Genomic DNA, 63978 nt, shown 5'->3' with positions numbered 1-63978 from the left:
AAAAAAAAAGAAGAAGAAGGAAATACAGCAATAAGTGAGTTGTAGAATCTAGGTGGTAAGTGTATGAGCTGTACAATCTGTCAACTTTTCTACATTTTTTAGAATTTTCATACAGTATCAAGAAAAAGGAGCTCATCATCTCTACCCTCCAACTGTTCGTCCCCTGGTGGGTCCCATCTCAATAAATAGAACCACTGTCTACTCAGTTGTTTAGGCAGGAGACCTGAGAATATCATTCTTTAATTAATTCCTCTTTCTTTCCCTCCTATTCCAATCACCCACCAAACCTCCTAAATACCTCAAATCCATCAGCAATGGGGTTGCTCCTTACACTAAAGCTAGGTTCTAAAGTTAGTGTGTAAGGCAAAAGTTACCCACGCAACATAACTTTGGAAATCCCTTAAATCACTCATAAAACACAGTAGGCCTGATTTTGTGTGTATAACTCTGTACACAAAATGTATGTGCAAGTGGGTAGGTTATAAGCACGTACTGTATATAGCAAGGTACAGTATATAATAGGGTACGCAATAGAACATTACAGTATTTTTAACTACATACCAAAGAAACAGTGTCGTATAGAGTTGAACAGAATTGTTAAGCACATCCACGGCACAGGACGCTGCATTCCTCTCCACTGTCTCCACCCTGGTCCAAGCTCCCACCAACCTTCAGAATTATTAAAACGGCTTCTTCACTGGTTTCCTGGCTTCTATTCCTGACCGTGTTCAATGTATTCCCATGTTCCAGGCAGAATGAGCTAACTGAATTCATCAGGTCACTTCCCTGCTTTAAAACCACTCATGATGTCACACTGTTCCCTTAGGACAAAGTCTAGAACACCCCATATAGCTCCCTGTCTGTCCACCATCTGGCCGCTGCCCAGCCTCCCGGACTTGGTCACACACACCTCTTCCCACCTGTTCTCTAAGCCCTGGCAGAACGGGGCTGGTCACCTTTCAATCCGCAGGTGCTGGGAAGCATGAGCCTTGGTTGGAAAGTTTGTAAGGAGGACGTTCTGAGGAAGGGGAGTGCGTGGAAGGTCCGCCTGCCCTGTTTATTGGAATTCTGACTTAGGGGAGACTTAGGGGAGTGTCCAAGACAGCACCCCCTAATTATCCCTTGACCTTTCCAAACAAGTCTGTGCAGGTGCAGACCCCGGAATCCTTATGCCTAATCTTTGGGTGCCTTTGCTTAAAAGACACTACAAACACGTGTGTCCTCCCAGGATTACTGACCTTACTGATTGTATCTAAAAGATAAACTTTATCTCAAACTGCTGTTACAATAAAAGGCCTACGAGGCTGCTTGGTCCCTTGAGCCAGGCCACCCCTTAGCCCTCTCTTTCACAGTGAAACTGTGTCGGAGTAATCTGTTCAGCCGTCGGGCACTCAGACTCACCACATTCTTTGTACATCTGCAGCTGTGACACGCTGCTGTCTGCGAGTAGAATTCTCTTCCCCCTCTGCTCAAATGGGTAAGCTCTGTTCCCTTGTAGTGGACACTTCTTGTCTACTCAACAAGCCATCCTCCTTCAACTCCCCAATACTTTGTTCTTGCTCAATTTTAAATTAAAAATAAAGCATTGTGCACCCTAGCCTGTTTGGCTCAGTGGATAGACCGCAGGCCTGCAGACTGAAGGGTCCCAGGTTGGATTCCTGTCAAGGGCACATGCCCGGGTTGCAGGCTCCCCAGTAGGGGGTGTGCAGAAGGCAGCCGATCAGTGATTCTCTCGCATCATTGATGTTTCTATCCCTCTCTCCCTCTCCCTTCCTCTCTGAAATCAATAAAAATATATTTAAATAATAAAAAAGCATTGTGAAAAATAATACACATGTTAAAAGTGTGCTAAACGTGGCCAGGCTGGTGTGGCTTGGTTGGAGTGTCGACACTGTGCACGGAGGGGTAGGGGTAAATTCCATTCTGGTCAAGGCCTGTGCCTGGGCTGCGGGTTTGATCCCTGGTCGGGGCACATGGGGGAGGCAGCGGAAGGATGTTTCTCTCTCACGTGGATGTTTCTTTCCCCCTCTCCTTTCTCTCTCTCTCTCTCTAAATCAATTTTTTAAAAAAATTGTGCTAAACACGAATAAATAGTTCAATGGATTATTATAAAAAGAAACTCCCAAGTGCCCGCGGCGTCCCGGGTCTGTCTCTTGCTTCAACAGTGTTTGGACGGAACAGACACAAAGACACCCCTTCTTCCAACCTCCAACCACCGTCTTTTCCAGTCACCACCTTTGGCATCAGCCAGCACACCTTCACGCCTACCGCCGAACAACACACCTTCACTCCTATTGCCGAACAACACACCTTCACTCCTACTGCCAAACAACACACCTTCACACCTACCACCCAACAACACACCTTCACGCCTACCGCCGACAACACACCTTCACTCCTACCGCTGACAACACACCTGTTGTTGCTCCTATTGCTGAACAACACACCTTAAGCCAGCGGTTCTCAACCTGTGGGTCGCGACCCCTTTGGCGGCCAAACGACCCTTTCACAGGGGTCGCCTAAGACCATCCTGCATATCAGATATTTACATGACGATTCATCACAGTAGCAACATTACAGTCATGAAGTAGCAATGAAAATAATTTTATGGTTGGGTCACAACATGAGGAACTGTATTTAAAGGGCCAGAAGGTTGAGAACCACTGCCTTAACCCCTCATCACCGAACAACACACCTTCACTCCTGTTGCCGAACAGCCACGAGCTCCCAAATTCGTGGGAATTACTCCACCGGCTGGAGGCTGCCGTGGACGCCCGGCCAGCCCGCACCTGCGCCCGCACCTACCTCTCCGGACGAGGTGGCTCCGGAGGGCGGGGGCCGCCTTTTCCTCGAGTTGGTGGAGAAGCACGAGGGCGCCCAGCGCCTTGAAGCTGTGAAACCAGCGCGGTGGCGCCTTCTCTTCCAGGACGAGCTGCCGCCGCCCCGAGAGGAGCGGGCACGACTCAGGGCCCTGCGAGCCGCCCGGCCTCGGAGAGGAGCCTGAGCCCGGCCCTTCTGGGCCTGCGGGCCCCGCGTGCTCCCCGCAGACCCTCCGCTCTGACTCCTGCAGAACCGCTTCCGGGGAGGAGGCGAAGCTCATCAAGAAGACGGGCCCCACCTGCCTCCCCTCCGCCACCTGCGCCCCGGGCTGGGCCGGGCCAGTGTCTCTGCCCAAGGCTCCCCTCCAGCTCCACCGGGAGCCTCTGGGGCCCGGAGGCCGGCGAGGGGCCCTCTGCCTCCCCTGGGGCCTGGCTTTCCCTGCGCCTCTCCCCGGAGCCCCGGCCATTCCTTTAACCACCTGGAGCCCTCTCCCATGCACTGGACCAAATGAAACAATAAAGCTTTTTGCAGCAAATAAATAAATAAATAAATAAATACAATGAAACTCCCTGCAACCACCCAGGTGAAGAAAGGGAAATTGTTAGCACCCCGAAATGCTGGGTTCTGGTCGCAGACTCCTCCCACCCTGTAAAGTAACCAGGATCCTGGTCTCCTGATGTTTATAGTGATTACTTACTTGCTTTTTCTTTACAGTTTGACCTCCTAAAAATGAATCCTAAAAACAACATTTAGGTTTTTTCCAGAAAAAGCTTTATTGAGATTTAATTCACATAGTCATACCGTTCACCAATTTAAAGTACAATTCATTGGTTTTTTGGTATATTACATTATTGATTTTTTTAAAAATATATTTTATTGATTTTTTACAGAAAGGAAGGGAGAGAGATAGAGAGTTAGAAACATCGATGAGAGAGAAACGTCGATCAGCTGCCTCCTGCACACCCCCCACTGGGGATGTGCCCACAACCCAAGTACATGCCCTTGACCGGAATCGAACCTGGGACCTTTCAGTCTGCAGGCCGACGCTCTATCCACTGAGCCAAACCGGTTTCGGCACATTATTGATTTTTTAAGATTGTAGTAAAACATATAACAAAATTTGCCATGTCAACCATTTTTTCTTTTCTTATTTTAATTTTTAAAAATTTGATTTTAGAGAGAGAGAAAAACAGAACCATTGACAAGGGGGATCAAACTTGTAACCCAGGATGTGCCCTGACTGGGAACCAACACTCCACCTGTTGGTGTACAGGACGATGCTCCAACCAGCTGAGCCGCACCAGCAGGTCATAAGTATCTGGCTTTTAAAGTATGTATTTCTGTTATTCTGTATACCTGTAGTTCATTCACTTTTATATAGAATTCCATTTCAGAAATATACCACAATTTATCCATTCTGCTGTTTATGGATACTGTTTTTTTCCAGTGTTCAGCTGTTTCAATATGATAATATAAAAAATGGCACATGTTGCATGCCTTTCTGTTGGGTATACAGCTAGGAAATGATCGCTGGTCATAGAATCTCTTCAACCTGATAATGCCAAGGTGGTTGTATTGCTTTTTACTCCCACCAGCAGGGTCTGAGTTCCCTTGTTCCACATCCTCACCAACTCTCATTATCTATCTATTTAGCCACTCTGGTGAATTTGTGTTGATACCTCAGTGTGGGTTAAATATGCATTTCCAATGACTATAAATGAGGGTGAGCACCTTTTTATATGTTCATTGACTATTTTTTAAATATTTTTAGTGATTTCAGAGAGGAAGGGAGAGATAGAAACATCAATGATGAGAGAGAATCATTGATTGGCTGCCTCCTGCACACCCCCTCCTGGGGATCGAGCTTGCAACCCAGGTATATGCCCTTGACCGGAATCAAACCCACAACCCTTTAGTCCACAAGCCTACGCTCTATCCACTGAACCAAGCTGGTTAGGGCTCATTGACTATTTAGACATCCTCTGTGAGATGCCTACTCAATTGCATATTTTTATATTAGACTTTTCCTTATTGACTTGTAGTTCATTTACTCTGGATATGAACTCGTTAGCACATAATATATGGGAATTACCTTACCCTCTCTATTGCTTGCCTGTTCATTCTCTTGTGTCTTTGATGAAAAGATGTTCTTAAATTTAATGTAGTTGTTATTATGTTTAGTGCTTTTTCTGTTTAAAAAAAGTCTCCTATACCAGGTCTCAAAGATCTCCTATATATTTTATCTTCTGAAAGTGTTATTGTTTTGCCTATCTCACTAAGGTTAGTATCCACCTGGAGTTGATTTTTATTGATACTGGGAGGTAGGGGGTCATGATTCATATTTTATTCCATTTGGAGATTATTATGCCAAATATAGTAATAAAAAGGACCGTCATTTCTCCACTGCTCTGCAGAGGTACATTTAGCATAAATCAAGTATCTATATTTGCATGGGTTTATTTCTGGCTCCTCTGTTCTATTATCTGTTCATCCCTGCACAATACTACACCGTCTGTAGCTTTATAACAAGGTTTGACATTATAGGGCAAGTCCTCACACTTTATTCTTTTTCGGGAGTGTCTTTGATATTGTTTGATGATCAGACAAAAACGTTGGGAACAGTTTGTACAAATCTTTTACGTAGGAATTAAAAATAGAAAAGCCATTGTTGTCGTCATGCTTTTCTGAATAATTGTCCCAGTGACTTCCCAGTTTAGTAGCTGGCCTTGTTGTCGCCAGTCACATGTGAATATCTAGCTCTTGACAAGTGACTGTTCTGAATTGCAGTGCGCTTTACATGTAAAAAAAATAACAGATTTTGAAAACTTAGCATTGAACAAAAGCAAGAGAGATCATTAATAATTTTGTGTTGATTATATGTTGATGTCATATTTTGTGTATATTGAGTTAAATGTAATATATGATTAAAATTAATTTTGCCTTTCTCACTTTACTGTTTTAAAAATGTAGCTACTAAAAAAATTTTAAATTACATACGTGGCTTGTGTTTGTGGCTTACGTTATGTTACATTTATATAGGGCAGTGTGGTGGGCTGAACAAAGCCTCCAAAGATACATGGGTCCTAATATCTGGAACCTATGAATGTTACCTTTCATGGCAATAGGGGTTTTGCAGGTGTGACTAAGGTTATGGCCCTTCAGATGGGCAGTTATCCTGGGTTACCTGGGCAGATCCTAAATGCAATCACAAAGATCTGATTAGAAGAAGGCAGTGAGCCCTAGCCGGTTTGCTCAGTGGTTACAGCGTCGGCCTGCGGACCAAAGGGTCCTGGGGTTTGATACCGCTCAAGGGCATGTGCCTTGATTGCAGGCTCCTCCCCACCCGGGCCCTGGTCGGGGCTCATGCAAGAGGCAACCAGTCGATGTGTTTCTCTCACATCGATGTTTCTCTCTGACTTTCCCTCTTTTCCACTCTCCCTAAAAATCAATGGAAAAATATCCTCTGGCAAGGATTAACAAAATAAATAAATAAATAAGAAGTCAGTGAGAGATGACAACAAAAGAGGAGAAGGAATGTGACTGTGGAAGCAGATATTGGCGTGATTGGTGTGGGTGACGACCAGGAGCTGGAAAAAACAAGCAGGATTTTTCTCAAGAGCCACCAGCAGGAACTAGCCCTGCTGACATCTTAATTTTAGTCCTGTAAGACTCTGGGCTCAGATTTCTGGAATTCTAAGCATCGACCCATGAACCAGGATGTCACGGTTCCATTCCCAGTCAGGGCACATTCCGGGGTTGTGGGCTTGATCTTCAGTGGGGGGCATGCAGGAGGCAGCCAATCAATAATTCTCTCTCATGATGGATGTTTCTATCTCCCTCCCTCTCTGAAATCAATAAAAATATATTTAAATATATATTTAATAAAAACATGGGTATAGAAAGTAAACCATTTAAAATGTGTAAGACATTTTAATGCATGACTATGGTTCTAAATTGCCTCTGGTTTATGCTTTGTATTTCCCCAAGATTTGTTTATCTGTTATAAAAGCTACCCCCCAGCCCAGCTGGTATAGTGGTTGAGTGTGGACTTATGAACCTGGGGATCACGGTTCAATTCCCTGTCAGGGCACATGCCCGAGTTGCAGGTCCAATCCCCAGTGTAGGGCGTGCAGGAGGCAATCAATGATCCTCTCTCATCCTTGATCTTTCTCACTCTCTCCCTCCCTCTCTGAAATCAATAAAAAAATATATTTTTAAAAAACACAAAAACTACCCCCTTCCCTGCCTATGGAATGTTCAGTTTACAGTCTAGAGAACTCTAGACAATAAAGTCTTCCTTAATTCAACATGCCACTGATTTGTGGTTGTTCAGAAATATCAGCAGCCTCATAAAATTTACATTTATTTAAAGTTGTAAAAAATAATGAGGTGGGGTGGAATTTTCTCCTCCTTGAAAATTTGTTTTTAGGTTTTTAGCTACTGAAAAACCTAAAATTTGTTTCTAGGGCTACTAAAAACACACATTTACAAAATAGTTTATAGACTATTTTGAAGAGAGGTACAAGGAGCATCGATAGTCCTGGCGTAAAACAGGCTCCCCAGCTCCTGAGCACCCACGGCTGGCCCCTCGCGGTTGCCAATATCGTTGCAGTAGTCATTCATCTCCCCCCAACTCTCGCCCCCGCTCCTCCTCCTCCTCCTCCTTTCTTTTCTTCAAGATAATTTTTCACATACCAGTCTCTGTTTTTTAATTTAATTCTCTTTTGCTTCCTTTTTACATTGTTTAGACTGTTTTTGTAATCTGAAGATTTATATCCTGTCTTTTTTTTTTCACTTTGCTTCAACTTTTGTATTTTGTTTTTGTTGTTGCTAATCCTCACCCAAGGATATTTTTCCATTGGTTTTAAGAGAGAGTGGAAGGGAGAAGATGGAGAGAAAGAAACATCGATGTGAGAGAGACACATCGATTGGTTGCCTCCTGCATGCTCCCCGACCAGGGCCAGGGCTCGAACCTGCAACCCAGGTACTGCCCTTGACCTCCTCGGTCCGCAAGCTGACGCTCTATCTACTGAGCCAAACCGGCTGGAGCTCGTTGCAACTTTTTCAGGACAACCTTGCCCATCGCCTAGGACCTTTCACTTCCTTTCAGTGGAATTGGTTTTTGAAAAACTGCAATATGAGGGGTTAGGCTCAGGCATCCGGGGGGTGGCTTACAAGGAAAGATGCCTCTTAGCTGTGGAATCAGATGTTATATGCACACAATCACATCCACTGTGAATATCAGTAAGTTTGTTTCTGCATTCTAATCCTTTTGCCTTTTCTTCCTTTTTCTTTTTTACTTCCCTGGGTAACCTCCAAGTCATGTTGCTGAGAAGTAGAGACAGAGGGCATCCTGACCTTGTCTTGTTCCTGGTTGTGATAATCAGCCTCCAGCATGGCCGCCCCCACCCTGATTCTTGCCTCCTGGCGTTCACAGCCTTGTACAGCCCCCCCTCATATTGTTTATGTGACCAGTGGAGCAGGGCAGGAAGTGATGTATGTCACTTCTGAGGCTAACGCATAAAAGACATAGTAGCATCTGCCTCTCTCACTTGGAAACTAGTTGTAGGGAAGCCAGCTGCCACCTCGTGAGCAGAGGTCCGTGTGGTTAGAAACGGAGGACTCCAGCCAGTAACAAGCGAAGAACGGGGCCTCCTGCTGAGCCTGGGAGTGACTCTGAAGGAGCCTCTAGCCCCGGTCAAGGGGCCCTAGCCTTCAGAGGACAGCAACCTCATGAGACCCTGAGCCAGAGCCATTCAGTGAAGCCGCTTCCAAATTCCTAATGCACAGCATCTGTGAGATGCTAGCGCCTGTTTTAATCCACTACAGTGTTGAGATAGTTTGCTACACGCAGTAAGTCACTTCACTAACCTCAAAGGAAAAGCTTTCAACATTTCACCTCTAATACGGTGTTTGGTGGCGGTGCTCTGTAGGTGTCCTTCATAGATTAAGAAAGGCCTCTTTTACTCCTCGTTTGCTGAGACTTTATACCATAAATGTTGAATTTTATTAAATATTTTTCCTGCAGCTATTGAGATGATTTATGATTTTTTTTCTTATGTGGTTTGTTAAAGTAGTAAATTCATTAATTAATTTTTTTGGAAAGTTAAGCTTTGCTTGCATTACTAAAATAATAATAAACACAAATTGGACACGATGTAGCATTCTTTTTTTTATATATTGCTGGATTCAACTTCCTAATATTTCTTTAGGATTTTTTGTGTCACTGTTTGTGAGTGAGACTTACCTGTAATTTTTCTTCCTCATACTTGGTTTTGTGGTTTTGATGAGATGCTCAGTTAGATGAGATCACAAGAGGAAAGGCTCGGGGGGAAAAAGTTTATAATGCACTCATAGGTCTTAAAGGCAGGAGGCATGACAAGTCGACACAGGGCCAAATCTGAGAGACTCCAGGGTAGTCAAGAGGCAGAAAACAATGGGGTGGGGTGAGGTTAGGCCACCGCCTTTATTGAGGTTCCTGTGGGAAAGGCCGGGCAGGGCAGGGTGAATGGTTTAGGGCTGGATAGTCTGAAGAAGCTTGGCTAACTTTGGGCCCTAGGAGCGGTCCCTAGTTGCCTGACCCCTGGCCCTGGGATGCTTAAGGCAGAGCAGTATTTCCTTTTGGGATGCAAAGACCAGAGAGAGGAGTAAGGCTCTGGATCAGGCTCCAGGCCGGATCCTTTGCTATCTCTAAGAATGCTTCTCCCCAAGCAGAAAGGTGATTTTTAGGATGTCAAAACAGCATAATACATAGAAAAAATGTTTAATGTTCACAGAATAAACATATTATATGAACATGCAGCTGAGGCCAAAATGATTTGGAAAATGTTTGGAAAACTATTTCTATTCTCTAAAAGTTTGTATAAAATTGACCTCATTGCCGAAACCGGTTTGGCTCAGTGGATAGAGCGTCGGCCTGCGGACTGAAGGGTCCCAGGTTCGATTCCGGTCAAGGGCATGTACCTGGGTTGCGGGCACATCCCCGGTGGGAGATGTGCAGGAGGCAGCTGGTCGATGTTTCTCTCTCATCGATGTTTCTGACTCTCTATCTCTCTCCCTTCCTCTCTGTAAAAAATCAATAAAATACATTTAAAAAAAAATTGACCTAATTTCTTCTGTTTGATAGAAGTTGCTATGGCCCTAGCTGGCTTGGCTCAGTGGATAGAGTGTTGGCCTTCGGACTGAAGGGTCCCAGGGTAGGTCCAGGGCACATGCCTGGGTTGCAGGCATGACCCCCAGTAGGGGGCATGCAGGAGGCAGCCAATCAATGATTCTCTCTTATCATTGAAGTTTCTATCTCTCCCTCTCCCTTCCTCTCTGAAATCAATAAAAAAATACATTTTTTTAAAAAGTTGCTGATGAAGCTTTGTGGGCCTGGAACATGCATTGTGGGGAAATGTTTAACTATTATTTCAATTCTATTAAGTTATTGGCATATTCAGAACTTCTATTTCTTCTTTGGTAAAATTTCATAAACTGTCTTTTTTCCCCTTGGGAACGTATCCCATTTCATAAAACCTTTTAAATGCTTTAGCACAAAGTTCCTAACATCCTTCTGGTTTCTTTTCAAGTTCTCCAGGGACTATGGTAATGCCCTGGTTTCCATTCCTGATCGGGTTTATTTGTGTCTTTCTCTTTTTTTCTTTTTATCATCTCATCAAAGATTTATTAGGTTTCATTAGTCTTTTTAAAATACCAACTTCTGGTTTTTTTATTCTATTGTGTGTGTGTTTTCAATTAGATTTATTTTCTCCTTTCTAATTCCATCAAGTTTAATTTGCAATACTTTTTCTACTTTTTGGTGCATATTTCGTTTATTAATTTTCAGCTTTCCTTTCCTAATGTAACTATGTAAGGCCATAAATTTTCCTCAAAAGAATGGCTTGTATCCCATAACTTTTAATATGTAGTATTTTAAAATTTTATTAGAATTTCTTCTTTGATCCATGTATTATTTAGAAGTATATTGTTTTATTTCCAAACATATGAGGTTTTCTGACTATCCTTTTGGGTGTTTTATTTATTTTTAAAAAATTTAATTACAATTTACATTCAATATTATTTTATATTAGTTTCAGGTGTGCCGCATAGTGGTTAGACAATCACATACTTTACAAAGTGTTCCCTCTAATAGATCCCAGTGTCCAACTGGCATAATACATAGTTATTACAATATTATTGACTATATTTCCTATGGAGTACTCCTTTTGTTTTTATTTCTAGCATAATTGTATTGTGGCTAAGGAATGAACTCTGAATAATTTCCATCCTTTGGATTTGTTAAAACTAGTTCTATGGTTTAGAATATGGTCCATTTTGGTAAATACTGTATGTGTGTTTGAGACAAATGTGTATTTTGCAGCTTTGCAGGTATAATGTTTTATATATTTATTTGGTAAAGTCAGTGAATAGTATTATGCAAATTTCCTATATCTTTACTTTTTTTTTTTTTGTCTACTGAGAGAGTATATGAAAATCTCTATGATCAGATATTTGCTTATTTAAATTTTTTATTTAAATGCATTGAGGTCATGTTACTAGGCACAACATATTTAGAATTGTTATATCTTCCTAGTGACTTGAACCCTTTATAATTATGAAGTATCTCTCTTCATTTCTAGTAAAGAGAAGGCAGTAGGATTTAAAATAGTTGGATTTTAAATTGGGTGGTGAGCCCTGCCAGCATGGCTCAGGGGTTGAGTGTGGACCTATGAACCAGGACTTCACGGTTTGATTCCCAGTCAGGTCTCATGCCTGGGTTGCAGGCTTGATCCCTAGTGTGGGGTGTGCAGGAGGCAGCCGATCAATGATTCTCTCTCATTAATATTTCTATATCTCTCTCCTTCTCCTTCTCTCTCTCTGAAATCAATAAAAATATATTTCAATTGGGTGGTGAGTACACAATACAATATACAGATGTTGTATTATAGAACCTGAATTCTATTCCAATGACCTATATGGCTACATGTGTGCTCATGCCACACTGTCTTGGTTAGCGTAGCTTTGTAGTAAGCTTTGAAACCAGGAAGTGAGACCTCTAAATAGTGTGGCCTTTGAAGGTAATTTTTCAATTTTATTCTGACTGCTTTGACTAAGTTTTCTTTGTCTTTGGTTTTCTGCAGTTTCGGTATAATGTGTAAGGCCATGGTGTTTGTTGTTGTTTTAATCCTGCTTAGGATTTGTTGGATTCTTAAATGTATGATTTCGTGTGTTTCATCAATTCTGGAAAAATTGGAGCCATTTTTCTTCAACTATTGCCTATGCTCATTCGTTCCTCTCCTTATAGGACTCTATGTAGGCCTTTTCGTTGTGACATCCATGTCTCTTACCCATTTCTCTACATTTTCTATCTTTTTACTCTATTATGCATCATTCTGGGTATTTCCTTCTGACCTATATTCCAGTCCATTAATTTTTCCTTCTGCTATTTCTAATCTGCTGCTAAACTGTTTCTTAATTTTGATTATTTTATTTTAAATTCCAGAGTTTACATTTTTAACCTGTTAAATTTGTTGTATCTTTTTTTTAAATTTCCAGTTCCCAGCCAAATTTTCTACTCTTGGCTTTTATTTCTTGAATATAACAAACATAATTGTTTTGTAATCTATGCTGATAATTTCATATCTGGAGACCCTATGAGTCTATTTCTACTATCTATTGTACCTACTGTTCTTATTCATGCTGTCTTATATCCTTGGGTTATCTTTGTGTGCTAGACATTTTTAAAAAATTATTTATAGAAGTGCCTTGGAGCTCAAGATAATATTATCTTCCTCTAAAGAGAACTTATTTTTTTTTTTTTTTTTGCTGACTCTTGAGGGCACTAGCAATTGGGAACCACCTTAAAGCAAGTTCAGGGCTTGAGGTTTCCTGGGTCACTCTTACGCCTGGCGTACACCCCTTTAGCATCACACCCAAAAGTGAGACACGTTCACTGTGGTCCTCATTCTTGGCAGGACTCTAACTCGGACATTTCCACCCCAGCCCCCTGAGGCTGCCAGAATTGCAGCCCATACTTTTCCAGAACAAAATTCCCAAGGTATAAGCAGCCTTCAAGGAAGGCTTCACATCTCCACTTTCCCATCCTCTGCAGCATCTCAGCGATTCCTCAAATCTTGTTACTTCTCTGATGTCTTAAAGATGATTTTTTAGTTTTTTTTAAAAGTTTTTATTGGCCGAAACCAGTTTGGCTCAGTGGATAGAGCGTCGGCCTGCGGACTGAAGGGTCCCAGGTTCGATTCCGGTCAAGGGCATGTACCTGGGTTGCGGGCACATCCCCAGTGGGAGATGTGCAGGAGGCGGCTGATCGATGTTTCTCTCTCATCGATGTTTCTAGCTCTCTATCTCTCTCCCTTCCTCTCTGTAAAAAATAAAAAAAAAAAAAAAAAAGTTTTTATTGGTATGAATATTTGTTTGAATTATCTAGGCTTCCATATCCAGAATTCATGGGCCCTCATACCCTCAATGGAGGGGTCCAATAGGTAGCATTATCTTCGGAGACAGTAGGGTCCTCGCTGTGCTATGGAATAAATCATGGCTGGTTTATGTCAATCATAGTAAACCCTTCCTCTTTGCTCATCTGAGGTGGGCATATGACTTCCTTTTCAGCAAAAGGCACAAGAAAAACACTCCTGGGAACTTGCCAATGAATGTTGGTGTCCTTGTTGAAAGAGTTGTTTGGGAACCTGAGCCCCTTCTCTTCTCTTTGTTTCGGGATGATGTTATGTAAGGAACCCTGCCTGAGGTTGAAAAATGACTGAGGGAAAAGAAAATCGCAGAGATGTCAACTCGTGGCTCTTGATGTTGTTGAGCCACTTAAAAACCCGGGGCCCTTTGCTTTCAGGCTTCTTAAGGAAACAATCAACATCCGCGTGGTTTCACTGTTTGATTTTCCGTGTGTGCAGCCCAAAGCGTTCCTGACTGACATGTCATCCTTCAAGACTCGGCTTTAAACCTTCCTTCCTCAGGGAGGTCTTCCTGAAACCCCCAGGTCAACACAGTTGACAATACTCTACTGTCCCTTTAGTAGCCCTCATCACATGTGTCATTATTTGTGGAATGATAGTCTTTCTCCCTGGGCGGTGAGCCAGAGCTGGGTATCCCAGAACCCAGCCTCTAAATAAATACCCAAATAAACAAATACAGAAAAGAGTCAAGAAAACACAAGTGGAAGGAGAAACTGGATTAAAGAATTAGAGGATGTGAGTTAAAATATGTGCAGTTGTGCTTTTTCTAACACATGAAAACTTTCAAGGCTCAAATAATCATCAACGAAGGGCTGAATGGCCATTCAGAGAATGGGTGTGCATTTATGTAACCTCGTAGAAACTTCATTTCTCTCATATGACCTTTTCTCCTTTCTGTCCTTTTGATTCAAATTGGCTTCAACAGCACCCTGACTCACTCACCTGCCTCCTTCTCCGTTGCACGTTAACTCCCTTAAGCATTAAGCCCTCAGGACAACGAGGTTCTGATGAGCATCAGATAATCTTAGGAACAAAGCCTCGGGCCCATGGACCCAGAGACAGAGCTTCAATCAAACCAGAGATAACAGCTAGGCCTCCAGGACCAGCGGCATGGAATAATGACCCCCCTGGTGCCGGCCAATCAATGCGTGGGGACCACAGCCCTGAATGAACGCCCCTGGAAAACTGCTAACACCTGTATTCTATTGAGATCTTCCCCTAGGCCAGTGATGGCGAACCTATGAGACGCGTGCGAACTCATTTTTTTGGTTGATTTTTCTTTGTTAAATGGCATTTAAATATATAAAATAAATATCAAAAATATAAATCTCTGTTTTACTATGGTTGCAAAGATCAAAAAATTTCTGTGACACGGCACCAGAGTTAAGTTAGGGTTTTTCAAAATGCTGACACGCTGAGCTCAAAAGGGTCACCATCGCTGCCCTAGGCCTAGGACGTCCCCTAAAATCTCCACCCTTAAAACCTTAGGACTGCCCGGCCGGTGTGGCTCAGTGGATTGAACATCATCCCATGAACCAAGAGGGCCCCGGTTTGGTTCCAGGTCAGGGCACTTGCCCGGGTTGCCGGCTTGATCCCCACTAAGGGGCATGCAAAAGGCAGCCCATCGATGTTTCTCTCCTCCCTTCCTCTCTATCTAAAAATCAATCAAAAACATATTTTAAAAACTGCCCTAACCGATTTGGCTCAGTGGATAGAGCCTGCGGACTGAAGGGTCCCGGGTTCGATTCCGGTCAAGGGCACATGCCTGGGTTGTGGGCTCGATCCCCAATAGGGGGCATGCAGAAGGCAACTGATCAACGATTCTCTGTCATCATTGATGTTTCTATCTCTCTCTCTCCCTTCCTCTCTGAGATCAATTAAAAAAAAAACCCCAAACACCTTAGGATGAGGACCCAGCATGCTCTCCCTCCTGGGAGCACGACCCGTGCATTTCTCCCCGCCCCCCTCCAGGCTCCTTACCATTAGCCTCCTCACTCCCAAGCTCCAAGGGCCCTTCCTTTACCTCCATAACTTGTTTCCTAAGCCCATTTCTTCTAGGAATTACTTCTACCTCTGTAATTTACCAAAAAAAATGTTCTCTTACAAAAAAACAAACATAAAAAAAAAGAACCAGCCCTAGCTGGTTTGGCTCAGTGGATAGAGCATCGGCCTGAGTACTGAAGGGTCCCAGGTTTGATTCCAGTCAAGGGCACATGCCCTGGTTGCGGGCTTGATCCCTAATAGGGGGCGTGCAGGAGGCAACCGATCAATGACTCTCATTATTGATGTTTCTATCTCTCTCTCCCTCTCCTTCCTCTCTGAAATCAATAAAAATATAAAAATAAATTAATTTTTAAAAAAGAACCAATAAATGTATATACAGTGGGGCCTTGACTTACGAGTGTCCCGACTAACGAGTTTTTTGAGATACCAGCTGTCTCTCTGCCAATTTTTTTGCATTGAGTCGACAGAGTAATTCGAGTTAACGAGCTCCTTAACGAGCTCGGTCTCGGAACGAATTAAACTCGTAAGTCAAGGCCCCACTGTATATAAGGTGTCCCAAAAAATGTATACAGACACTTTGAATAATTATAAAGGCAGTATTTATTAAAATACATTTCATTTTCAAAATTGAGCTGTCAGCTGTTAAAGTGTGTATACATTTTGGGGGGACACCCTGTATGTAGAATAACAAATTGATGTTTCTCTCTCTCTCCCTTCCTCTCTCTCTCTCTCAAATCAATAAGGAAAAATTTTAAGAAATAGTAACTATCGCATAGGATTGTTGTAGGGGTCCCATGCAGACTCAGAGCAGTGAGTCCAACTCCGTAAATGCGGGTGCCTAGGGAATAATCATAATCACCTAGGGCCCCTCCTTTTGATGACAGAGGCCCTTTCCAGCTGGTTCCCACGGCCGTCCCTCGCAATGAAACCTTCACAACCCACAATCACCTTCACACACAGTGTCTGCCTCACAGCGGCTCTAGGGGGTGAAGAACTGAAACCCCAGGAGAGTAAGTATCTAACCCTTAGGCCCCTCCACCCGCACCCTCCCTCACAATATCCCCTTCCAAGAGTCCCCCCTTCCTCTCCTCTTTCCTACTCATGAAACTCCACACTGACCATACAGCCTTCCTAATTGCCATAGTCGGCATTCCCTGTTCTGTCCCAATCGTAGGACGCCACGTGCACAGCCCTGCAGTCACGGCAGCCTCGCCTCTCTCATAGACCTCCAGGCACAGGGCCTGCCCAGTCCTCGTCCTTCTACTGTACTTCTCACCGTTCTCTGCACAGAGGATCCTTCTCTAGAGAACTGCTGAATGAGGAAATTAAACACTGGGTGATCCCACTATTCCAGGCAGGAGTATGACTAAGGGGAGGAAGGGAGAGTCACCCAAAAGGCTGATCTGCACTGTAGACTAAGGGACTGAACACACAGTCTGAACACACAAGGCCGTATAGAAAACTAGAACTCCGATCCACAACCTGCAGAACCCTGCCCAGGAAAGCAGCTCGGGAAGTCAGACTATCTCTAGTAACAATCCAGGAAGCTACACAATAACTCCTGGAACAATTGGCTCAGCGTGGCCAGGACTTGATTAATAACTGAATGTTTCCCTAATTTTTGTCCCCATTTCAACTTAGGACCAACCAGGGAAAGCCAAATATGCATCCCCAGCCAGCCCGACAGGATGCCAGGCTGCTGGTCAGCCTGCCCACGGCCTCCCCGTGCCAACAGCCTCCGCCGAGGGGAGGGCGCACCTGGGGCCTCCCTTTTCCCCTGTCGTTTCCCACTCCGACCGCTTCTCAGCCTCTGTCAACGCGCGGGTGACCATGGTGACTCCCTCACAGAGCAGGTTCCGAACAATAGCCTTTGCTTTTCTCCTGTGGTTGATCTTTATTTCCCAAGACCCAGGAACGAAAGGGCAGGGAGCAAAGGCCCAGACATCCCTCCACCAGTTCCCTGGTTCCCCCTGGGGTGGAGCTCTGAGCCCTCAGACAACATGGTTGCTGGCTGCTCCACTGGAAACGCTGATCAGACCTTTGGACTGGGCTGAGCGTGTGCGGGAGAAGCCAACTTGACTCAGATGAAATCCCCCAGGCACACAAGCATAGAAACGTTTTTGTTAAATGCTGATTGGGAGGGAGGGGCTCCGGAGATCTGGGAGAAGGATGGGACAGCTGGGCCTAGAGAACAGAGGGGAAGGCAGGAACTCTGCCCAGAGCAGCAGCCAGAGATTGCCTGGAGCTGCCTTGGTGGGATGGAGAATGAGTCAAGATTCTTGTCTAAGCCCCACCAAGATTCTTCACTCAATCCAAGGGTATCTGTTGAGTGCATTTATTCAATCCACAGCTACTTATTGAATGCACTGACTCAGTCCCCAGATATCTGCTGATGCATTTGCTTAATCCAAAGACTTGCGAACCCATGGTGTGTGGCAAGCACTGTGCTAGGTGCTGGAGATGTGGAGGGCAAGGCCATGACTCTGTGGAACTCATATTCTAGTGGGGGAAGGCAGACAGTACATGACTAAACCCATAAAATAACTTCAGGAGTGGTTAAGTACCCCGAGGAAAATAAAATAAATGAAGAGACAGAAAGAAGGGTGCTGAGGAGGGAGAGGGAGGGGAGAAGCATGAGGACATTGGAGCTGACACCTGAAGGAAATAGCAATGCAACTCTCAGGGGACCCAGTATCCCAGGCAGAGGGAACAGCTTATGCAAAGGCTCTGAGGTGGGACCAGGTCTGACATGTTCAATAAGGAACAGAAAGGCAGTGTGCTCAGAGGGCGATGGTGGTGGCATGGGGCCAGGAGGGAAGCTCAGGCCAGACCCCTCTCGAGGGGCCTTCCGGGCCATGTTTAGCGGTTAGGTTTTATTTTACGCTTAAATATAATAGGAAGTTATGGAAACAAGGCCCCGAAGGTCTGGCTGCCTCTGCACTTTTGTCAAGGCCTTAGGGCAGTGATGGCGAACCTATGACACGTGTGTCAGAGGTGACACACGAACTCATTTTTTTGGTTGATTTTTCTTTGTTAAATGGCATTTAAATATATAAAATAAATATCAAAAATATAAGTCTTTGTTTTACTATGATTGCAAATATCAAAAAATTTCTATATGTGACAAGGCACCTGTTAGGGTTTTTCAAAATGCTGACACGCCGAGCTCAAAAGGTTCGCCATCATTGCTCTAGGAGATCTTGGGAAGACCCCAGAAGTTGGTGATGTGTGTACAGGGGACAGTGTTAAGGAGATAGAATGTGGTCAGACCCAGTTGCTATAAGCCAACTGGGATCCCTTGTTGAACAGGACAAAACGGGCCCCAGGTGTGTGAAACCCCCTGAAATTGTACTGTGTGTGTGTGTGTGTGTGTGATATTTTAGGGAAGAACTCAGAGCTGTTTTAGACTCAGAGGAGTTTCTGTGACCAAAAGAAGATAGGGAGGGGAATACTGACCGTCTGCATGTGTGGGTGCCAAGTGAGGACACACAGATGTTGCCTGGGAGGAGGGGGAGCCGGTGGGAGAGGGAGACTTCTCCCTGCTAGCCACATACTTCACCTATTTTTAAAATCCCACTTCAGTGTAAAGGACTGAAGCTGGAGAAGAATGATGGGTGGGAGGAAGGTGCCAATGTCGTGGTGTGGCCGGGGCAGAGCAGTGACGAACCCACAGGTCCTAGCCTGACCCACCCACCCCTGACCTGTGCTCACAAGCCTCTCTCTAGGGCTTGTCCCGGAGGGGAGGGGGGAGGCAGGGGGGCCCACAGATGGCTGCCCGGCCAGCGCCAGGCGCTCTGCTCTGGGAGAGCGGCTGGAACAGAGCCCTGGAGACGCCCTTCGCTCAGGTCACCGATGCCGCTGTCCTCTGCCCACGCCCCAGTCTCCTCCGAGCCCTCACATTCCTGGAGAGAAGCCCAGGCCTCCTCAGCACAGTATCCTGCCAACCCCCCCAGCAGCTCTGGGCTCAGATGTGAGCGCATCTCTCAGCTGCTCTCATAGGGTCCACCCCAAAGTCTTGGTTAGTCATTTGCTTTGAGTGAAAGTCCCCCTCTCTCTTCCTGGTCTCTGTGCCCAGTCCTAGCCGGGCAGATGGAGGCTGAGATGGGCATGTTGGCTCTAATCCTCTCCAGAATCTTGGCTTGGGTTTGCTCTGCTTTCCCACAAATAGGTCTGGACCGGCCTTCAGCACCCACCTGTCCTCAGCAATCAGCCAGCGGCTGGGACCCACCTCCCTGGGGTGTTCAGAGCCCCGGTAATCCAGGGCCACGCGGCCGGGAGTAGAGTCAGCTGCCGATGACAGGTCCCTGGCAGGGCGCAGGCCAGGCCAGGCCTTGTGGCCCGTACTCACGCGGGGAGGGTACCAGGGGGGTGGCTCTCCTGCCGTGGAGCCGTTGGAACCTTTCAAAGTTTCCTCCCGGGGCCCCCTTTGAGGGTGTCAGCTTTTAGTGCCAGTCTTCAAACTGTCAATTAAGTAACAATACCCGCCAATATCGGGGGGCACTGTTCCGTTAAAACTGTCTCCATCTCATTTATTTATTTTTTAATATATTTTATTGATTTTTTACAGAGAGGAAGGATGAGGGATAGAGAGTTAAAAACATCGATGAGAGAGAAACATCGATCAGCTGCCTCCTGCACACCCCCTACTGGGGATGTGCTGGAAACCAAGGTACATGCCCTTGACCGGAATCGAACCCGGGACCTTTCAGTCCCCAGGCCGATGCTCTAACCACTGAACCAAACTGGTTAAGGCTGTCTCCATCTCATTTAAACCCCACAGGACCCCTGAGGTGGTGGCCTGGTGACATGCCCCCTTCACAGAGCCCGTCGGCTAGGGAACTGCAGTGGGACCCAGGCATTCTGGGAACCGAGCTCATCGATAAACACAAAGTGATTCGCAGGAAGGCCCCGCAGCCTTGCCACATGGATGCCACATGGATCCCACCTGGGCCAGCAACAGAGAACAAAAGCACAGTTCCTGCCTGGGGCTCACGCGGTGGGAAACCAGCACAATGGGGGGCACCTGTGGCCTGGAGTTGGGACGTGGGCTCCCGGCTCCGCACCCCCCACCACGTGGCTCCAGCAGCTCACGACCTCCTGGGGTGGGGTTGGGGGAGGTGAGGGGCCCTGCTCCTCTGCAAAATGAGGGGGTGGCCTGCACCTCTCCCGCCCTCCCAGCTCCAAAAGGTGTGAACTCCTCCCGCTGGGATGCGGGCACCAGAAACCTTGCTGAGCCGCCAGCCCTTCTCCTGGCCCCACTGCCCCGGAAGGCGCCGGAAAGGGGCCGGGAAAGGGGCCGGGGGACCTGAGCTCTGGCTCCAGAGCTGCTTCCAAAGCCACACGCTTGGCTCCCATCTGGTCCATGAGAGCAGCGCCCACCAGCCCACCCCCACTTTATGGGGCTGAAGAGGCGAATCGGAACCGCCCTGGGAGCCCGGGGCTCTGCACACGGAGGATTCAGGGCTGTGCTGGCCTCTTACCCTCTACCTGCTGCTGTTTCCCAGTCGCTGAGATGAGGACAGGACCCGATGTGAGCGAACCACAGGCAGGACTGGGCATCACTGCCGGCCTCAGGCTCACAAAGCCACCACCGCCGGGTCCAGGCCACCCGACCAGCAGCAGCCCCGCCCGCAGCCCGCCGGTGCGGGAGGAAGGCCGGCGAGCAGCCTGGGAGTGAATTGCCTTCAGGTGGCCCGGTGAGGCCCCGTGAGGCCTGGTGAGGCCCGGTGAGGCCGGGGGTGTGTGTGGGGGGGGCAGCGAGAGGGGTTTTCCTTCTGACACTGGCCCTGTGTGGACTCAGGGGGGCTCAAAGGTGAAGCCTCAGGGAGCTGACCCCAAAATGACAATCATCCGTTAGACATTGTAGCTGAGCCCCCACCATGTACCAGACACTGGGAAACAGCTGCAAAATGCCCGAGGTGGGGGCCCCCCCGCTGTTGAGTTTCTGTGCACCCCCTGCCCTTCCCGAGCCCGCAGCGTCTGGGCCTGCCCGGGCCTCTCTGGGGAGAGCACAGGAAGGGAAGCAAGTGGGAGTGGCAGCCAGAGCCAGACTAAGGAAGCTGGGGAGCCGAGCCCCGGCTGGCACGGGAGGCTCTGAGCAGGGACCGGCCCCAGGAAGAGCCGTGGTCACATTCGAGCCCAGCAACCCCACTGGGCCGGCGGCGACAGCCAGAGCCAGGCGCGTTTTGCATGTGTGGGCCATGACCCCGGGCCCGTGATCACCTCCTGCCTCCGCCTGCGCCGCCTCCACCCGCCTCGCCCTCCTCGGCCTGACTTCAGTCCTTGGTATGCACAGTCTCTGCCCGGTCCCCAACAAGGTGCCTGCTGGGCTGGTGCAGGCCGTTCCCACTCCACGACCTGGCTCACTCTACACATCTAACATTGCCTCTCAGTTTGTGTCCCCAGTTCACTAGGGCCAACGGCTCAGTGACCATGTGCTTCTAAACCAGTTGCTCGTTTCCCCTCATGGTATATACACCACGTAACCAGCGACTGATATGTTACATCCCCAATGCCAGGTCCTGCGGGGAAACCCAGAGTGCAAGGCGAGGCCCTGCTCCTAGGAGTGTGTAATCGAGTTACTGAAACTTAATGATCGCGTGAGGGTGCCGCCTGCCCACAATCCTGCCATGCCACTGGGTGGTGGATTGCTAGTATGTGCTGAATGCCGCTGCAGGGGGAGAGGTCATGACCAGCCAGCTGAGGTTCTCGCAAGAGGCGGCATTGAGCCGACCTGGAAGGATGAGCAGGATGTGAGGGAAGAGGGAGGAAGGCGTTTTGTGGAGGGCAGCCCTAGCTGTTTTGGCTCAGTGGATAGAGCGTCAGCCTGCACATGCCCGGTTGTGGGCTCAATCCCCATTAGGGGGTGTGCAGGAGGCAGCCGATCAATGATTCTCTTTCATCATTGATGTTTCTATCTCTCTCCCTCTCCTTTCCTCTCTGAAATCAATTGAGAGAGAGAGAGAGAAAGAGCAGAAGGCATTCCATGGCATCCATGGCCAAAGTGTCATGCATTTTGTATTGATCACTGTCACTGTGATCCAAGTAGGAGGTGATAGCCTAGTCAGGTGGTGGCCACAGAATGGATGAGGACACATTACTTTGGCTGCTCCTTCCTCGGGGAATAAATGCCTTCAGCATCACCTACACAATCTAAGTGTGAAGTGCCATCAGCTCCCACAGGTGAGGTAGGAATCCCCTGAACTGATAAAGGTCCATTGCCCCAGGGGAAGGGACTCTTGAAACACAAGTCAGGCTTTTATTGGGAAATAATTTTAAGTGTGCTTCCTGCATGTTTGTGATCACTCAGACTGGTGACCAGGCACCTCTACTTTTATGATCCCCGCGGGCAACTGTCAGGCACACCTAAGTGAGAGACTCCCTGGCCAGAAGAGAGAGCTATTGTGGGGGGTGGAATGTAGGGGAGTAGGGGGGTCAGGGGGACCCGGGGGAGAGATGGAGGTGGCCCTGGCAGGTGAGGGGCTCACTCAGAGAGAAAAAGAGCTGGGGCTGGGGGGCTGGATGTTCCAAGTTCAGAAGATGGAGAGGGAGGCGTTGCAGGCAAGAAGGCCCGGGCTGTGGGGTTCAGTCTGTTCTGGGTGAGGGAGGCAGGCTGCGACCACAGGGCCAGGCTCTGAACTCCAGGCTGAGCCAGGACCAGATCCTGAAGCTTCCAAAAGCAGGGAAGCCCTAGCTGGTTTGGCTCATGGATAGAGCATTGGCCTGCGGACTAAAGGGTCCCGGGTTCAATTCCAGTCAAGGGCACATGCCCGGGTTGTGGGCTCGATCCCCAACAGGGGGCATGAAGGAGGTAGCTGATCAATGATTCTCTCTCATTATTGATGTTTCTATCTCTCCCTCACCCTTCCTCCCTGAAAAAAAAAAAAAAGATTAAGAAAACAAACAAACAAACAAACAAAAGCAGGGAAGACTGTGAGCAGAAAAGGAAGCCCCTTTCCAGCACCAGGAGCAACCGTAGCTGCTTCTTCATCCACTCAGGGCCCTTGAGGTCTCTGGTGAGCTGTGGTCAGAGGGGCAGCCCACGCCACCTTCTGCCTCAGCTCATATCGCCTTCACAGCATGCCCTGACTTCCATTTCTGACTTCAAGTCCTTGGTATGTACAAAATTCTTACTTCTCCTCTGGCTGCCCTGCCCGCCTCTCTGGCCACAGTTTTGAGTTCTGTACCCTGATTCCTGCCCTTTTATGTTTGCTTTTCTTAGGCCTTCAGCACAATCCGTCAAGATTAATTAGACACCAAACTGGCTCTCTCTAGAACATGCCTAGAAACCGGCTTCCTCTAGGCACAAGAGCAAGACTCACACAGGGAGAATGGCCCTTCCTAGGGCAGTCCTGGGGGTAGAGTCCTCTGTCTCCAGGGACAACTCACTGGAGAAAGAAGCAATTTCTTTTATTTTTAAAAAATATATTTTTAGCCGAAACCGGTTTGGCTCGGTGGATAGAGCGTCGGCCTGCGGACTGAGGGGTCCCAGGTTCGATTCCGGTCAAGGGCATGTACCTGGGTTGCGGGCATATCCCCAGTGGGAGATGTGCGGGAGGCAGCTGATCGATGTTTCTCTCTCATCGATGTTTCTAACTATCTCTCTCCCTTCCTCTCTGTAAAAGATCAATAGAATATATTTAAATATATATATATATATATATATATATATTTTTTTTTTTTTTTACTGATTTCAGAGAGAAGATGGGAGAGGGAGAGCTAGGAACATCAATGATGAGAGCATATCATTGATTGGCTGCCTCCTGCACGCCCCCTAGTGGGATCGAGCCCACAACCAGGGTATGTGCCCTGACTGAGAATTGAACCTTGACCTCCTGGTTCATAGGTCAACACTCAACCACTGCGCCACACCATCCAGGCAAAGAAGCCATTTCTTGAAGCTCAGCTGGTAGAAGTAACTTGCTATGATCCTGGCCCATGGAATCCAGCCCTCACGTGATCTTGCCTGCTCTGCTCTGAAAGGGATACCTTTCAACCAGGACAGGGCCCCCCCCCGCCCCCCCCAAGCCTGCCACTCCGTATCCTCTGCCTTACTCAGAAAAATAGTCTTCATTTACTTCCGGGATTAGGTGAGAGGGGGAAATTGGGCCCAGTTATCACATGGGCTTTTATTCTCTTGTAGGAACTCTCTGGGGAGGGAAGATGAGTTTCTGACACCTTCCTTCCCTGGGACAGAATGCACTATTTCCTGCTCTTCACTTACATCTGCAGTTGATCTTGGAATTGGTCACAGTACTTTGTGTGGCCAGTACATTGAGTGCAATTTCGGACTCAAGAATGAAACAATAGGTTGCTCTGTTTTCTCAAAGTTCTTGGAGTCCTCAAGCCTCGTCCCTACCACATCTTCCCTGAGAATCTTTGTCCTCAGCAGTGGCTAAACCTGTGCCAGCCCACAGCACCTCACATTGTTGGGTTTGTTTTTTTTATTGATTTTATTCTTCTATGTTTTTACTGATTTTTTAGAGAGAGAGGATGGAAGAGGGATAAAGAGAGAGAAACTTCCCTCAGTCTCATGGGCTGCCTCCTACACGCCCCCTACTGGGGATCTGCAACCCGAGCACGTGTCCTGACCTGAAATCGAACCAGTGACCTCTTGGTTCATGGGTCAACGCTCAACCACTGAGCCATGCCGGCTGGGCTATTTATTGATTTCAGAGAGAAAGAGAGGCTTGTTGTCTCACGTATTTATGCATTCATTGGTTGATTCTTGTATGTTCCCCGACCAGTGATCGAACCCAAAACCTTGGCATAGCTGGAGGATGCTCCAACTAACTGAGCTACCCTGCCAGGGCCAGCACCTCACATTCTCGTCCAGGAACCCCAAGGCACAAGGAGCCTGCCAAGCTGGGACGACATCACAGAACTTGGTCCTGGTGGCGTATCTGCTGCCAGATTTCTTAGTCAGAAAGACAGGTTCTGCCCAAATAGCAACATCACTTTTTTCCCCAACCCCTGGCACAGATGCCAGGCCGGCTGTGAGAACACATTGACCTACTCTGTCACTGGCGCCTCCCTGCTGAGACTTGCTGGCCTCTGAGAGAGCATCTGAGAAGGCAAAGAACTCTGGGCAACATGACGGGCGGCTTTAAGTCTTCACACAACGCTGAGTCTTGATTTATGTGGCATATGAACTAAAAATACATTTGAGCAGCATTGGTGATCATAACTCTGGCTTATTTTTCTATATGACTCTACGTTTTTCACACACATGCTATCATTTTTATTTTATTTTATTTTATTTTATAAAATAGCCTATGAAGTAGATAAGCTGGGTATGGCTGTCACTTTCTAAGATCCTAAGGATGGGGCTGAGTGGAGGCTTGTGTAGGGGGGACGAGTCCTGGCTGGTTGCTCCTCATTCCCAGTGATGGGAACCATTTTATTAAATCTGTTCTATCAGCTATGTCAAGACTATCACAGGAAAAATATCATTGGAGGAATCTTCCCGATTTAGCAGACACTGAATATCCGCAAACATTCTGGATGCCTACCCCAGAAGCTCTTGTTCATGGCCATGTTTTCCAAACCCATATGTCAGAGGCTGTTTACCTGGGTTCAAACCACTTAACATAGTTGTCAACCTGCTGGTGATTTTGCAAACTTAATGGCTGCCAAGGTTCTGTCCAATCAGTTCATTCAATTCCATGAACATTTACCGAGCACTTCCTGTTTTCAGAATGCCAATGGACAGACACACGGCTCAGGGCAGTCCCCAGGCAAAGTCTGTTCCCAAGGACGCCAGGACCTGCTGAGAGGCCCTGGTAGATTGAAATTTGGATTCAAATCAAGAAGAATTCTGGCTTTGGGAGTTTCTGACCAAATTAGGAGACCGGAACATCCATCCGCGTCTTGGTCCTCATCTTACCAGACGGGTCACATCCTGTTTTTTCATCGTTTCATCAGCCTAGAGCCAGCTCAGCCATGATGGGGCGAAACCACCACCAGAAAGTCCTGGGACGTGGCCCACGCTGAGGCAGTGCTCACCATTTCTCACTCACGGGCTAATCCCCCAAGCATTTATTAAACGCCTACTATGTGCAAGGTGAGGTGATGAACAGAAAGGTAAGCATGGCCAGGGGGTCCCCACCCGAGGTTCCTGGTAGAAAACAGGTCACAACAGGCTGCCCTCGTAACTGCTGTAGGGTGAGCTAAAGGAGCCAAGGCAAAGCCAAACGGCCAGGAGAATGGCCTCCGTGAAAGAACGGTGTGAAATAATGTGACAGGACGCTGGAATCAATGGCTGGACACCAGCCTGGTGTGTAGCAATTGGGAACCGGGTGGCTCTTCTGGAACAAAGGAGTTGAGTAAACGGTGATTCCAAACACCAGGCTTTCTGAAAATGGTTGCCATGACCACAGACCAAAAACAGACAGTCCTACATCAGTTTCTGGCCCCACCTGTACCCACTGGTATTAGCATCAGTATTCTCTTGGAGTAGGAACAATGTCTGACAGGAAACATTAGTTTACAATGTGATTTAATTCAACACAAATACAACTTCCTTAGCTGTCACTGGCCAACTAGCAGGAAAAAAAAAAAAAATTAAAGGAGCCCTAGCCAGCTTGGCTCAGTGGATAGAGCGTCAGCCTGCGGACTGAAGGGTCCCAGGTTCGATTCCGGCCAAGGGCACATGCCTGGTTTACGGGCTCGATCCCCAATAGGGGGTGTGCAGGAGGCAGCCAATCAATGATTCTCACTCATCATTGGTGTTTCTATCTCTCTCGCCCTCTCCCTTCGTCTCTGAAATCAATAAAGAAATATATTAAAAAAAATATTAAAGGAACTCAACTAAATTTCTCAAAAATTTCACTTGCATACAACCTATACAGATAGTAGCTTCTAATTGTGAGATTTGGGGCAAATTACTGAATTTCTCTTTGTGTCTTTGATTCCAAATCTGTTATGATGAGGACTGTACACAGAGTAAGTGCTATAAATATGTTAGCTATACATCATCATCATCATTATTATTATTATTATTAAATCACTATGCTAAGCTCGAGGTCAGACAAATGCTCAGCCTTTCCCGCTCTTTATCCTTAATCTGTCCTATCCCTAGAGATGCTTTTGGGTGAACATCTACTTACTACAGAATCTTTTAAGAAGCGTCTTTTTTAATCTTTGAGACAGTGTCCACAAACTTTCCTGGTACTTCACAAGTTGCTGAGGCATCGGAAATTCTCTTCTTTATCCCATATTTTCAGACCATCAAGTCAGGAGCGGTGACAGCTGGATAAGCCTCATGAGTTCTTTGGTCTGCAGCCACTACCTAATGGAAAGGGCTATTTCTGCCCCTCGGTGCAGGGCAGTTACAAATGTCAAAGGCAGACCTTTCCCATCCTCCCCGGCTCCCTTCCCACTCTGCTGTCTTCAGCCCCACCTTCCTGTCCCGTCCCTGGCCTCCTTGTGGATGAGTGAGTGCTGATGGGGTGGGACTGGGGCGCACTGACCTAAAATACCTTCCTGGGCCCTTGGGCTGGGCGTTTCATCATCTGCTTTGAACTCTGAGGGCTGAGCAAAGGGGCTTCCTGCTCCAAGTCCATGACTATAAATATGCCTCTTGGTTAAGACTGTCCCCAACAGTCCCTAGATAAACCACCTTCCTGGGAGGGGAACATTAACCTGTTATCTTCCCAGGCTCTTTAGGACACAGGACCAAAACATCATCATTGATGTTTCTATCTCTCTCTCCCTATCCCTTCCTCTCTGAAATCAATAAAAATATGTTTTAAAAAATTTTAATCAACCAATGAAAGCATAGATAGTGGAATAACAAATCTCTCTCAAATTAATTAAAAAGAAAACACTTTTTTAGTAAACCCAAAATACACAATGGCTCATGAGTAAATGGTAAATAAACATGTTTAAGTAATAGTGACCACACTTACCCAGCAGGGGAGATATATTGATCACAAAAGTGGTTTTCCCAGAGTGAGGCTTGTCCACTGCACTCCGCACGTGCTGGCCCCTGCAATTTCCCCAAATGTGGGAAACTCGACAGCATAATTTGTGGTAGAGGGGGTCTGCGTTCATTCTCTCCCCTAAAAATAGATAGATAGATAGATAGATAGCAGTGACCATTTATCACCTATTCTATATCAGCCATTATATATATATATATTATTTATGTTTAAATAATAATTTAAAATAAAATATTAAACAAATATTTTATATTATTTATTTTTAAACATAACACAGGTAACACTTGTGTTTAAAAATTCAAAAACATAACGTTTTAAAAGGGAAAACCTGTTTTTTTTCCTCCCCAACCCTGCACCCCATCATCTCATGTGTCGCTGCATATTCTGACTTCGGGGTACATCGTTCCGAATACGAATGGATACAGACACGTTTCCAAGTCCATCATATACATCAGATCGGCCCCACCTCACAGAGGCGGGAACTGCAGCGCAGAGTGAAGTGCTCATCCGAGACCACAGGCTCAGGAGCGGGATTCAAACCCAGACCTGCCTCCCGCCGCGCGTTCCCCCCGCCGCGTCCCCGCGGAGCCGTCGGAGGACCGGGTCCTGCCGTCCCAAGTCGCAGGGCCCCGGGGGCAGTGCCAGGGGCGACGGCTGCCTCCCACCGGCGGGGACCGCCCGCGTTTCGACCCCTGGAGGCGGCGGCGGCTGCCCGGAGTGGGTGGCCTGGGCGACCGGGGGGGGGGTGGGCCGCCCCACGCGGGGCCGCCGAGGGGCGCGGGCGGGCGCGTGGCGGGCGGGGCGGGGGCGTGGCGCGGGGCGGAGCCGCGGCCGGAGGCGGCAGAGCCCGGAGCGGGGCTCAGGGGCCGCCGTGGCCGCCGCGGAGCCGGGCTGCCTCCAGGGAGCGCCCGGGCGCAGAGGGGTTAACGCGCCGCCGGGGCCGCGCAGAGCAGGTACTGACCTTCCCCGGGATCCCCGGCCCCGGCGCCCTCCGTCCCGGTCCCGTTAGGCCGCCCGCCCCGCGCGCCCGCGCCGCCCCCGCTCCCTGCGCCCCGCGGGTGCGTCCTCACCGCGACCCTGACCCCAGCGCTCAGAGCCGCGCCGGACCCTCCAGTCCCGGAGGTCGAATTCCTGGGGAGGGGGCTCTGACCCCGGGACTCTGCCGGGTCGCCCTGGAGAAGAACCGGCCAGGATTCCTGCTAAGTCACATAGTCAAACTGGAAAACATGCTAGGACGTCCTGCACGCGCCAGCGGCTCCCGCCCTCCCCTGGAGGATGGTGTGCGCCCCCCCCCCACCCCCCGCCCCCGTCCCTCCTAGAGTTGGGGGACAGGGGCGCTGGGAGGGATGCAGGTGGGTGCCCGAGATCCAGCACAGCCTGATGACTGGAAGGAAGACACCTGTTGGGCCGGTCCTCCAGGACCCAGGAATGGAGGGCGCCCTGAGGACCCAGGAGTTCTACCCAGGGTAGGGGCTCCCTGCCAGCCTGAACATGCTGCCCAGCCCTTCCCAGAGGTGGGTGCCTCTGGAGGTAAAAGGCTCAGTTCGCCCTGCCCAGGTCTCTCTCCTCTTTGATCTTCACTGGCCAGTGTGGAGGTGTGGCCAGGAGGAGCCCAGGTTTATCCAGACCGATGCCCAGCCTGGCACCGGAGCACCACTTCTGACCTCTCCTTCCCTCACCCTGGGCAGTGAGGGACCCACCAGATGCGGGACGTGGAAGGGGTAACAAGCACATGTGTGTCCTGTTTCTGCAGCGGAGGGGCCGTCGGCCCCCTGCCCAGCTGTGCAGGGGGGCTGGGGTGGGACTTTTCCAGAGAGGGAGCCAGGCCTGGCGAGGGCCCCAGGAGCTCACGTCACCCCCACCCTCCACCCCTCACTTCTCCAGGGAACTGCCAAAGCCAAACCCAGCTCAGGACAGGATTATGTGTGCTGGGTAGATCCACGGGAGAGACGACAAGACACAGAGCTGGGGGAGCAGAGGGAAGCAGAGTCAGAGAGGAGAGGAAAGGGGACCCCGAAGCAGAGAAGGGACGGGCGGTGACCGTCACCCTCAGCTCTCCTTCCTTCAGCCTCAAGTCACTGCGTCAGGCAGAGGGGAAGGTTTGGGTGGAACTTTGGCCTTTCTCCGGAACCACTACCTCCCGCCCCCTCCATCAGGGTGGAGTTACTGACCTCAGTGGTCAGCCCAGCCAACAGCAACCCCCTCCCCAACCCCAAGCAGCTGGGGTGACCCTGCAGGTCAGGCTCAACCACTGTGATCCTGCCCTCAGATTCCCAAGTCCTGGGGTCTCGGGGAGGGAGTGGGCTGACGGTTGCTATCCCCAAGCACATTCCTGCCCTTCCCGCTGTCATTTCCCGGCCCCTGAGCTGGCCCACCTCGGCACTGGCTCCTTGGACTCCTTTCCCGGGTGCCTTTCAGATCCAACAGAAACATTTTTTTTTTTCCTGGAAAGCATAACTAAGAGTGGGATGAAGAGTGAGGGTGGGGAGGGCTGGTACTGAACAGGAAGGGGCTGGAGGGCCATGGGGGAGCCATAGGAATGTCAGGCTTTGAGTCCGGGGAGAGCTCCAAGCGCCACTTTCCTGATTGACCAACTAGACTTCGGGACGGACGCCTGGGCTCTTCGCAATGGCAGGCCTGTGGCTGGGGAGCGCGGCAGCTATGGCTGCATCTCTCCTTCCCAGGTCCCCCCCCCCCCATCCCGTCCATCACTGTCACCCCTGAAATAAGCTCTCGTTGAGCCAGTGCTGGACGCTGGCCCCTAAAGGGAGGTTAAATGCTACTGAATGTAGCTTTGGGCTGGTAGCAGCCTCCCTGAGCCTTGAGCATCACCTGCTTCTCTAGAGATTAAGCCATCAGCCCACTTAGTTGATCCCACTTCGTTCAAGGCAGGCAGACCTGTGCCTCAGTTTCAGAAGCAGCTTAGCTAAGAAGGGAAGAGACTGGGAGGCAGGTCGGAAACAGAAAGCCCACGGGTTTCTTGTCAGCTCCTCAAGGGGGCGCCTGGCCTGTCCTCCCCGAGCCTCCCTCCAGGAGAGCAGGAGTGGGGGGCAAGGGAAGACCATCCTCAGAAAGACGCATGGGCCTGAGCCGGCCCAGGAACAGTTCCTAGCTGGGACGAGGGAGGAGCTGAGGAGTTCCTATGGGGCTGGGGGAGGAGGCTGAGTCTGAGCCCTCCACCCTCTGGCCTCAGCAGCTGGACAAGGGCGCATGCCGTCTCACGCTCACCCTTAGGATCATAAAGGGATGGGCCAGTCTCCCCCCTCCCACATCCTCACTTCGAGATGACCTTCTGCGGAGTCATCCCTCTCAACCCCAAGCTTTCTGGAGTAACCACCAGGCTTCTGTCCCTGCAGCGAGCAGCCCCTCCGCGCCCAGATGACTGAATAGTGTGTTTACTTCCGTCCCCTCCTCCTTCGCCCCATCGAGGAGGAGTGATGGAGAAGTGGGCAGTCAGGTAAGAAGGGTGGGTTCCCCGGGTGGAGGATGGCTGGGCCCCTGGAAGGGAGGGAAAGGAGAGGACTGGGAGGGGCGGGGGGGGGGGGTAGGGGGGGGAGATGAAGTGATGAGTAACTTCTGCTTTCTGAGAAGCTGCATCAGGATGTGGGGAGCCTGCGGGGGGTGAGGGGCAGTGTCGCAAGACCAACTGATGTCCCCACTCCGCCTTTGGCTTGTAGGCCCCCGTTTGGTCTGGTGCTGCTTCTGTCCCTCCCTCAGCTCTGCCTGGACCAGGAGGTGAGCCAGGGACCAGAGGCTGTGATCCCTGCATCTCCCCTGACCTCCCACCCACTTCTCCAGGTCATGCCTCCCTTTTCCAAAGCCCCTGCTGAACCACGGCCCCTTCCACCCCCCGCCTCCCCAACTCCCTAGCTCCTTGCCACATCACACCTCTGCTACTGAATGTAGCTTTGGGCTGGTAGCAGCCTCCCTGAGCCTTGAGCATTGAACTAGAGCAGTGATGGCGAACCTTTTGAGCTCGGCCTGTCAGCATTTTGAAAAACCCTAACTTAACTCTGGTGCTGTGTCACATATAGAAATTTTTTGATATTTGCAACCATAGTAAAACAAAGACTTATATTTTTGATATTTATTTTATATATTCAAATGCCATTTAACAAAGAAAAATCAACCAAAGAAATGAGTTTGCGTGTCACCTCTGACGCGTGTCATAGGTTCGCCATCACTGGACTAGAGCCTCTCTGTATGGTTCCCTCTAAAATCATCCTAATTTTGTTTGACCTTTTTGTCTACATAGGTGTTGTCTGGACACGCTCTTCACAGCCCCCCTGAGGATGGCCAGGGCCCTGAGGGCGTCTGGGGTCCTTGGGACCAGTGGGCCCCTTGCTCCCAGCCATGCGGGGTGGGGGTGCAGCACAGGAGCCGGACTTGTCAGCTCCCTGCAGCTCAACTCCACCAGGGCCCACCCTTCCCGTCCCGGCCCCCAAGACATCCAGGAATCTTGCTCTCCCAAAGTCAGGGCCCCAGACCCCAAGCTCCCCAAGAAACTCTCCCCCTGTACAGGCCACAGCCTCAGGGAAGAGGTGGCCCACTGCGAGGTCCTGCTTCTCAGTTAGGGAGAGAGGAGGCCCAGGAGACTCCTGGAGCCAGGAGGTGAGGGGAGGGGCTTTGAGGGAAGGGGTGGGCCTTAGGCAAGGCCTGGGGCTTGGAATAAAGGAATGGGCAGGAGGACAGAGGGCTGGAGTGGGTGCTTATCTCTGGTGCCAGGAAGTAGAGGGGGCAGGGGAGGCCGGGTAACAGACGACCAGAGCCGTGACCCTGTGTCTGCAACACCTTCTCAGGTCCCGGGTTCGAGACCCCATCAAGCCAGGAATGTTTGGTTACGGGAGAGTGCCCTTTGCTTTGCCACTCCATCGGAACCGCCGGGACCGCCAGAGACCACGCAGATCCGAGCTCTCCCAGGCCTCAGAGCTGCTTCCCTTCCTGACTCCAGGAGCAGAGCCATCCTCTGCAAACCACACCCCTCAAACTCACTTCCCTCCTGTGCAACCAGCTGCTCACACCCTGTCCCCCCCTGCAGAACCCCCAGGCCCTGAGGCTGCTCGGACAGAGGTGCCTTCGAGAACCAGGCCCCCTCCCAGGGCTCAGGCCTCTGGCAAAGAGCCCCCCTCGTTTATCCCCTCCCCAGGAGAAAGTGTCTCCTTCCATGTGTCCCCTCAGCCAAGAATGCCAAGTTCCCAGGGTTGGGCCAGTCCCCAGGTGGCAGAAAGACACCCAAATCCTTTCCTTTCTGTCCCTCGGGGCTGGGGCCGGGGCCGAGGCCAGCAGAGCCGGGAGCACTGGCGATCTGGGGGGAATCGCCCCAGGTCCCCCGCAGAGTCTGCCCCTGGATACCCCGACGGCTGGTTGCCTCTGCTAAGGCCCGGCCCCCACGCCAGCTCCCAGTGGAGCCTCTTTGCTCCCAGTAGCCCCGTCCCAAGATGTTCTGGGGAGAGTGAGCAGCTGAGAGCCTGCAGCCACGCGGTGAGTTCTTCCTCGGACCCACACCCCCCTCCACTACTGCTTCCCTGACCCTGCCTCTGGGTCCTCAGCCTGTCAGATCTGGACCTGAGGGAGAGGGGCCTTCCATTTGACCTCCTCAGGGTAAGGGCCTTGGAGCCCCTCCGTAGACCTGACCTCCCTACTCCCCAAACCCAGCCCTGACCCACACCCCCGTTTTCCTCCCCAGCGTTGACTCCTCTGTATCCCCCCACCTCAGCCCTGCCCCCCTGAGCATCCAGACCCCCGGGCCCTGCAGTGTGCAGCCTTTGACTCCCAGGAGTTCATGGGCCAGCTGTACCAGTGGGAGCCCTTCACGGAAGGTGAGGTTTCCAGCCCATCCCTGGACAGGGAGGGGGGGCCGCCCGCAGGGGGCTTAAGACTGGGGGGGTGACCGGGCAAGTGGCACCTCACCCCCCGTTTTCTCCTCTGTGGGCCCTCATGTTTCTACTGCGTCCTGTTTTCTTTCTGTTTCCCAGGGCTGGGGTGAAGGGACAGCTCGGGCAGGAAAGGGGGAGTGTCTCAGACGGGGGTCAGGTTAAGGGGTGGTCGGTAGAGGGGTCAGGCTGGGAGAGGATGTGTCTAGAGGTGCCCTTTGCCTGGCTCCCTCTGGGAGAAGGCGTCCCTGGAGGTGAAGCAGACAGAGGGGGCGAGATCCTGTCCAGGAGTGACAGCAGGGTGGGCGTGTGCCCGGGTCCTGGGTGGGGTTATATCACTAGCTCCCAAGTCACCATCCGCTTGATTTGGGGCCTGTCAGCTTGATACCAAGATAGCCCCTCCTGCGCCCTGAACCCACACAGTCGAGCGTTTCAAGTATCTCCTCTTTCGCAACCCTGGTCTCTCTCGGTGACCTAAATCGACCCGACCCAACTTGTAAGTGACCCTCCAACGAACTTTTCCGAGCACAGAACGGTCGTTGTTCCCTTCGCCCACGGTGACCCAGGCCACCCCCAGATGTCCAGTAGCTAATACAAGCCAAGCTTCCGTCAGGACCCGGGGGCCTTTCCCCGTCAACTCCCCCCAGGGAGGCCAGCTAACCACCTTCCCTCCCACCCCGGCTCTCAGTCCAGGGATCCCAACGCTGTGAACTGAACTGTCGTCCCCGGGGCTTCCGCTTCTATGTCCGTCACACTGAGAAGGTCCAGGACGGGACCCTGTGTCAGCCAGGAGCCCTCGACATGTGTGTGGCCGGGCGCTGTTTGGTGAGGAAGGACGGGGCGCATGGCACACAGTCTCCTCGTTTATCATTACAACACACCAGAGGGTGGAGGAGGATAGCTCTCACCTGCCAGGCCGGGCGAGCAGAGCCAGGAGGTGGACGGCCGGGAGGCTCCCCTCAGGCGCATCCGGGCTTCCCCGAGGCTGGCGGGGCTGAGAGAGAAACACATTCTCAGTTGTGGTGCAAAGACCAAGGGGCATGGAGGGCGGAATGGTCCCGGGAGGCCCAGGCTGAGGTGTGAGGTGGTGTCTGGCTTCCGGTGGCCGCTGCCTCACTCCACTCTCCTCCAGAGCCCGGGCTGTGACGGGATCCTCGGCTCTGGCCGGCGTCCAGATGGCTGTGGAGTCTGTGGGGGTGACGATTCCACCTGCCACCTCGTCTCGGGGAACCTCACTGACCGCGGGGGCCCTCTGGGTTATCAGAAGATCCTGCGGATTCCGGCCGGAGCCTCCCGGCTCCAGATCGCCCAGCTCCGACCCAGCTCCAACTACCTGGGTGAGCTCTCGGGGCTCCCCGGTCTCTTGGTTCTGCCCTCCACACCCCTGTGCAGCCTAGCAAGCCCCAGGGGGAGGAAGGAGGAGGCCAGGAGAGCAGGGGGGAGCAGGGCTCTGAATGGTTAGGAAGTGGTGGGACAGCAGGACAGCTGACTCACCTCCCGGTCCTGACCGCCCCCTCCAGCACTTCGAGGCCCTGGGGGCCGGTCCATCATCAATGGAAACTGGGCTGTGGATCCCCCGGGGTCCTACGCGGCCGGTGGGACTGTCTTCCAGTACAACCGGCCTCCTCGGGAGGAGGGCGCCGGGGAGAGCCTGTCCGCCGACGGCCCCACCACCCAGCCCGTGGACGTCTACGTGAGCTCGGGCCTGGGGGAGCAGGACTGCCGGGGAGGGGGCCGCTCCCTCTGGGGGCGAAGATGGGGGGAAGGCGAGTGGTAGGGGACCCTTGCCACCCCAAACATTCATTTATCTTCTCTTTCTCTCCCCAGATGATCTTTCAGGAGGAAAACCCGGGTGTTTCTTATCAGTATGTCATCTCCTCACCTCCTCCGAGCCCCGAGAGCCCTGCTGCAGAGCCTCACGTCCCCCAGCTGCAGCCTGGTGAGAGGCTGGTCCCGAGACCTAGGAGGAGGGGAGGGCGGAAGGGAAGCTGCACGGCCGTGGGGGCATCTGATCTGCCTCCTCGACTCTCCCTGCGCAGAGATTTTCAGGATGGAGCCCCCACCTGCGCCAGCGCCCCGCCCCACCCGGACCCCCGGCACCCTCCAGCGCCAGGTGCGGATCCCCCAGGTGCCTGCCCCACCCCACCCCAGAACACCTCTGGGGTCTCCCACCGGATTCTGGAAACGAGTGGGACACTCCGAGTGCTCAGCATCCTGTGGGAAAGGTGAGACTCACACACCAGCCTGTGTTCCTGGCACCCTCAGCCCAAGTCCCCAACGTGACACTCCTGGTTGCAGACCCTAGATCAGTGATGGCGAACCTTTTGAGCTCGGCCTGTCAGCATTTTGAAAAACCCTAACTTACCTCTGGTGCCGTGTCACTTATAGAAATTTTTTGATATTTGCAACCATAGTAAAACAAAGACATATTTTTGATATTTATTTTATATATTTAAATGCCATTTAACAAAGAAAAATCAACCAAAAAAATGAGTTCGCGTGTCACCTCTGACACGCGTGTCATAGGTTCGCCATCACTGCCCTAGATCGTGGGGCCACACCTCGCCGACTCTGTGCCCAACCCGGGACCCCACTGACACGGGAGCCGTCCCACCCCCTGGCTTCCCTCTCACCCCTCCAGGCGTTTGGAGCCCCATCTTCCTCTGCATTTCTCGTGAGTCGGGAGAGGAACTGGATGAGCGCAGCTGTGCTGTGGGCACCAGACCCCCAGTCTCTCTGGAGCCCTGCCATGGCCCCCCGTGCCCCCCATAGTGAGTATGGCCCACAGGGAGGGGCACAGTCCCGGGGACACAACAGTTGCTCCAGGCAAACACATCCTCGCTGCCCAGGCCTCACCCGGACTCTGCGGGCAAATGAATCTCCTGGCCACAGTGTCCGATTAGCAAGGCTGGCCGTCCATAGGCAGAAGGAAACCCGGCAGCCCGAGCCCCACAGGAGAACCCCGACTCCGATGCTAAACGTGCCCCTCTCCTTGGAGGGTCCCCACCGCCCCCCACATGGCAGCCCCACACATCTTCTCTTTTGCCACCTGTGGCTCTGTCTCTTCCCCGCCCTGCGCACAACCACAGCTGGGAGGCCGGCGAGTGGACGTCCTGCAGCCGCTCCTGTGGCCCCGGCACCCAGCACCGCCAGCTACGCTGCCGGCAGGAGTTTGGGGGGGGTGGCTCCTCAGTGCCCCCTGAGCGCTGTGGACACCTCCCCCGGCCCAACATCACCCAACCCTGCCAGCTGCGCCTCTGTGGCCACTGGGAGGTCCGTTCCCCCTGGAGCCAGGTGAGTGGGACCAGACAAGCAGGCTTTCCGAGGGGGAGGATTCTAAGGGAGTGGGCACCAGTGAGCTAGAGCAGTGGTTTTCCAACTTGTTTTTAATCAGATATGTTTTACAAACAAGATCTCTTATGGAACCCCAATCTATTAGTCAGATAAGAGGCTGAATCTGGGATTGGGCCCAGAGGCCCATGCCCACCCCACAAAGCCATGTACCAGTTGAGCCAGGAATCAAAGGCAGATCCTTGTTCAAAAGCCACAGAGCTACATATGTAATACTTTCAACAATAAAGAGTATAATTAAAAAAAAAAAAGCCACAGAGCTGGCGGCTGGTGAGGAAGCCAGGCCCGGCTCCTTGGATCCCCTCATGCCCGCAGTGTTCTGTGCGCTGTGGGCGCGGCCAGAGGAGCCGGCAGGTTCGCTGTGTCGGAAACAACGGTGATGAAGTGAGCGAACGGGAGTGCATCTCAGGACCCCCGCGGCCCCCCAGCAAAGAGGCCTGTGACATGGGGCCCTGTACCATGGCCTGGTTCCACAGCGACTGGAGCTCCAAGGTGGGCCCCACACCCAGCACAGCCACTTAGAGACTTTCCCAAACAGTTCAGTGAGCATTTACTGTGGCTCAGTGTTTGAGCATTGACCTGTGAACCAGAAGGTCATGGTTCAATTCCCAGTCAGGGCACATGCCTGGGTTGGGGGCTCAGTCCCAGTAGGGGGTGTGCAGGAGGCAGCTGTTCAATGATTATCATCATTGATGTTTCTATCTCTCCCTCTTCCTTCCTCTCTGAAATCAATTTATATATATGTATATATATGTATGTGTGTGTGTGTGTATAATAAACATTTACTGAGCAAGCACCTACTCAGGGGTCCTCAAACTACGGCCCGCGGGCCACATGCAAATACAAATATTGTATTTGTTCCCGTTTTGTTTTATTACTTCAAAATAAGATATGTGCAGTGTATATAGGAATTTGTTCATAGTTTTGTTTTTTTTTTAAACTATAGTCCGGCCCTCCAACGGTCTGAGGGACAGTGAACTGGCCCCCTGTTCAAAAAGTTTGAGGACCCCTGTGCTAGGCACTGCTGATGCTGGGAACAGGGAGATAAGTGAGAAAAATTTCCACTATGAACAAAACTTCCAGCAAAGGTTCCCCTTATCTGGCTGGTACCCTCGGGACATTCCCTAACTCCCAGGATCTGGATCCCGGCACATGGACCCTCTCAGCCCCTGCCTCTTCCCCTCTTCATCACACGCATCGCCCCTCACCCAGCCCCCTCTGCTCTGCTGCTCACAGTGCTCGGCCGAGTGTGGGACGGGAATCCAGCGGCGCTCTGTGGTCTGCCTCGGGAGTGGGGAGACCCGTGGGGCAGGCCAGGAGGACGCAGGAGTGGGAACCAGTGAGCAGAGCTGTGCCCCAGGAAGCCGCCCCCCTGACATGCGTGCCTGCAGCTTGGGCCCCTGTGAGATGATATGGTGCTGGTACACGGGGCCCTGGGCGGAGGTGAGCTGGAAGCCTGGGAGGGGGTGCCTGTCAGTGGACTCCCTGCTCTCCCTTCCCCTTGTACACCCAGTGCTCCCTCTCCACCAGTGCTCCTCAGATTGTGGCTCAGGCACACAGCGTAGAGATGTCATCTGTGTGTCCAAACTGGGGACTGAGTTCAACGTGACTTCTCCCAGCAACTGTTCCCACCTGCCCAGGCCCCCTGCCCTGCAGCCCTGTCAGGGGCAGGACTGCCAGGACCGATGGTTTTCTACCCCCTGGAGTCCGGTGAGTGCCTGGCTCCCGAGCCCTGCTCAGTGTGGGAAGGGGAGGCTCCGCTCACTAAACCCGGCATCTGTGCCAGGACGAGGCCAGCTGCAGCCTCACATTGTCCTACTTCCTGTTCCCCTGAAAGACAGGTGGGCCCTCTCCATGTGGGATGTCGTAATGTCCCAGGACAGTCTCCCTCACACCTTCCTTTCAGAGGAGGCGGTGGCCTGGGGTTCAGGAGGAGCCTGGGGCACAGACAAGGTTTGATTTGGTAGCTGGGGTCTCCCCAGTGTTCTCGCTCCTGCCAGGGTGGTGTGCAGACCAGGGAGGTCCAGTGCCTGGCTGCCAACCAGACACTCAGCACCCGCTGCCCTGTCCATCTGCGGCCCTCCCGGAAACGGCCCTGTAACAGCCAGCCCTGCGGCCAGCGCCCTGGTAAATGCCCGTCTCCCAACTCCCAGGAGAATGGAGCTGGCTGAGGTGTGGGTGGGCCACCTACACGGAGAAAGGACCAGCGGAGAGGGCTGGTCCAGAGGGATGGGTCTTGGCAACGGCTATCTTGTGCCCACTGTCCTCCTCTTTCCCCAGATGACCAATGCAAGGACAGCTCTCCACACTGCCCCCTGGTGGTCCAGGCCCGGCTCTGCGTCTATCCCTACTACACAGCCACCTGTTGCCGCTCTTGTGCCCATGCCCTGGAGCGGTCTCCCCCGGAGCCCGCCTGAAATGGGTCCAGGAGAACCTCTCCTCAAGGTTTCTCATGCCACCGTCGGTCACCCATCAATCAGCTCGCTTTGCACCCTCTGGCTCTCCAGTCTGTCCTAGTCTCACCAGGGATGTCCCCCAGGGTGGTTGAAGGAGGCAGGATGACTGACAGTGTGGTGGTGTGATGGTGTGTGTGCATGTATGTCCCCAAATGTGTATCTGGACCTGCATGGGCGTGTGTACACTCAAAAGTGTGTGTCACTTCTCACAAAGAAGTTAGACTGTGAAGGAAGGGGGAGGGGGTGATGGCGGTTTCCCTGAGACTTTTCTAGGCTGAGGGGAAAGCAAGTTTGCAGCTCCTTAGTAATCTGAGCTGCTTAGTCACTGCCCGCCCCCCAGCAGTTCCAACTTTGTGCCCTAAACCTCAGTTTTCATGGTCAGGCTTCCCTCTTCTAAACCACCCTTTTGTCCTCAGACCCCTCCCCCTTACCTGGTCTCTCTATCGCACCCCTCATAATTAATTAGCTAGGGGTGCGGGTCAGCCACTGCCAAGCTTGTCTTACCCCAGGAAAAGTGACTCACTTCCCAGAACCGGGACCAGCTGGGCAGAGGATGGAAAGAGAAAGGTTAGAGTAAGGCCACCTAACCCCTGCTCCTGCTTCCCACCTCCTGAAATGGCCCCCACCCCAGAACTAATTTATTTTTTATTAAAGAAGATTATATGATAAATGAGAAACAGGCTCTTTAATGTCTTCATGGAAACCCAGCCATACGAGCCCCCTACACAAGCAGTGTCCGGTCAGAATGAAGGGTGAGAAGAGGAAACAGCACTCGGCCGTGTGTGGGGCGGGAGGAGCCCAGGTGGAGAGAATCTGGGCCCAGAAAGGCTCATGGGTGAGCCCCCATCACCCGAGAGCAGAAGCCTGGGTCCCAGGGCCAGGATCCTGGCCAGCCACAGCCCCTGCAGATTGGTCATCGGCCACTAGAGGTCATCACTTCTCCCAGTTTAGTGTGGAGTTGGGAGCTTGGGTCCCGCGGAGGAAAAGCCGGCGGGTCTGGGGTGAGTTTCCTGGTCGGCTGGGTCTTTCTGTAAAGTCTCTTGGCATCTAATAGCCCTACTTTCAACTTGGGGCTGAGCTGAAATGGCAGCCCCCTTTTCAAGGGTCCTCTTTTTCCTGTTCTCTCTCTTTGGCCCTGTCTTCCGGCCTCCCCCATCCTTTCTGCTGTTACCCATTTCCCTATGAAGCCGTTGGTTTATTGCTTTTCACCGGGTGTGTATGGAGAGCGAGGGGGGAGGAAGTGACTTCCGAGGGCCCCCTCCCCCTTCCCTCAGCAGAAATGGCTGGAGGTGGAGCCTGGCCTGGCTCTAGGCAGAACTGGATGTCCTGCCAAAGACACATTCTTCAGAGATGTCTCACCCCAGTCGCCGCCCTCCTGCCTCCCCCTCGCGTTTAATCTCTCAAGGTAAATAGCTTTGCTGGAGGTGGGGTGAGAGCCCGCAGCCTTTTCCCTGACCCCAACCGACCTGAGGGCCAAGTCCAGGTCTCCACTTCTGGAAGCATCCCTCCCCGCCCACCCACCCCCCTCTGCACCTCCACCGTCTGCCCGAGGAAGGCCATGAATAAAGGCCCGCAGAGACCGCTGAACTCGGCGACTCCTGTCCCTGAGCAACACCCAGACGCCAGCATCACACGGCTGCCTTGGGCTCTCCCTGGGCGGGAGTGGCTGGGCAGGAAGACTTCGGACTATACCGTGAGAGTGGGTGAGGAAGGAAGGGCATGGAGGGGAAGGAAAATAAAACCGACGTGAGCCCTGGACAAGGCGTGAGTGAGGGAAGGGGGTCCGAGGGAACCCCAGCCGGGAAGGCTCTGCTCAGGCTGAGCAGGACACTAGAGAGACTTGTTCCTCTGGCGAACCTGCAAGGGGACCCAAGGTCCGCGGGGCCAGGGGAGCGAGGCCTGGCCCGCCCAGCAGATACTGAAGGTTGAGCCCTTAGATTAGGGAGGAGTGGTGGTGAGTCGCTTCGGGCCCTCCCATCGATTCCTGGAAGCCGGCTGGGCGGTGGCCCCGGCTCAGCTGACTTCCCTTAAGTTCCCCCTCCCTGGTAGGGCCTCTCAAGGCTGTTGCTGGGCAGGTTTGGCCTGAGCGAGAGAGCCAATCACAGGTTGGGGAAAGCAGCCACATCCCCTGCAAGGCTCCCCCTGCTTCAGTACCTCCTTTGAGCAGCTTCCTCTTGGTCTCCAGTCCCTGACTTCTCAGGAGTGGGCTTTCCTCTGGGGTCACCCCTTCCCCCGAATTTTAAAGCTAAGGTTCTTTGAGGTCCCTAAGGATTCTTTTTTTTTTGAAAAATATATATTTTATTGATTTTTTACAGAGAGGAAGGGAGAGGGATAGAAAGCTAGAAACATCGATGAGAGCGAAACATCGATCAGCTGCCTCTTGCATACCCCTGACTGGGGATGTGTCCGCAACCAAGGCACGTGCCCTTGGTCGGAATCGAACCCAAGACCCTTCAGTCCGCAGGCCGACGCTCTAGCCACTGAGCCAAACCGGTCAGGCCCTAAGGATTCTTTCCTCTGGTGACTGAGGTCAGTATAGGTCAGTGTGCAAGTTTTCAGGAAGGGGAGCCTGGCCCCAAGCAACCCCTTTTCCAGGCTCCATAGAGGGGAGTAGTGTGGCCAGGTACCTTTTAAAAATATGTTGTTATTGACTTTATAGAGAGAAAGGGAGGGGGATAGAGAGAGAAACACTGATAAAAGGGAAACATGGGCTGCCTCTTGCACGCCCTCTATTGGGGATTGAGCCCACAACCTGGGCTTGTGCCCTTACCGGGAATTGAACCTGTAACCTCTTGGTTCATGCATCAAAGCTCAACCACTGAGCAGCACCAGCCAGGCCAGATACCTCATTGTTGACCTCTGAAGCCCTCTGGAGGGACTTGGGAGAGAGGAAGCTACAACCAAAGCCAGGAAGGTGTGGAGGGGCCTGAGGTCTAGTGTACTGAGGGGAATTTAGGGAAGGACTCAGAGGAAGTGCACCCCTGAGAACTAAGGTGAGGTGGGGTGGTGACAGGAACAACCTTGATATGCACAAGAGAGATGAAGCGTGGAGAAGGCCAGCAAAGGCTGAGGACTCCTCACTGCTGAGGGTTTGCAAGAGGACTGTGGTTCTATGTCAGTGTGCGTAGGGGTGAACTTGTGAGGTCTTAGTTCAGCTGGGTCAGTATTCTCCCCGCCCCCTCCCAGCTTCCCCAGGGTAATTACCCACCCAGTTGAGCTGTGGCCTTCAGACTATATTTAGCTCCTAGACTTCCCCAACCCCTTGGGCCTCCCTGCAAGCCAGTGCTCACAGCCACCCTGCAATCAGGTGCGCACACAGCTGCGAGGCTGGACCTGTGGAGGCTGCTTTTCGTCCCTGTCGCCTCCATAGTCCAGATTCAACCTCTCTGGGGACTAGGAGGGCAGCAGAGCACAGGAACTCGGTTGCTGGCCTAGGCAACGAGTGTCTCAGCTGCAGGTCACCTCTCTCAGGTGCTTGAGAACTATGGTTGGAGCATCTAGGTAGACCTTGAGAGTAGTGGGAGGGCAGGGAGAGAACCAAACACAAGGAGAAGCAACCCTTCAGATTCTCTCCAACCAGATCCTCTTTCATTTCTTGCTTTCCTCTTCTCCCCAGTTTTACAAATAGAGAACTTCATTTTAATTTAACAACCTCCCCCACTCGAGTAAATGAGCCAGGGAGACCTACCATCTCTTGGACCAGGAGGATCATGCCAGACTAGAGTTGTAGTTTGGGACTCTGTGTGGTGAGGGTGGAGATTCCCGCCCTCTCTCCTAGGAACATGCCTCAATCCCACCATCTCTAGTGCTGGGAATTAGTTGGGGGAGTGGGTGAGGGGGGTAGTGAAGAGGGGGCTTATTTGTCACAGGTGATGAGGAGGTATCAGCTTTAAAGGGCGAGAGGCACCTTTACAGGAAGTAGAAAGCCTCAGGAAAGTACCTAGTCTAAGTTTGTCAACATGAGTGGTTTTGTGTTTAACCTTAAACTAGCCAGCACACATCATGATGTGCCTTTGCGCTGCCTGACCCAGGAAACTTGGATACAACTCTAGAGGAGGGTGTTTCAGGGCTGAGGTCTGAAGGTAGAAAGGCTTTGAGAGAGGAACGTACAAGACTAGTCCAAATAAAGTATGCATGAGCCATGGCCACCAGATTTTAGGGAACCAATCAGCTGAAGGGGAAGTGCAGTGGACAGAACAGCATTTTCTCAGGGAGCGCCAGAGAACTATGAGTGGCCTGGGAAAGAACCTCTGTGGTTATAGGAGGGATGGGTTCCATCTCAGGAAGGTCCCCTGTGGGGTTAGAATACGTGTGTTGTACCCTCTGAGCCTTGAGTGAATCTCTTGATGACACAGCTCCACAGAACTTTTGAGTGGAGGAAAGAAACTGGGGAGAGTGTGGAGCTACTCCTAACAAAGAGCAAACTGTGTTTCTGGGACCCCTTGGCTAAAAGGCAAGGTGGCAAAGGCCCTGCCCTTGACAGGGGGGTAAGTTTATCTGCCCTTGGCACCAGAGTTCTCTCTTCATTCACACACACACACCCCACTATTGATTCATCACATTGGAAGGCTCTTTTTTAGCTCTAGTAGAGGAGTGCACAACGATTTTCTCTAGAGGACCAGTGAGTAAATATTTTCGACTTTGTAGGCCACAGGACCTGTGCTGCATCTCCTCACCTCTGCTATGATAGCACCAAAGCAACCCAGGACCACATGTAAAAAATGGGCGTGGTGGCTGTGTCCGACCAACTTTTTGACACTGAAATTTTAGTTTCATATCATTTTAGCCAGTCATAAAATATATATTTTTTTCATTTTCTATGCAAAAAACCTTTCTTAGCTTTTAGGCTGGACAAAAATGGGTGCTAGGGCCAATTTGGCAGACAGGTAGTACACTGACCCCTGGGATTTTTTTCTATCTGGCTGATCTGCTCTGTCCAGAAAGTCCTGTTTGTGTCCTCTCTGGGCTTCCAAATACAGCTGTAGAGCCTTCTAATTCAGCCTCCTACCTACTGATGTCTGCTGCTTCGTGGCTTCTCCCAGGGAATTCAATTACTTGAAAATGGCTAATAAAGAGACACACAGGTGTACCACAAGAATTTTTAAAACCTGCAATACCCAGCTTTTTAGTCAGGGGCACTGACCTTTCTTTTCACCCTTTGATTGTCAAATAAAAAAACAACAGGCAACACAATAGCCGTCCAGTGTGAATGACTCAAAAGTATGCCTTTTTGTGTGTGTGTCAGTGCCGCAGAATTGTAGTAGTTTCTGTGTGCCATGCAATGGAAAAGGTTGAAAATTACTAGAGTAATAAACCTTTAAAGAGTCCTGACATTCCTCACGTTTGTATAGTGCCTTAAGGTAAAGTACTTGTATATCTAACTTTTAAATCTTCACAATAATAATTAAAACCAGTTTACAGGGGAGAAAATTAAGGCCTGAGACCTAGTCTAGTCTTTTTCACTCTTTAAATTGGGGAAACTTCCCCCTAACCCCTTAGGTCTTCTGGTTGGTTGATTAATTCAAATGACATACAACAGATTAACAAGAGAAAATCAAATTTTAATAATGTGTGCATGGGGAAGTCAGATAAGCATGAATATTCTAAAGTCAGTGAGGCAAAATGAAGTATATATGTCATTTTGGACTAAGGAGGGGGTGACCAGTTTTGCCACCCAAAAATATGGCTTTTGAGATATTGATTTTAAACTGGTTTTTAAGAAATAAGACTGGAGAAAAAAACCTTTGTCCTTCCCCCATATTTTGGGCATTATGTACATCTGTAATAAATTTTGGACATTTTCTCCTGTTAATCTGTATCTGTTAATTGGATTATTAGACTAAACCAGAAGAATTTAGAATGATGGAAGGAAAATTATTTTCCACTTCTCCACATAGGCAATTCACAGGTAGATGAGAAAAGAGCAAACATTTGGTAAACAAATTCTCGCAGGGCCACCCAGAAACAATGGGACCCAAAGGGGAATCTAAGGAACAGATTTTTGCTGGGATCCTCCCAGTCTGCCACTTCACCCATAAAGGTTGCCTTCCGGAAGCAGGTTTTTTAATCTGAATCTCTTTAGGCAGGTTAAGGGGGAGGTAAAAAACAAACAAAAAAAACCCCTCTTCCTGAGTTTGTTAAGGCTTTGTTTTCAGCTCAAAAGAAGGTGCATGTGAGTTTGACACATTCTGGGGAAGACTTGCTCCAGACCCTCACAAAATCCTACCTTATTCCTTTGTTCTTACCCAGTTTCATCCAGCTGGAGCACCCTTTATCAGAACACTCGGTAATCTGGGCCAGTGAACCACAACCTGAATGGTTTTAAGTGTTTTTGTTGTTTTCAACTGTCTTTCATGACTTCTCAGCATTTTAGGAAAAATAATACTATCTAAATTTTTATTTTTCAACCCAAAGTTGCAAGGAATTAAAAATCGTTTCGAATGTATTCAGCGTGTGGGTCCAAGGAAGTAATAAAACAAATATACTTGGTCTAGCTCAGTTAGAGCATTGTCCCTACACACCAAGCTGTGGATTAGATCCCCACTCAGGGCACACAAAAGAACCAACAAATGCATAAATAATTGGACTAGGTGTTTCTCTCCCTCTAAAATAAATTTTAAAATAACCTACATCAGGGATTGCTTCCAAATCCTGATTGTTATTAGAAGTTTTTCTTTCATTCACTAGAATTTACATGCATCTTTCATGGTTCACAACTGGGAACCCTATCCTGGTTCAGACCTGACTACCAAAAACTTGGAGGTGGGGGGAAGGGGCAAGGAAGCAGGTAAACTCCACCATTACTAAACTCTGAAAACAAGACCTCATTTCAAAACAAAACCTCATTTTCCTCTTTCTGTTTCTTCACTTGCCTCAAGAGGGATTTCTGAGAAATGAGAAATGTCACCTCCCACAACCTCAGTCTAGTTTTTTTTTTTTTTTTTTAAACAATGAAAAGGAGACGATTGGCGGAAAGGAACTGCTCAACCATATAGTGTTAATCCAAAATTTAAAGAGAAATGCCCTATCAGTGGATGGCCCCACCTTGCCTTAGATCTGAGCTTTGAGAGCCTAAGGAAATAAACAAGCTACCCTCCCAGGAAATTTCAGTAACAAGCAGTGAAACCCAACAGCTGCTCCTTGCAGGAGCCCAGCTGTCTCTCCTCGCCCCAACCCCCCCTCCACCCCCCTTTGCCACCAAGGACAGGAGATGGGTGGGAACTGCTCCAGGCAACCTCAAGAATGGAGGTGTGAGCTGAGAATGGAATGCATGAGAACTGAGTATAGAGACTGAGGAATATAATGCATATGAAAGCAATGTTTCCTAGGGGAAATCCCTATCTCCCCCCAAAATCTGGACACCTGAGAGTCATACCAGCCTGGTAAGGGAGACAATGAAATGTCTAACAAAATTTTCAAGACCAGCTCCTTCTACTAGACAATTAACTTTTTGGGCGGGCAGAGTTTAAACGTTTCTTAATCAAAATAAAGTGGAAAACTCATCGTTCAATGCCAGGATGAAACCCAACAGTTAAACATTCTTTTCCTTGGCTCTCTTTCCCAGCACACCTTGTCCCCAGGCTAACTTGAATAAACACACACATGTGACCACAGGAGGGCGGGAAGAAAACCAAGTGGGGGTGGTGAAATTCTGAATGGAATGCAGCTCCAGCTAGTTAGGGGCCTCGGCTGAGACCTCTGGCACTGGCTGTGGATTTATACAGGCAGAGAAGCCAAAACAATGAGCTCATAAGCAAGAATGCAGCCGGTGGGGCAGTCTGGGCAGTCAGAGCAAACTGGTTTTTTGAACCAGGATGGCAATAGCTGTAAGTCTCCCACGGGAACAAGATTAGGGAGAGTAGAGCCACCATTCAGTATCTGGAGGTCTAGTTAAATAACTAAGGGGGAGGGGGGGGCTGTTCCTTATTAAAATTGTTCTGCAGAAAGCATAGCACCCAGTCCTACATTCCATGGTTATGTGAACCTGGATGGGGGACGATGACACATGGCTGGTGAGATGTGTGCGTGAGCTATCTCAGGTGATGCTCTTAAGACTTTATTCAAAGCAGGCCTGCCAGTGCCAACACCTGCACTCACAATCCTAAAGTTGTGTGTTCAGGGCCACAATTTTAACATGATAGTTAACAATGAAATCTATCTTTACTTCTCAAGTAAATACAATGCACTGTCATTTACACCAAATTCAGACCTCTAAGACAAAAATACGTTTTTTTTTCTACACGTTTCCCAATATCCTATAATAAAAGCCTAATATGCAAATTGTCCCCTCTACCAGTTCGACTGCTCGCTATGATGTGTGCTGACCACCAGGGGGTGGCACAAAACATGGCGGGCGTCAGCAACACGGCACTGGCAGCGGGCAGCAGTGGAGGCCCAGCTGCCCCCAATGGGAGCAGGCCTGCAGCAGGATGGTGGAATAGGTGGGCGGGCGGTGCTAGGCCAAGGCGGGTGCGAGCAGGGCCCGATCACCCAGCGACAGCGACCAGACAGCGATTGGTGGCGGGGGACGGGGCTGCTGCCCGGCTCCCAAGCACTGAGGGAGCTGGCAGGGCCTAATGACTCAGGTGGAGGGGGGCACGTGGGGGCCCAGGTGCTGCCCAGGGCCCAGAGGTCAGCTGGGTCCTGCCCTTCCACATCAGATGCTTGCACTTCATTCGCCAGCCAGGCCTAGGGACCACATCCGTGCACCAATTTCGTGCATCAGGCCTCTAGTTTTTATATAAGGCCCCAAATGGAAAAAAATTGGAGATAATATATATTCACTGGTCTTGTATGGCAAAGGGGAAGTAAGGCAGGGAGTAAAGATGAAATGATGAGAAGAAAAATAGCTATAAATCTCTCCCTCCTACAGCTGTAGAGGTTCTTTCCCAACTCCATGCATGTTGTTTCCACTCATTCTTTAAGGTCCAACCTCAAATCCCACCTTATTCTTATACTACTTTACCATAGCAGTTTTGTGCACTGTGTTCTACTTATTTCTGTCATCCTACTAAATTGTGAGCTTTAATATTCTGCCGTAATTGCTTTCTCATTCTAGTTATGCACAAATTTTTCAGAATGTATCTCCTAATAACAAATACATTCTCTTACATTACCACAATGTAATACTCTAACATTTAACACTGACAGTTCTAACATATTGCCCATATTAAAATTTCCAAAATTGTCTTCATGTCCTTTATGCTTTTTATTCATTCAGGATCCAGAGATCACCTTGCATTTAGTTATCATGTTTCTTTGATTGTTCCCTGTCTTTTTTGACTGAGTTTCTTAAAGAATTATTCCCTTTATGATTCCCACATCCAATAGTGCATAGTACACAGTAAGCAGTCCACAGCCATGTAATGGGATTGAGACTCAACATCTGGTTGCCTACAGCTCATTAAATGTCCCAGCTCATTGCAGTGTTAAAGAATTTTTAATAAACTAAAGTAATCCCTGAACAGGGAATGAGAGAAGGCAAAGTAAGAATACAGAAACCAAAGGCAGAAGGAAGCTATGGAAATGGTTATTTGCAAGGAGTAAAATTGGCCCTAACACACTTCCCAACAGTCAGGAACTACTTTTCTAATCAGTTAAGGAACGGAGCTCTAAGAAACATCAGGTATAGTGTGGGAACAAAAGTTTGCCACTTATATATATATATATTTTTTACTTCACAAGAATTGTTAGTAAATAACACTGAATTCTCAGAAAAGTCTTTTACTTCTGCCTGGAGGCAGATTCCCAACCCTCATTGTTCCACATGCTTCACATAACTAAGAGAACACTGTAACTTTGAAACAAAAGAGGGACAAAGTTTTCAAAACTTGGATCCCAGAACCCTCTGAACAGTATGGGAGGGTTCAAGAAGACAAAGTTCTGTAATCACTGACAAGTGGAGCCATGAGAACTAGGATAAATTAAGACTCAACTGATCATCGTCAACCCCAGGAATTAATGGCCTGTGTGTTCTGTGAATCTGGCTGGAACAAGTTATTTCACTTAAATTTTTGTAAAATTCCCACCTGTCAAGTTCTTGAAACTTTCTGCAATAGTGTGAAGTGGCTCTAGTCACAAAACAGGAACTGAAAGTCTGGCTGTGTCAAACAAATGAAGGGAAGTGTTATTTTGACTTGCTCAGTGACTCATGGTACCTGGTTACCCAAGTTTTGGGGGTGTTCCACTAAGGAATATTGCCACAGACAGGGCTTCACGTCAGAACATATAACTGGGAATAATAAAGCTCTTTAGACTCAGGGCAAGCAAGGTTTGGGCCCTTGTGCCCTGTTATCCACCCTCCACCCCTCTCCTTGGGTATGCACTTGTACAAAAACCCCTTTCTTTGCAATAAAATGTTGCTGTCTGGTAGTTATGGGGCAAAGCACAGAATCCTGCTTACACGTTAGCATTTTGTGCTCAGGGCTTAAAACCAATATGCAAACCTCCTATTTGCACATTTCCATGGTGACTCTAGGCTAGCAGAAAATACAGGATAGCATTTCTGAAACTGACTTGCTTATTCTCACCTCTTTTGGCAGAGGAAAGGGGAAAAGTACTGAAACGTTACTACCAAGAATCTTATTAAAACCCTTAACTTTGGGTGTTAATTCTTCTAGAGACAGGGAGATCGAACCCTCTGACATCAAAATTATACCAGCATTTGATGACGAAAAGGAAATCTGAACAGAAATTACGATTTTTGCATTAAAATGTACAGGAACTACTCCAAAGTACAACAGTAATACATGTAATTAAAAATCCAAACTCTAATTTGAATGAAAGGAAGGGAACTGTCCTTTGCTCTAAGGCAAATTAGCTTTATGGGGCTACTTTTGTTTGTTAATTCACCTTTACTTATTTGCTCAGCTGACTTTCCTAAAATGCTTGCCTAAGATGGGGAAGGAAGACAGGCAACAGATTAGAAAACACCCATACCACACCTTGCATTTGAATAAAGATTTATTATTTTCTTCTCAGGAAAAAACAGGAAGTTAGGGAAACACACTACATTTTACAGCCCACATTTAATTTGTAGTTGGTCCTAACCCCAATGGTACAGCTGTTAACAATAGCAGCTGTCTAACTAGAACCAAGGTGTCCACCCCTATAGAATGTTACACTAGAGGACTGAAGGTTTTTCCCTGAGAGAAGCATAAGACAGAAGTTGCTGAGACAGCCATCTTCCCAAGCATTCCTTCCTTTCCCATTTGGGAGGATTTGCCTGAAGTATGTAGCTAGTCAGCACTTAGAACAAGTGCCTCCTCTCCATATAAAACCATCCACCCTTTCCCAAAGCACTTGGGCTCCCTAAGCCCTCACAAACAATACTAACTAAGATCCTCATTTCAGCAGTCACACCTAGTAAATTGGGCCCCTAAATGCCACCAACTTACATCTATGCATTCATTTCCACAACTGGATATGGGGAGACAGGCCTTTTAGTCACCTTAACCAGATCTTAAGTTTAATTAAAAACTACATAAAGTGCTTTTAGGTCCTTAGAGACAGACACGATATAAATAAGTGGTTTATGATCAAGAATGATAAATACATAGGTAAAAATAGCTCTAGCTAGATGACCTTATGGCTCGGAGATGGGCAGGCAGGGCATTCTTCCCTATTACATTCTTAGTCATTTTATTCATGCCTATTTTTATCTGGAGTCCACAGACTAAAGATCACGTTCTGAGGCTGATGCTTTCAAATGACCCTAGTTCCAACATTGCTTACTTTAGCTTGACCAGTAGCCTTTACAGCACTCTGTACCTAGTTCTACAATTTTAAACCATCATATTCAAAGGAATCTAGACAAAGTCATGTAAGATAGTCTCCCCTCTAAAAATTTTTAAGAGGACTTTTGAAATTCCTTCCCCTCCCCCAAAAAAGGTAGGAAAAGCTAAAACCAAAAAGGTACCAGTCCAAGGAAAAGGGACTCCTCTCACCTCATGACCATGACTTGTCGTCACAGAACCCATTGTACTACCAAGGATAAAATTCATGAAGGATAAAGGTCTGTGGACTCCTCTAGGGGTGGTTACTTAGGTTCCTAGTGCCCAAAACTAAATAGGCTAGAGTTCAGGGATGGCAGGGTAAAGATGTAGGAATTTATCTAAGTATCTGTAGAAGGAGCAGAACAAGCAGCAAATAATTCAAAGGAAAAATAGGAAACAAATGGTAAGTTCAACAGAACAAGTCCTGAAATCCGAAGGGATGCCAATGCAAAAATTTAAAACAAAGTTTGGGAATCATTAATAGAAACAATTAAGTAGTTGCTTTATTTATATGTTAGGCTTAGACCTGTGTTTAACAAGCCAGCCTAAAATAGCACCATGGTTAGACTATAGTCTGCTTTTCAAAGCCATCATTGTACAACTTACTAAGCAAAGGGATCAAACGTCTCTCATCCACCTGATGAGATCTTTTTATACACACACGGCTAGTAAATCCCATTTGGAACAGCTGAAAATCTCTTTAAAAGCTTTGCAGATGAGCTCATGAACACAAATTTCACCAGTTAAGCTAGGTCCAACAGAAGGAACTCAAAACAAGTTGTTGCCCAATCAGAGCTCATTATTTGTAAATCATCGGCCTGCTCCCCACTCCCCACCCCCACCCCCCTAAAACAACCTGACTCAATTATTGAAAATCTACATGTAACCAAGTGAAAGAATTTCCATTACCCAATTTCTCAACCCAGATTAAAAAAAAAGAAAAAAAAAAAGCCCTATAAGGAATACTTACCAAAATCTGATAGGAAAATTAAAGCCTGCATAGTTATGAATCAGAATTGTTCCATCACAACCAGGTTGCATACAATTACATCAACTGGTTCTGTATACAATCTAGAATTGACCAGGACAAAGTTTAGGATAGAAAAGCTGTAAGAAATAGGTTCCTAACTATAGAAATTGTAAATTTCAAAAGGGTATGAAAAAAACTAATGGAAATTCTACTCTTGTGCCTTTACATTTCAAAGAAATAGACTTTCTGTAAAAATATATACAATTTTTACAGACAAACACATTTACAAGTTGTTTTTATCTTAAAAATTGAGGATAATCCACATTTGTAACTACAATTATTGAGCCTTAAGTCAAGTATTTGTGGCCATTACAAGACTAACAAACTAAACCACTCAAACCAAGTCAAAGTAGAACAGGTATAAAGTCCTGCGCACTTGGACTTTCTATTCTTCCGGAAGCATACCTGGGAAAGCCAATTATACAGAGGAAAAAGCTTCCCTTCACACTCTGTTGTACAGTACTGAGGCTTCTAGTCATATTTCTATTGTAGCTTAAATCCACTTTACAGTTCACTGGCATTGTTAGTGCTTCTCTTTTAACACTATAAAAATTAATGGGCATATTTAATGAACTCTGTATGACTAGCCTGGCTACTGGCCACTCTCCTGTTCTAGGCAAGGATAGCAAGTCCACCCTACCATCTTCACCACATCTAAAAGTCCTCCCTCAGGGCCTCCCAAAGTTTGCCGGTTGTTGAAACTTAACTTTGCTTCTTTTAGACAGTGACTCTTCAATGGGGACTACTTTTTCGATGTTATTTATTCCGATTAGCCTCAATCCTCTTGCCACTTGTTTTTCTACTTTGCTTGGAGGTTACAGCCTGGACAGCTTCGAAGTCCAACTTCATAAATATGCTGGTTTCACAGCAGATGTGGATCTGGTGCCTGGAGTTGGTTAAGAGTCAATTATTTCACTTAAAAGGCTATCTTATTAGATATGCCAAACCAGCTCCTACTCCAGCAACACCTGCAAAAGCCAGCAGCACATTTCTGATGCCGCCTTCTAGGTCCTCTACATGGAAGAATTCCACAAACCCATCCTAGAAAACAAAAAGAAAAGCACCTTTTCAGGTATGGGGTTTTTCCACCAACCTACAAATCTAAGCCCCGCCTCCAGGAAACTATGAACCATTGTTTACGTCCCCACCCCCCACCCCGCCAGCCCAGCTGCAAAAGAGACATTCACTTAAAATGAGGGTGGGTGTGCAGCAAGGAATGTATTTTACTATCCCCAGGTAACACCAATTCATAATTTGAATCCACTGGTGTTATGAGTATCCAACTGAATTACAATAAAATAACAAAAGCAAGACTCAGTATCCAAGATCAACCCAAAGACTTGTATGCATGCATATAAGCCTAACTAATGGACACAGACAACAGGGGGGTGAGGGCATGAGTTGGGGAGGTGGGGGGGAGGCGGGTTTATGGTGGGATAAGGACACATGTTAATACCTTAATCAATAAAGAAGTTAAAATTAAGAGAAAAAAAAAGGACTCAGTATCCAACAAAATAGCCTACAGGAAACCAGGGTTTTTGATGCAACAAATTAAAGACAGTCATCCCACTGTCTCTGCGGATTCACTATTTCCATCATCATCAAGCAACCGGAGGTCCGTAAGTTCGAGCGTGAAAACCGAGTCGTGCATCGTGACCACCTTCGGGTACCCCCCCCCCCCCCACCTCCTCTCTCAAACCCTCCGTCCCATTTCCACCCGGGCCCCCCCGGGGCCTCAAAACCAACTTACCCAGCCTCTTTGTTTCACTAGCCAGTCTCGCTTCGTCCTTACGAGAACGTCTGTGATGCTTTCCGCTAACGGGTCAATGCAGCTTTCTTGGTTTATACTCTTCAAGTGTTTGGCCACAAAGGCACCGAAAGAAATAAGGGTCACAATCCTGCCCCAGTTTGTTACTCCGTCACTAAACACGTGAGCCATCACGCGAGACAAAGACTTGACGTCGTCCTCGCTCTTGATGTCCAGCTTGCGGAGCATACCTGCGAGGGGAGAGCACGCGGGTTCCCACGGCCGCCTTTGTCTGCGCCGGGGCGGGCCCACCGCCCGGCCGCCCGGCCGCCCGGCCGCGGAGGGGGCCGCCGCTCTGCGGGCGCCGCCGGACCCCAGCCGGCCCCCCGGGAACACGGACATCCCACCCTTTCCGGCCTTTGAGCGGAGAGCGGTTCCCAAAGAATCGAGTGGGCGGAAACAATGACTCATGGCCAGAATATGCTGGTTTCGGAAACGGGCGGAGAGCCGTTCCAGCCCGGGCTCGTCTCGGTTTCCACCCACGGGGAGCCCAGCGATCGCGGACAAGACAGAGGGCGCGCGGCCCCCGCTCACCTTGGAAGGCCATCTCGTGGTTCCGCTGCACGCCGTCCCCGACCCGCCGCAGGGTCTCCAGCGCCTTCCGGCTGGAGGCCGCGGGCCCGCCCAGGGGCTTGGCGTCCTTGGCGCCGGTCGCCTGCTCCCGCAGGTACCGAGAGATGATCTCCAGCGACTGCCGGAACAGCTCGTCCTCCTCCTCCTCCTCCGCGGGGGGCGGCGTGGAGGGCAGCGAGCCCCCCGCGCCGGGGCCGCCGCTGGCCTCCCCGACCAGCTGCACCAGGGGCAGGACGGCCGGCCGCTTCCCGAGAGGCTCCGGCTCGTACCCGTCCAGCTCCTCTTCCGGCGACATGATGGCGTCGGCGGCCGCGGCTTCCATCTCCGCGGGCAGCGCCGCGCAGCAGACGGGCGCGAACAGCCGCCGCGCGGGGGTCGCGGTGACGTCGGGCCCCTCGGCGCCAATGGGCGAGGGCCGCGCGACCCGCCGGGCCTCCGGCGCCAGAGTGGCCGGGGGGCTCGCGCCGGCGCCGGCGCCCCCGCCCATCCCCGGGCCCGCCTCCCCGCCCCCGGCCTCTCGCCGGGCCGCGGCCTCCTTCCCCGCAGTCAGAAGCCCTTTTCCCGAAGGCGAGGCGTCGTCGCCGCCGCCGCCGGTCCCCAGCTTGGCGCCCCCGCAGTAGAGGTTGAGTCCGATGACCGCGTTTCTCTTGAAGCCAAACATCTCCGGCTGAGGAAGGAGAGCAGGCGCCGACTCCTCGCTCGAAGGAAGCGGAAGTAAGGAGTGAGGGAGGCGTGCCCTCCGCCGGGTTTTAGGGCCGCTGTGACGCAGCGGCGGCCAATAAAGGAAAAACCTTCCCGGAGGGCGGCGCCTAACGAGCCGGCCGGTCCGGAGGCGCGGGGCTTCCGGCTGGCGGAACGCCCTCCCTCCGCCGGTTACGTAACGGCGGCCGCGGCACGCGGGTCGGGGTGGGGGTCTCGCGCCGCTCCCCCTGGCGGGCCCGACCGGCTCCGGAGGGCGGCCCGGCCGTGGCTTTCGTGCGGGAGGTTCTTTCCACGGCAAACCCGCCGCCGTGGAGCCGCGCGGACTGCGGAGCGGGACGAGGCAGCTCCCCTGGGATGGGGCGCAGCGGCCTTAGATGATGTGGGTGCATGAGGGCGCTGGGGGCACCTGGAGTTATTTTTTGCATATCCGCAAATGAGCTCCATTAGTGTTTAAAGAGCAAGTTTTTAAAAAACTACAGTTTGTTGATTTTTACAGAGAGGAACCGAGAGAGAGAGAAACATTGAAGTGAAAGCATCGCCTCGATCAGCTGCCTCCTGCACCCCGCCTCCCCCACCCCCGCCCCCACCGTCCCCCAGGAGAGAGCCCGCAACCCCCGGCAAGTGCCCTGGACCAGGAATCCAAATGGTAATCGCTTGGTGCACAGGCTGACGCCCAGCCGAGCCACCCTGGCCAGGGCTGCCTTCTCGCTCATGAGGGTTGTAAGACTTCTGGGCGCTAATCAAACAAAATTAGACTCCCCAAGATGACCTGGTGACCCCAGGCTGACTTTGCTTGGAAAATGCTCTAGCCTGGCATTAAAAGATCATGTCATCTGTTTGCCTTGTTTCTAAAATGTGCATAATTTTTTCTAAACCACTCCCCCTGTGGCTACAAATAATCTCTAGTATTCTTGGTTTTTCTTTTAAAGATTATTCTTTTAAAAAAATACATTTTTATTGATTTCAGAGAGGAAGGGAGAGAGAGAGAGAAACATCAATGATGAGAGAGAATCTTTAACCCACTGAGCCAACCCAGCTAGGCCTTTTTCAAGATCATTCTTGATGACACACTGAAAAGGTTGATTTCATGTTTTTGTGTCAAAATCATTCATTGAACTTCTTTGTGCACAGTTGGCCATTTTATACACTTCTTACTCCACGCTATATTCTTTCATACTGTGCCTCCAGCATCAGTATCTTCTTGCCTTACCATCGCAATACCATCATTATCATCTTTGCCTACAAGATCATAATTTCAGGCCCTAACCTCCATAAATAACTAGCATACAACTAGAGTTCAGTAGCCTCTAGAAGGTATGACAGACACTAACTGCCTTATTCAGTATTCATTCTTCTTCCTGACAGAACCCAGAATTAGCATGGTAGTTCCATGATGATCAGGCACTCCTATTCCTTCCGTTATGTTGGTGGTTCTGCTATCCTCAGACATCCTTTTCTACCTTATGGTCCAAGATGGTTAGCTTCACCCATGTTATCTGTGTTGCAACCAGCAGAAAGGAGAAAAGGGAACCTAACTTCCTTTAATGACACTTATCGTAAGTTGCATATCATTTTTGCTAATATCCTGTTTTCTAGAAAATAGTTATATGGTCTCCTAGTTGCAAGGAAGGCTACAAAATACAGTCTTCATTCTGAGTGTCTGTGTGCCCAGCTAAAAATTGTGGATTCTGTTGCTATAGAACAGCGGTTCTCAACCTGGGGGTCGAAAGACCCTTTCACAGGGGTCGCCTAAGACCATCGGAAAACACATATATAATTACATATTGTTTTTGTGATTAATCACTATGCTTTAATTATGTTCAATTTGTAACAATGAAATTGGGGGTCACTACAACATGAGGAACTCTATTAAAGGGTCGCGGTATTAGGAAGGTTGAGAACCACTGCTATAGAAGGAAGCACAACCATCAGTATCTGCCACTATGTGCAAAACTATATGGAGAAAATTATAAAACTAGTGAAATACATTAAAGAAAACTCAAATAGAGACATAAACCATGTTGACATATAAGAAGACTCATAATTATAAACATAAATGTCAGTTCTCCTTCAAACGATGTATAGATTGAGTACAGTTCCAAATAAGGAACTGGATAAGTTGGTTCTAAAACATATAAGGAAAGGGCCAAGACTAGCCAAAATACTTTTAAAAAAAAATTTTTTATTGATTTCAGAGAGGAAGAGAGAGGGAAACATCAATGATGAGAAAGAATCACTGATCAGCTGCCTACTGCATGCCCCCAATTGGGGATCAAGCCCCCAACCCGGGCATGTGCCCTTGACTGGAATCGAAGCTGGGACCCTTCAGTCTGCAGGCCTACGCTCTAGCCCTGACCTGGGCTGGGGATTGAGCTTGCAACCGAGGTATGTGCCCTTGACTTGAACCCATGACTCTTCTTCAGTCTGTAGGGCCTACACTCACTGAGCCAAACTGGCTAGGGCTGAATATGATTCTCTCTCATCATTGATGTTTCTATCTCTCTCTCCTTATTCCTTCCTCTCTGAAATCAATAAAAATATATTATTTTAAAAAACTGATTTTAGAAACAGGGAGAAGGATAGACAGAAACATCGGTGAGCCCTAGCTGGTTTGATTGGCCTGCGGACCAAAGGGTCCTGGGTTCATACCTTGGTTGCAGGCTCCTCCCAGCCCTGGCCCTGGTCAGGGCTGGTGCAGGAGGTAACCAATCGATGTTTCTCTCTTTCCCTCTCTCTTCCACTCTCCCTAAAAATCAATGGAAAAATATCCTCGAGTGAGGTTTAACAAAAAGAAACATTGTCAAAGAGATACATTGATCAGCTGCCTTCTGCACACCCCCTACTGGGGATAGAGCCCACAACCCAGGCATGTGCCCTGACTGGGAATCAAACCTGTGATCTGGTTCATGGTTCAACATTCAACCACTGAGCTACACCGACTGGGCGACAACTGAATACTTATAAGAAAAAATAAAACTAGATATCTAACTCATATAAAAAATAAATTCTAGCCCTAGCCGATTTGCTCAGTGGATAGAGCTTCAGCCTGCGGACTGAAAGGTCCCAGGTTCGATTCCAGTCAAGGGCGGCATATGCCCTGGGTTGTGGGCTCAATCCCCAGTGGGGGGCGTGCAAGAGGCAGCCAATCAATGATTTTCTCTCATCATTGATATTTCTATCTCTTCCTCTCCCTTCCTCTCTGAAATCAATAAAAATATATTTTAAAAAATTAAATTCTAGATGGATTAGAAACTTCAAAGATTACTAGGTGTACCAGTTAATAATGCAGGATTTCTCTGTACCAGTTAATAATGTGTAATTTTTTCATATAGTTACACATATGTTGATATATATGTGATTTGATATGTATGCTATTTTGTTGTATTGACAACAAGCTTCAAAACTGCATATGTCAAGCTGAAACCAGTTTGACTCAGTAGATAGAGCATCGGCCTACGGACTGAAAGGTCCCAGGTTCGATTCCAGTCAAGGGCATGTACCTGGGTTGTGGGCACATCCCAGTAGGAGATGTGCAGGAGGCAGCTGGTCGATGTTTCTAACTCTCTATCTCTCTTCCCTCCTCTCTATAAAAAATCAATAAAATATATTTAAAAAAAACAAAAACTTCATATGTCAAATTTTCTGAAGATGTTAATATCATAGATATTTTTACTTAAAAATGTCGAATTTCGTGCCAAAAAGCATTTGCGGGAAGTTTTAATTCATTATTTTGAAGAAAAGTGCTGCTGAAAGTTATCATATACTTCAGCTTATGGTGAACATGCTCCATCTCAAGATACTTGTGAACACTGGTTTAAATGCTTTAAAAGTGATGATTTCGATGTGAAAGACAAAGAACGTCCAGGTCAACTGAAAAATTTTGAAGACCAACAATTACAAGTATTATTGGATGAAGATGCGTGTCAAACTCAAAAACAACTTGCAGAAAGATTAAACGTTGCTCAGCAAACAATTTCTGATTGTTAACAAGCAATGGGAAAGATTTTAAAGGAAGGAAAATGGGTGCCACATCAACTGAACAAATGGAAAACCGAAAAGTCATCAGTAAAATGTTGCTTCAACCGCACAAAAGAAAGTCTTTTTTGCATCAAATTGTGACTGGTGATGAAACACACAAAATTATGGGTTGATCCAGGTCAACCATCAACATCGACTGCAAGGCCAAATTGCTTCGGAAAGAAGACAATGCTCTGCGTTTGGTGGGATCAGGAAGGTGTGGTGTATTATGAGCTTCTAAAACAAGGTGAAACCGTTAATACTAATCAGTACCGACAACAAATAATCAATTGGAACCACACTTTGATCGTAAAACGACCAGAATGGGCCAGAAGACACAGCAAAGTAATTTTGCTTCATGATGACGCACCATGACACACTTCAAAACCAGTTAAAGACACGTTAAAAGATCTTGCCTGGCAAGTATTAACCCACCCACCATATTCACCAGACCTTGCTCCTTCAGATTACCACTTGTTCTGATTGATGGCACACGCACTTTCTCAGCAGCACTTTCCATGTACGAAGAAGTGGAAAATTGAGTCTCTGAATGGTTTGCCTCAAAACAAGAAAAGTTCTATTGGGACAGTATCCACAAATTACCTGAAAGATGGGGAAAATGTGTAGCTAGTGATGGACATTACTTTGAATAAAGCACTTTTGATGTTTCTCTTGAAATTATCATGTTTTCTTTGATTACAAAATCTGCACTATTACCGGTACACCTAGTATATATAGGAGTATATTTTGTGACCTCAGTGTAGGAAAGAGTTATTAACATATAAGAAGCAGTAACCATAGAGGAAAAAATTTGACAAATATGACATTAAAAGGAAAAACAACGTATTTGGTGCCAAATTTAGACTAATGAGCAAAATACATAAGCACAGCCCTAACAGGTTTGGCTCAATGGATAGAGCGTAGGCCTGCGGACTGAAAGGTCCCAGGTTCGATTCCGGTCAAGGGCATGTACCTTGGTTGTGGGCACATCCCCAGTAGGGGGTGTGCAGGAGGCAGCTGATCAATGTTACTCGCTCATTGATGTTTCTAACTCTCTATCCCTCTCCTTTCCGATCTGTAAAAAATCAATAAAATATATTTTTAAAAAAAGAATAACAGTTGATCACATAGACTATTACAAAATATTCTTTAAAAAAATACATAAGCACACAGAGGAGGGAGCAATTGACTCTACCTCAGGAGAAAGTAATTTTGAGTTGGGTATTGAACTGTGTGTGAGCGTTCACCAGGGCAAAACATTCTAAGCAGAGAGAAGAGCATATGCAAAAGTACAGAGCCCAAACAGTGTGGTATAGGGGGCAAAGGGAGAAAATGGGAGACATCTGTAATACTGCCAACAATAAAATAAAATTAAAACAAACAAGCAAAACAGTGTGATATATTCAAGGAACCACCAGTGGTGAAATATACTGTAGAGAGGGGCTGCGTGAGAACACAGGCTTTCAAATCAAATCAACTCAGCCCTACCACTTCCAGTTCAGGGACCTTGGGCAGATGATTTAGTTTCTGAGTATGTTTGCTCACCTGTAAAGTGAGAGTATTCCTACCTCATGAAATTGTGAGGAGCTAAGATAGCAGTTTTCTAAGTGGGGTACACAAACTCTAGAGTCTCCAAGACCTTTTTGGGGGTCCGTGCGGTCAAAAGTATTTTCACAATACTTGATATTATTTGCCTTTTTCACTAATCATGCAAAAGCAATAGAGGTAAAACTGCTGATACCTTAGCATATATCAAGGCAATGGACTAGTAGTTATTGTATTCTTTACTGCCACACACTTGCAATGAAAAAAGGGCCAGTTTCACTTAAGAATGACCTTGATGAAGCAGTGAAAATGGTTAATTTTATTAAACCTCAATTCTTGAGTGCATGGCATTTACTATTCTGTTTGACAAATGAACCCAGCCCGTGTGGCTCAGTAGTTGAGCCAGGAGGTCACAGTTTGATTCCCAGTCAGGGCACATGCCTGGGTTGCAGGTTCCATCCCCAGTAGGGGGCATGCAGAAGGCAGCTGATCAGTGTTACCCTCTCACATCATGTTTCTCTTTCTCTCTCCCTTCCTCTTTCTCTAAAAATCAAAATACATTTTTAAAAAAATGAACAAAGTGAGCCTGTGACTTAAAGGGAAACTACTTATAATATTTGTTGCCAATGATAAAATTTGAGAATTCAAGTGAAAATTATACTTTTGGAAAACCTGTATCTATACAGTGAACTTGGCAGTTTCCCAACACTTAAAGATTTTGCTGATGGGATTGGTTGTGATTTGAATGAATGTTATTATTTTTTATATTGGATAATGAAATATATCAACATTTGGAATATCTGCATAACTGAGTGAACCAATATTTTCAAAGTGACCAATGCATGATCATGCTTGGGTAGAAGATCCATTCAAATTGCAAAATAGACCAATGGGTTTTTTTGTAATACAAAAAGTTCACTGATATGGTTTCAAATACATTATAATTATCCTCAAAGAAACTACCACTTATCATGGTTTGGTGTACAATCAAAGGAGGATAATCCAACATGATTTGAAAAGGGCATTAAAATATTTCTCCTCTTTTTTACAATTATTTATCTGTATGAGGACAGGTTTTCTCCAAATACTTCAGCCGAAACAGGTTAAAAGGCATAAACATATAAGAAAATCAAGCTATTTTTATTTTTTTAAATATATTTTTATTGATTTTTAGAGGAAAAGAGAGGGAGAGGGAGGGAGAAACATTGATGCGAGAGTGAAACATCGATTGGCTGCCTCCTGTCCTGACGGGGAATCAAACTGAGTAAGCAGATAGAAAGATATAAGCTGGGAGAGGCAGCTGAGGCTTGGAAGAAGTAAGTATGAGATGTAGTAAACTGAAAATAGACAGTGGAGGTGGCAGGCAGGCCCTTACGTGAGCAGGAAAGATTCAGAGCTCTCTAGGATGTGGTCTAACCTGTGAATAACACCTAGATGAAGCAGCCTTATAACTTAAAGATACTTTTTTTTTTCAGAAACATGGGAGGGGGCAACTTATTGAGACCTACTCCAGTCTAGGGGTATAAGTATCCCAAATCCTAACCAAGGGGGGCATTCGGTTCGACCTCAGACAGCTGACCTGCCCACTCAGGGCACTCAGTTTGGTTTCATCCAGCTGAATTGCCCACTCAGGTCCTCTTTGAGTGATCGCTTTCCTACAAATGAATCCTTGCCTGCTTTTGCTGTTATTTGTTCTCTCGTTTGAATTTATCCCTACAAGCAAGACAAGAACTGGGGGCTCAGAGTATTGTCTCCGGCCAGGGACCCTCTTGTCCACTGCTGACAGAACCAGCAGCCTCTCTGTGCACGGGACGACACCCAATCAACTGGGCCACACCGGTCAGGGCTCAAGTTACTTTTAATTAAGTCAAGTATTAAGAGATTTATAAAGTGTAAAATAATGATACTTTTCTCACTATTTTTTTAAAATGTCATTTATATGAACCTGCAATTGGTTTATTATTTTTTTAATCCTCACCCAAGGATATGTTTTTTTACTTTTTTTTAGAGAGAGAGGAATGGGGTGAGAGAGAGAAATATTGATCAGTTGCTCTGCTGACCCCCCACATGTGCCCCGACCAGGAATCGAACCCACAACCCAGATATGTGCCCTGACTAGAAATCAAATCCCCAACCTTTTTGGTGTACGGGATGATGCTCCAACCAACTGAACCACTTGGCCAGGGTTATTAATTTTTTTAAAAGAGAAATTTTTAAAAATATATTTTTATTGATTTTAGAGAGGAAGGGAGAGGGAGAGATAGAAACATCAATGATGAGAGAGAATTATTGATTGGCTCCCTTCTGCAACCCCCTACTGGGGATCAAGGCTGAAACCCCTTGTTTGGAATTGAATCTGGGACCCTTCAGTCTGCAGGCCAATGCTCTATCCACTGAGCCAAACCAGCTGGCTAAAGAGAATTTTTAAGAGGGGACAAAGGAGAGAATGTTTGCAAGATTTCTATCCAGTATAAACTCTCTGATGTACAGGAAGGAATAAACACTGACTAAAGTTTTAGTGCCTTTCATTTCAAATTGCAAGTATGTCAGTTCACTGCTAAACCTTTCGTGGTTAACATCTCAGGAAATTGTACTGTGAATTTTTGTGGTGGTTTTTTG

The 63978-nt window shown here is 48.8% G+C and overlaps 2 protein-coding genes and 1 non-coding gene across 8 annotated transcripts; 2 read left to right on the top strand and 1 right to left on the bottom strand.

Annotated features, from left to right (window-relative positions):
- The first annotated feature begins 28190 nt into the window (after positions 1–28190).
- Positions 28191–28354, top strand: LOC138996533 (U1 spliceosomal RNA). Its single transcript, XR_011468811.1, has one exon. It is a non-coding gene; the product is annotated as a U1 spliceosomal RNA (small nuclear RNA).
- Positions 28355–29096: 742 nt separating this feature from the next.
- Positions 29097–40588, top strand: ADAMTSL4 (ADAMTS like 4). 5 transcript variants are annotated; one of them, XM_070396064.1, is made up of 18 exons: positions 29097–29184; positions 31588–31688; positions 31909–31966; positions 32487–32842; positions 33031–33712; positions 33948–34050; positions 34793–34929; positions 35237–35441; positions 35625–35797; positions 35932–36043; positions 36144–36329; positions 36746–36875; positions 37194–37398; positions 37771–37947; positions 38692–38898; positions 38986–39165; positions 39438–39582; positions 39736–39966. In XM_070396064.1, the coding sequence occupies exons 2-18, from the start codon at positions 31669–31671 to the stop codon at positions 39870–39872; spliced, it is 3213 nt and encodes a 1070-aa protein (XP_070252165.1). In that variant the 5' UTR covers positions 29097–29184; positions 31588–31668; the 3' UTR covers positions 39873–39966. The 5 variants fall into 5 exon arrangements, with proteins under 5 accessions (XP_070252165.1, XP_070252163.1, XP_070252164.1 ...); XM_070396062.1 differs by having other exon boundaries at positions 31909–32029; XM_070396063.1 differs by lacking the exon at positions 39438–39582 and having other exon boundaries at positions 31909–32029; positions 39736–40588.
- Positions 40589–50855: 10267 nt separating this feature from the next.
- On the bottom strand, positions 50856–55870 carry MCL1 (MCL1 apoptosis regulator, BCL2 family member). 2 transcript variants are annotated; one of them, XM_070396065.1, is made up of 3 exons: positions 55057–55834; positions 54466–54713; positions 50856–53756 (listed from the first exon to the last, which is right to left on the bottom strand). In XM_070396065.1, exons 1-3 carry the CDS (start codon positions 55754–55756, stop codon positions 53640–53642), a joined length of 1065 nt encoding a protein of 354 aa, XP_070252166.1. In that variant the 5' UTR covers positions 55757–55834; the 3' UTR covers positions 50856–53639. The 2 variants fall into 2 exon arrangements, with proteins under 2 accessions (XP_070252166.1, XP_070252167.1); XM_070396066.1 differs by lacking the exon at positions 54466–54713 and having other exon boundaries at positions 55057–55870.
- Between the last annotated feature and the right edge of the window lie 8108 nt (positions 55871–63978).

Source organism: Myotis yumanensis, unplaced genomic scaffold, assembly GCF_028538775.1.
Source record: "Myotis yumanensis isolate MYYU_CA2020_CCGP unplaced genomic scaffold, mMyoYum1.0.hap1 SCAF_17, whole genome shotgun sequence".
NCBI classification, from domain to species: Eukaryota; Metazoa; Chordata; class Mammalia; order Chiroptera; family Vespertilionidae; genus Myotis; species Myotis yumanensis.
This window is presented reverse-complemented; position numbering and strand designations above follow the sequence as displayed.

Coding starts and splice junctions, on each gene's coding strand:
- ADAMTSL4 (XM_070396060.1), top strand. CDS start 31,669: ATGGAGAAGTGGGCAGTCAG. Junction 33,713..33,947: donor TGAGAGCCTGCAGCCACGCG/GTGAGTTCTTCC, acceptor CCCCCACCTCAG/CCCTGCCCCCCTGAGCATCC. Junction 36,330..36,745: donor CTCAGCATCCTGTGGGAAAG/GTGAGACTCACA, acceptor TCACCCCTCCAG/GCGTTTGGAGCCCCATCTTC.
- MCL1 (XM_070396065.1), bottom strand. CDS start 55,756: ATGTTTGGCTTCAAGAGAAACGCGGTCATCGGACTCAACCTCTACTGC. Junction 54,714..55,056: donor CCACGAGATGGCCTTCCAAG/GTGAGCGGGGGC, acceptor CTCCCCTCGCAG/GTATGCTCCGCAAGCTGGAC. Junction 53,757..54,465: donor TAGTGAAACAAAGAGGCTGG/GTAAGTTGGTTT, acceptor TTTGTTTTCTAG/GATGGGTTTGTGGAATTCTT.